At 46.8% G+C, this 72,089-nt stretch overlaps 2 protein-coding genes and 2 pseudogenes across 2 annotated transcripts; 2 read left to right on the top strand and 2 right to left on the bottom strand.

Annotated features, from left to right (window-relative positions):
- Window positions 1-17,454: 17,454 nt before the first annotated feature.
- Window positions 17,455-19,946, top strand: LOC149355747 (uncharacterized). Its single transcript, XM_089576178.1, has 3 exons — window positions 17,455-18,552; window positions 18,980-19,182; window positions 19,463-19,946. The coding sequence occupies exons 1-3, from the start codon at window positions 17,824-17,826 to the stop codon at window positions 19,944-19,946; spliced, it is 1,416 nt and encodes a 471-aa protein (XP_089432304.1). The 5' UTR covers window positions 17,455-17,823.
- Window positions 19,947-25,140: 5,194 nt separating this feature from the next.
- LOC149355746 (uncharacterized) lies at window positions 25,141-26,063 on the bottom strand. Its single transcript, XM_089577686.1, has one exon. The coding sequence runs from the start codon at window positions 26,061-26,063 to the stop codon at window positions 25,152-25,154; it is 912 nt and encodes a 303-aa protein (XP_089433812.1). The 3' UTR covers window positions 25,141-25,151.
- A 5,314-nt stretch (window positions 26,064-31,377) lies between these two features.
- Window positions 31,378-33,468, top strand: LOC149355745 (uncharacterized; annotated as a pseudogene).
- Window positions 33,469-40,079: 6,611 nt separating this feature from the next.
- LOC149355744 (uncharacterized) lies at window positions 40,080-62,228 on the bottom strand (annotated as a pseudogene).
- Between the last annotated feature and the right edge of the window lie 9,861 nt (window positions 62,229-72,089).

Here is a 72,089-nt window from a genome sequence, read left to right as displayed (position 1 = left end):
GGCAGTAACGAAATTTCGCCCCTATTTGTATGGCCGCCCTTTCCGAGTGGTGAGCGACCACCACTCGCTGTGTTGGTTGGCAAACCTCAAGGATCCTTCAGGGCGACTCGCACGCTGGAGCCTCCGACTGCAAGAATTTGATGTCACCATTGTGTATAAATCAGGGCAAAAGCACAGTGATGCAGATTGTTTGTCCCGTGCCCCACTTCCAACCAACAGCGCGGACCTCGACGACGATTCCCTTTTCCTTGGGGTCATCTCCGCGTCCGACTTGGCTCAACGACAACGAGACGACACTGAATTACGGTCCCTGATTGACTATCTCGAAGGAAGCGCTCGGACTCCGCCCCGCATCTTTTCATGCGGCCTGTCATCATTCTGTTTACGGGACGGCATCCTGTACAAAAAGAACTATGGGCCGACGGAGGCTGTCTATCTGCTCGTTATACCTGCCTTTATATATATATATATATATATATATATATATATATATATATATATATATATATATATATATATATATATATATATATATATATATTGTAGGTGCGCGTTTATTAGGCATCCTCGGAGAGACCCATTGGACCACAAAAGACCGTCGAAACTTCCAACGGATGTTTGAACGTCTGCTGAACATCTGTAAAGGTCCACAAATGTCCGATGGACGCCCGGTGCAAAGAAAATGGCAGTCCAATGAGAGTCCCATGGACTCCAAAATCGGATTTTCGGACGTCCGTCAAACGTCCGGAAACTGACGTTCCTTTTTTTTAAACGGCCACAGGACACCGAATGGAAAATTTTCGTTTGAGAGAGGGACGTTCTGAGGATGTCAGAACCTGGCCATCGTATGCAGGACGTCGAAACACTACACCTTCAACCAAATTTTCCGACCGGTGGACGTCCGCACACGCTGTCCACACACAACCGTTGATACTGTGTGCAGTCACATCTAAGACAATACTTTTGTAGTATGAAATGAGCTGTCAATTTTCACTCAGTATATGTTGATGCCAGTGTGTATGAAACCTGCCATGCCAAAGAAGGGCAATATTTCAAGAACTGTTTCCTCACTGCAGTTACTGCATGTTTAACTCCTGCTGTAGATGGAAGCCAGTTTTTTATGTTCAGATCGAGACAATTTTCCAGAGTACCATGGTTCGTAGTGTGTCAGTGACATGTACAGGACATTTCTTTTCGATCAAAAGAGGTGCATTGATGCAGACTGTAGGTTTCAGCTGTACCTACTATTCGCCCCTTGGCCAAGAAAGCTAATTACTGAGCGTAAAAACTTAAAAACTCGCATCCCACCGGCTGTCAGTTTTTGCATTGTTGAATGCCACTGGCTCTTTCCAACAGACTTGGAAACATGCCATGCACACAAAGCATGTTCCGCATCTGCTATCTGCTGGAAGAGCGCCAGTGGCATTCAACAACGCACAAATTGACTGGTTCTTTCCAGCAGACTCTGAAACATGCCATGCGCACACAGCATGTTTCCACACCTGCTGGAAAAGTGCCAGTGGCATTGAAAAATGCACAAACTGACAGCAGGTGGGATGTGAGTCATAAAGTTCACACACTCAGAAATGAGCTTTCTTGACCAAGGGGCCAGTAGTAAGTATTGCTGATACACTACAGATTGCATCAATACGCCTCTTTTGATCAAAAAGAAATGTCCTGTACGTGCCACTGACACACAACAAACCATGGTACTCTGGAAAATTTTCTCGATCTGAACATAAAAAAACTTGCTTCCATCTACAGCAGGAGTTAAACATGCAGTAACTGCAGTGAGGAAGCAGTTCTTGAAATATTGTCCTTCTTTGATATGGCAGCTTTAATACACACCGGCATCAACATATACTCAGTAAATATTGGCAGTTCATTTCATACTACGAAAGTATCCTCTTAGATGTGACTGCATACTGTATCAAGTGTTGAAAACTATTAACATAAAAAAAATGTACTGAAAAATGCGAAATGATGGGTGCTTAAGCACGTGCGTGCTTTACTAGTACATAGATTTTAGTGAACCTAGCATTCGAAATTGCACTTTATTTCTAAATATCACAGCGAAGAACACTGGAACTGCAGTTCCAGTTCAATGATGAAGATATTGCCACCAATGACCAGTAAACTGCCATTTAGGAAAAGGCACAAAACATTTCACAGTGCAAACATGAAAACGCAATGACCATGCAAATACTTGCAAGGCACCGTACATAAGAAACATATGTTCATAAGAATGCCAAATTGGCGCCAAAAAATTACAAGAACATTGCTTCTAGGCTTGCTGAAAAACAAAAATTGCACTCTGAATAGCTCCAAGTGGAACCAAGACAAGATGAGGTGAACTGCCTACCAGTTAACACGTAGGACTCATTATATATCATCCACAAAAAGCAAAAACAGGAGACCATTTAAGATGAAATGACTAGTATCAACAACAAAGTGTAAAATAAAGGCATTGATATTGAAGGAACACAAGACTAAAAGTTCATAAACTAGATGCACGTGCAGCAAGTTTACTGGTAAGTTACAAGCATTAAAACTTGAATAAGCATTAAAAACTAAGACGAAATAAGAAATATGACTAGTATTTCGTTAATCACAGAAACACCACGGCTGGTTGAGCAGCTATGAAGAGTTGATTGGTTGTGCTTAACACCTAGCAAAAACCATGCAGTACACATTTATTTATTTATTCAAAAACCCTAAAGGCCCTCCGAGGAGGGTATTACATAGGGGGAACAAACGAAGCACTTTCGCGTGCGCGTTCCACACATTCACATACTGCGCCTTTGTCCGAAGTCCACGCAGTCGCGCGGCGACCAGTTACACCTGCATGCACACCTACACACAGACCCTCGCCACTGTAGCGTTCCTCAGTCCACATAAGGGGTCCGTAAGAGGCCAAGTGAGCCTCATTAGTCGCACTTAGTGTCCCTGTGTGCGTTCGAGCCTTCACGTGTTATCAACCAACACGATTAACGGCTAACGGTCACTCAGCTCATGCGCCTGGTGCCGTCACGGGGCAAGAATTCGAAAGCTGCTGCCCTCCAGGATCGGAAACGTCCTGGTCTTCGATGGGTCCGAATCCCTGCGCACGTGATGCCCCTGAGGGCACGCTTTCTCCGGCGTGCCACTACGAACCGCGCGCTGCGTAAGGGGCAGAGCTCCTGCTCAGCCTAGTAACCATACCACTGTGGCCGGTTTTGCTGCACTTGATTTGGCGTACTGCCGCACGGAACGTATTGCTCCACGCGCCGACTTTCGGCGTGAATGCCACGCGCCTGCCTCCAGCTACTCTGCCTCGCTTGGAGCCATTTGCACCTTTCCTGCCCCGGGCAAACCTTGAAATTGCCGCTTCCTGCTTGATCGGCGCTTGCTGGCTTCGTGGCATCGTCTGAGTGTGCATCAGCTTCCTCGCAGTCACCTGACCTGAATCTGCCTTTTGGAAAGTCGCCACGCATTTCCCTGTCCTCGGATGACCTGATCGGACACTCATTGGGGGCGTTCGACAACTGCACGGCACTGGTCGGCCCAGCAGGCCCACCTCCTCTCTCTGTCTCGGATGAAAGGCTCTTGCCACCAGTAACGCCACGCGGCACTTCCTGCCCTATGCCTGGCACTGTGTGTCGTTACGGTAACGTTAGGTCTCCTCCTGACGCTAGCTCCGTGTCGGAGGTCGCAATCTCATTCACAGAGCCTGCAGGAATTAGACCGCTGTCCTGGTTGTTATCGGACAACCTACTCCACGCTAACTGCCGGACGAAACCCTCTGGAATGTAGTGCGGAGTAATGCTGCTGTATTTTGCAAATTTCAAAGCTAATGACTTACAAGCATGGTGCACTTTGGGTACAATCTGATCGTGTTTTCAACACTTCTTATAAAGCCGAACGAAAACCTCATGTTCAGCCGCCGCGGTGGCTTAGTGGTTATGGTGCTCGGCTGCTGACCCGAAAGACGAGGGTTCAATCCCGGCCGCGGTGGTTGAATTGCTTTGGAGGAGAAATTCTAGAGGCCCGTGTACTGTGCGATGCCAGTGCACGTTAAAGAACCCCAGGAGGCGGAAATTTCCGGAGCCCTCCACTACGGCGTCTCTCATAGCCTTAGTCGCTTTGGGACGTTAAACCCCATAAACCAAAACCAACCTCATGATCAGTGATTGCAAATGAGGTGGTCTTCGGTGGCAGATAAGGTCTTCGACGAATGATTACTACCTGATCCATATGTGCTAATTTAGAGGACGCATCTCTACTGGATGTTCAGGATTCGAGAAAGACATGTTCTTTCGTTCGCTCATGGCAGGAACCCAAGTGGACTTCGGCATGCAGCAGGGGCGCTTCTTCTGATGCTTGTGCGTCAAGAGCTTCCCTTCAAAATACGACCTCGAAAGACACCGACGTAAGGAGCATATGTGGAAGAACTAGAAACAGCACATCCGGTCCCGTTGCGCCGGCCCTAGCACTTTCCAGTGAGTCAGTTGTCTTGCTTATGTAGTATGCTTGAAGGTAAATATTGAGTTGAATTTTTGCTGGTCGCTTCTATGGCGCCTAATGTCTTCTTGCACTTTGTCCAATAATCGTAAACGTTCCGGAGAGTGCAAAAAAGCAAGAGCAGCATGTTGAAAATCTAATTTCAGTTCTATGTGACAAAATCATTTTTGGCTCTAGGAAAACTCCTGCTTCCCTCCCAGTGAGTGCCGCCCAGTTCTTGAAGAAAGGTGTGGCGGCTCGAGCAAGTCCAAAGATATGAGTGTCACTCGAAGAATCCTTGCAAGAGCTTGTCCACAGGGAACATAGCATTTCTGTTACGTCCTTTTTCCTTTTTCAAGCTGGTAGATTTTAGTGGCAAGACTGAGTTGTAACTGTCAGGCGATAGGATGAAGCGAAATGAAATTTCATCGTACTCCGGCTAGTGATCTGTTGCTGTTTCAGCTTCGGGTATCGTATTTCGAAGGCTAAAGTTGTATGTCTGAATACAGTTTCAAACGGTCAGTGTACAAACTGAGATTTCAGGTAAAAATTTCCCATCTTCACTTGAAAAGATATCTCCATCAAGGCCTATGTGCAACAGTAAATGCGCAACAAAACATTTGAAGTTCTCTAATGTGCACGGAACTAATGAATTCGGGCTCGGCGGGAACAGATGGCAATAATGTTAGGTTCTAAAATACTAAACATGTTAGTAGCTTTTTTTTTGTCGCTCACATTTCAGCAGTCGCTAACTTCTGTTACCATTTCCACTGACTGGAGGATTGGGAAGGTCGTTCCTCTCTTCAAAAAGGGTAACCACTCATAACCCCGTAACTACCGACCCATATCTATCGCAAGCGTTCGTTCAAAAATTATGGAGCATATTATTCAGTCTTAGGCTGCAACTTTCCTACGATCTGTCAGCTTTTTTCACCTCAAGCAGCATGGCTTCCGTCAAGGCCCTTCTTTTGAATCCCAGCTTGCTCTTTTCCTTCATGATATTCACACCAACTTTGACCTTAATATACCCACTCACTCCTGTTTTTAGATTTTGAGAAAATCTTCGACAGTCCCGCATCGTCACGTGCTACTCAAACTGCCAAGTCTTAATTTAGACCCTTGTGTGCTCACCAGAATAAGCAATTTCCTAACCAATCGTTTCCAGTTTGTTGTGGCAAACTACCATCCATGTCCCATCCATGTTGTCCATGTTGTGGCAAACTCCCACTCTCTCCTATGTCCGGTCAGGTGTTCAACAAGATACTGTACCGGGCCCCCTACTTTTCCTGATTTATATTAACAAGAAGGGTTTTCTGGCGCGCTAGTTGGTGGTTGTCGTTCATGATTAAACTGCGCGAAAAAAACACGGACACAGACAGAAAACACGTTCACAGACAGAGCGCAGAGCTTCCTACTTTTATTCGAAAAACGCTTCGGGCATTACCTTTTATACGCTCTACACAACCACCACATGACACAGCCGGGATGAAAACTGATAAGTAATGACAGTTACGTGTACATTATGCGCGCCAGAGCGCCAGTCTAAACTACACCAGTGTGTGCAAGCTTACGCACCATTGATACCTTGATAAAAGGATAAAAGGAGACGGGAAGAGAAAGATCCTCAAAGTGAAGATAATACCAATACCACGAATGAGGGCATCAACAAAACGCTGCATTACTACGGAAACTTACTCAGCAAAATGGGATGAGACCCGGAACCAACAGAAATAACAGTAAACGATGAAGGTGCAAAGCCACTAAAAAACGAAAGTTGAAAATAACTAAGAAAAAAATAACAAGGCTAAAACTGTGAAACCGAGAGTGAAAGATGGAGAAAACAATAAACAAAGGTAAATGCGACGCCAGCAAACGAAAGGCAAAACCCAGGCTAAAATCTATGAAGGATGGAAAAAACAATTCACAAGAATACAGGTGCGGGGTTAAAATGGACGGTTTAAAGTGTTCCTTGCTGAAAACGAGATTTCCGGTCAGGAAAGCAGCACGTCGAGGCGGAGACTCGACGATCACCTGCGGGTCAAAGCAAGGTGACGGCGACGGGCACAGGACCAGCGGCGTGCGACAGCTTCATCGCAGCGTGCGGTACAAGTGGTGGTGGACGTCGACCCCAAGGTCGACGTGCGGATCGACGCAGTTCTGCAGATCGACGCAGAAGTTTCCTTGGGCGCATTGTTCACGTCCCTGTCCATGTGTTCGAGCCGGTAGGACAGTCGAGAGGTACGGAAACGGTATGGAGGGCTATATATGCCGACCCACACCCGATGTGAGGTAGCAATTAGAATTATGGAAGGCGCGCTTAGCGGACCTTCAGGCGCAACTTGCTAAGATGAATGATGGAAAAGCGCTGCTCTGCGCGCAAGAACCTCAGGATTTGGTGGTGGTAGCAGCAAAGCTTGAGCAGCTAGGGCTCGAGGTGGCTAAGCTCAGGGAGTCTAGAAGAGCTAGTCAACTAGCCAGAGAGAACTGCTCCGAGTCCCGAGAGGTGAGGCCGCCTGCGCTGGTAGACAAATTGATACGCTTGTCAAGCGCAGGTCAAGAAAGATGCAGTCAGGACGCTGTAAGCAATCGGCCGGTAGGCAGCAACACCTCTTCGTTCAGAAAGACCGCGAAAAGCGCGGAAAGTGAGGACGAGATTCCTGAGGGGCACGAAGGTATCACAGATTTTCCGCCACCGCGGGCGGCTAGCAACGAAAAGGAGCAGCCAAATTCTGATGATCCGGGGACAGTCGAGACCAGGTTGTCCGATAACAACCAGGACAGCGGTCTAATTCCTGCAGGCTCTGTGAATGAGATTGCGACCTCCGACACGGAGCTAGCGTCAGGAGGAGACCTAACGTTACCGCAACGGCACACAGTGCCAGGCATAGGGCAGGAAGTGCCGCGTGGCGTTCCTGGTGGCAAGAGCCTTTCATCCGAGGCAGAGAGTAGAGGTGGGCCTGCTGGGCCGACCAGTGCCGCGCAGTTGTCGAACGCCCCCAATGAGTGTCCGATCAGGTCATCCGAGGACACGGAAATGCGTGGCGACTTTCCAAAAGGCAGATTCAGGTCAGGTGACTGCGAGGAAGCTGATGCACACTCAGACGATGCCACGAAGCCGGCAAGGGCCGATCAAGCAGGAAGCGGCAATTTCAAGGTTTGCCCGGGGCAGGAAAGGTGCAAATGGCTCCAAGCGAGGCAGAGTAGCTGGAGGCAGGCGCGTGGCTTTCACGCCGAAAGTCCGCGCGTGGAGCAATACGTTCCGTGCGGCAGTACGCCAAATCAAGTGCAGCAAAACCGGCCGCAGTGGCATGGTTACTAGGCTGAGCAGGGCCTCTGCCCCTTACGCAGCGCGCGGTTCGTAGTGGCACGCCGGAGAAAGCGTGCCCTCAGGGGCATCACGTGCGCAGGGATTCGGACCCATCGAAGACCAGGACGTTTCCGATCCTGGAGGGCAGCAGCTTTCGAATTCTTGCCCCGTGACGGCACCAGGCGCATGAGCTGAGTGACCGTTAGCCGTTAATCGTGTTGGTTGATAACACGTGATGACTCGAACGCACACAGGGACACTAAGTACGACTAAGGAGGCTCACTTGGCCTCTTACGGACCCCTTATGCGGACTGAGGAACGCTACAGTGGCGAGGGTCTGTGTGTAGGTGTGCATGCAGGTGTAACTAGTTGCCGCGCGACAGCGTGTACTTCGGTCAAGGCGCGGTATGTGAATGTGTGGAACGCGTACGCGCGTGTGTGGCACTTACTGTAAGCACAGCCAATGGACTGGGACACTCGTACTACGAGCACAGCATGCATGAAACCTTTTCACTTTTGAAGTGTGTGCTTAGTTTCGTTGTTTGTTTCATTGTAGGTAAGCCACTAGCCCTCTTTTTGTGTGTTTATTCATCTAAGCGTGCTGCAACCCTTAGATGAATTTCGAGGGGGGCGTGTAGAGGGCAAGCATGCGCCATGTGTGTTTATTCCCCCCCTCCCCCCCTCCTTTCTTCGGGACTAAGGGAGGTGAGCTTCGCCGTTGAGCGGGCCCCAAGAAGATCTGTGGACGCGCGCGGTCTCTTTAGGAGCGCCCATCTTTCTGTCTCCTGTGTCGCCGCTGCAGACTCCGGAGAGTCCCCGGCGATGGGGCTGCGAGGAGGGCGCACAGCGGGAGGCGGCAGTTAGCGTTCAAGGCGGGCAGGAGCCAGAGAGGGAGCGGCCGGCTCTCCCAAGCCTCCCATTGTCTCCTTTCGGGAAAGGACGCGTGTTTCTTGCCGGGACCGCTTCGCGCCAGTGTAGAAAGAGCCATAAAAATGTCACCACCACCACTGCATCGTACGCCGACGGCTCACAGCGTCTTGACAAACACCAGTTGCGGCTCAATTTAGATATTAACGCTTCGTCGGAGGTTCGACAGCTTTTCTTTTGAAAAGAGAACACTGCTAGACGAAGCGGGCCCGGACGTGTCCGGAAGAATGGGGGTTGTGGTCGACAGTGCAGCTGGCTGGCGTCCGGTATGGCCCCGAGGCTCGACAACTCGGTCTCAAGAAACGGGAGCGTGCAGAAGACGCCACCGGACAGAACGAGCACAGCCACCTGCTTAACTGGGGAAAGTGACGGCCAGTTGAGTTATGACGCCGCCCGGACCCCTGAGGACGGCTGCTGTCTCGGCAGACCATTGTGATCCGACTCGTATAGGAACGTGGCTCGGCGCCCTCGGGTGTTGTCGACGACGGTGCAGCTGGCTGGTGGTCGGTGATGGCGCCAAAGCTGTAAACTTGAAACATCAACAGTTCTCAAGAAACAGGCGCGCGCAGAAGACGCCAACGGACAGAACGGACGCAGCCACCTGCTTAATTGGGGAAAGTGACGGCCAGTTGAGTTATGACGCCGCCCGGACACCGGGAGGCGGCTGCTGGGTCGGCAGACCAGGGTAATCGGACTCGCATGGGTCGCGGTTCGGTGTTCCCGGTTGTTGTGCGCGACAGTCGTGGATCGCGTTTGGGTCCCATAATTGCCCTAATTCTGAGAACCGTCAAGGACACGGGTTCTGGGGAGACCAGCGCCCGTGGAAGTGTCTTGCTATGTTGTTTTTATGTGTTTTGCTTTTTCTTCCTTATGGGAGAAGGTTGGTCTAATATAGTGGAAGTGTTTTGCTATGTTGCTTTTAAGTATTTTGCTTTTCTTTCCATATGGGAGAGAGTTTGTCTAATACATTGGAAGTGTGGGGCGTGGCACGTAACCCAGGGAGCCAATCCGTTGGTGTGTCCATTCTCGGAGTGTAGGATGTTTTAAGTGAAAATGATGCCCTCTTTACAATATGTATATTTGAGAGAGGGTTATGTGCCTTACGGAAATTGGAGGGCGGGCCACACGGCTAATAACCAATCGTATTATGTTGGACACGATTGGATGCTGAAGAATGTGGGCCGGGCACAGGTGTCTTTAAAACTGGGTCCCGGAGCCAGGAAAAAGGGTTCTGGGCTACGAAGGTAGATGTAAGGCATCTTCGGCTATGCCAGATATGGGCCTCCCCTAAATGTTAGCCAGCTCCGTGTTGTTGTTGTGCTCACTGCTCAACTTGTATATATATGTAAACGATTGTACATAAAGCTTCAGTTTATATCCCCTGCAAGTTGTCTGTTTGCAAGTATTGTCTAGCTAGACCTCCAGCCTTCAAGACATAACAAGCCGTCTCCGACGGGGCACCCCTGGTGCAAAGGAAAGAGGAAAAGAACCTTTTCGCTTTGCTGCGAAACTTTACTTCGGTTTTCATATCTTCAGTGACCTATCCTGTACCAGCCATATTACCCATAGCGACAACTAAACGTTTGGAATATACGGTGGGCAATTTAAATTGTATTTTAAACATATTTTGTATTCATGAATGCACTAAAAATATGAAATAAATATGTTCTTGGAATTTTATGCTTAGTATTCGAAATATATTCTTAAAATATGCCAAAAATATCTCAATTAAAGCATGCTTCGAGCACTTTTCAATGATGTGAAAAAATATATATTCAATTTTAGCATCTTGTCAATGTATTAAAAGAATATTTTGGTAAATATGAAATTAATTCATTCGAAGTATACTTCAATTCTAACAAACGGAAAGCCCTTTTAAACGTATCTTCAGCACACTTCTAGCTGCCGTTGAACAGTGGAGGGCTGCAAATCGCGTTTTGGGAAATAGCATTTGCGTGTTGTCAATGTATTTGAGGTGTACTTCCGTAAATACGCAATTAATTCGTCCAAAGAATACTTTATTCTAGAAAATTGGCAGTCCACATTAGCATATTTGCAGCACACTTCAAGCTGCCGTGGAGCAATCGAATGCTCGAAATCGTGTTTCGGGAATTCTCATTTTGATGTTGGCAATATAGTTATTCCACTTTCGTAAATATGTAATTAACCCGTCCAAAGTATACTTAAATTCTAACTAATGGGCGATCCGCGTAGACATATTTGCATTACACTTCAAGCTACTGTGGAACGATCTAGGGCTCCAAATGACGTTTCAGGGAACAGTGAAAACTCTCCCTTTCCTGTCGTCCTTCCGTTCATGGTAACTTCTAGCAGGTAGGTAATCACCACTTATTTACACTACGTGCGGAGAACGTGATAGCATGATACCGGCAAAGGCGCCTTGGGTATTTCCTGGCCTGAATATGCCAGCGAAAAGGACCCCGACTGGCAAGGCCAACCGGCTCCCTTAGACGCCCTTGTATTTGTTGGTTGACAGTTCGACTCCTGACCTATACCTGACGCAAGTTTCAACTAGCAATTCGGTTCTAGATCGCCCTCAAATTCGAGGGCGACCAGTACGGCACTTCTGCGATAATTTGGGGGTCCATAGTCTTTTCGCAAAAAACGCCTCACCGCGCAAGATAGTGCGTCGTCTCTCGGTGGGTGTATATAAGTCAAGCCAAGTATGGCAGTTGTGGGAGCCCTTCTTGTTTGCTGCATCACTTTCGTCAGGATTTTCTGGGTGTCGGTATCCTTGTCATTCCCATTCAGACACGTGACGTTATTCGATAACTACGCGTGTACAGTTTGCTCTGCAGCTGAAGCATTAACCCGTCGCATTTTGTGAAGCCCACTAGTAGACCTTTTTTAAGCCTAAAATATATTTGATTATAATAAATATATAATTTTAGTCTATTTACAATGTAATCTGATGTAGTTAATGCATATTTTAGTATATTTTTAAAGAATTATAATTTTGCTAAGCGGGCAAAAATGCACTTTTCTCATATTTTTAAGAATGTTCAAAATATTATTCCTAGTATACTTAGAAGTTAGAAAGCATTGGTATTGCAGTTTAAGCATAGGCAGAAAAAACGCGAAATAAAGATGAAATTAATACAATATGTTTGAAATGCATTTTTAGCACATCTTTTTCGATGAGGCTACTTATATAGTCGGATACAACTTAAGTCTGCAGTGAAGCTCCGCCCACATTCAGCCTCCGCGCACAGAATTTCTCCGCGACGAAAAAGTGGTCCGCTGCTTAAATATTTCTTGTTAAGTAAACAAGAAGCTTATCACAAGAAAAAAAATTATAAGCTCTAGGATTTTGACCCATGGAGTGTTTTTTATAGTCAAACATTAAAAAGCTGATTTCGTTTGCAGTTGCGATAGGCCAGCGGAGTGATACAGGACGCGGCGGTCCGCGGCCCAGCGTTAGCAACTGCTGTTTTTTTAAGTTGTATCCTACTATAAGTATGCCAACTAAGTATGTAGCTAAGTATGCCCGCAGGGGCATCCCCGCTAGGGGGATGTTGGTGAGTAGCGCGCCAGCATGTAGCTAAGTATGCCCGCAGGGGCATCCCCGCTAGGGGGATGTTGGTGAGTAGCGCGCCAGCATGTACCCCAACAGCCGCGCTTAGGCTGTTCGTGGCTTTGCCGTGTCTGGGGGAAAGGGAATTCTGGTGGCTGAGCAGACGTCGAATTTCTGTACCTTAAAGGCTCTTCAGCAGAAGCAACACTCGACTTTGGCCTCCGCTTCCACAGATGGTACGCCCGGAATGGCCCACCTGGGATGAAATCAGCCAGTTGCCATTTCCTGTCCCCCTCTCCATACTTTTCTTTCCTATCTGCTTTCTCTCACCTATCCTGTCATCGCACTTCTTCCTTATTTTCTTACTTTCCGGGAAGCGAGGGTTAACCCTCTGCGTACTAGTCTACCTTGTCCCTTGTGCATGGAGTTATTGTGGCCGCGTATGGTTAGTGCGTCTGACACTTGTCCACGCTGGTCTCCATGGTTGACGACGAGCCCAGCTGCCGAATAACATATACTGTCTAATGGCTAACAAAAAACGCCCCTTTGATCGGTCCCTGAAGAGGGTCGGACCGACGTCAAACATATGTCGCAAAAGTCAGCGGAAAGCTTTCCAAAGTTTTTTGTTGTGCACACCATAACTGATGAGCTTTTAGCTTATATCGCAGTTTTTACATTTGCAAAAAATATAAGAAACTTTGTTGGAAAAGATTTCAAGGCGAAGAAGCAACGAACAGGAGACTCACTCGAAGAAATCGAGACTAAAGACCAAAGCGTCAGACTGCTAACTCTGAAAAAGCTTGGATAACTGGATGTGCAGGCCACACCTAACCGCCCCCTTAACTGTCCTAAGGGAGTCATTTCGGAACAGCACCAAAATAAAGACGAAACATATTGTCCTCACATTTAATATCAATACTCTACCAGGCTCCATTCATACAGCATACTTACACTGCAAGATGGGCCTGCACATAGTAACACCCAATGCGTTGTTTCAAATGCCAGCGTTTTGGACATTGCGCGATGTCATGCCCAGGCAAGCCTACATGCGTTCCTATGGCCAAGACAAACACACCGAAGGGAAATGTGAGCACACACCAAAATGTATCACTGCACTGGCGCACATGGCGCGCACTCCAGGTCGTGCCCTATCTGGAAGAGACAAAAAGAAATAAATAGCTATAACAATAACAAGCAAACACATCTTTCGCAGAGGCTAGGAAGCGATTCACCTTCCAAGAGAAGGGCACTTTTGCTCAAGTGGTGAAGCGGGGACCGCAACCGCGTTCAGTTTCTGTTGGCCCACAGGTCGAGCTCCTGGACCTGGTGTCGACATGAAGGTCCCAACCCCGTCAACAAAAGCCCATAGCACAGCCCACATGCTTGAAGATTTCTCGGGAACATCACGTGTTCTTCGACCGAGGTTCTTCGCTGCCATCGGCAATTCCCGCCTCGGTGGCAAGCACCGAGAACAGCAACACCGAACTGGACCTGTCCCTTTACCTCCCTAAGCAGCCAAAGGCTGCTCCAAGAGACTCTGCTTCTTGAGCGGAGCCTGCTTCAGCTTCTCCACCAAAAAAGTGCCACGAGAAGGCCACGAGCGATCGCAACATTGAACTAACCTCCAGCGCCTCTGTGGAGGGCGTGGAGGTCTCTCTAACCCTATCGGAATCTTTGCCACCCAAGGACTGCCGCCTTTGGTGGCGGCCGTGGTGCTGGCGGCGAAGGAAAACCCCGTATCCCTACTCCAGGTGAGAACGTGACATAGTCCTTAAGGCATAGTTTATAAGCACGAAATATGTTCCTCTTCGTATTTACCCTGCAACTACACTCACCCATGCACAATTTTGGCCGTTTCATTGATGCAGTGGAAATGTCGTGGCATAAGACATAACTATGACGGTATCTGCGTACTATTACCGGAATACCGGCCGCACTTAGTTTGTGTTCAAGAAACACTACTGAAACACACGCGCACGCTCATACACGCACATACACACATACACACGTATCAATTAAAAAACTACACACTTTTTTGAAAGGATCACGTTGGCATCATCGGGGGTGGTTTTGCCATTGTCGCGAACTCCGGTGTAATAGTCAAGGAGTTAAGCTTGAACACTCCTTTAGAAGATGTCGCAGTAAGGGTTCAGCTCAAATGTCTCACTACTGCGGTTTCTTTTTATCTTCCACCAAATAGTTGTTCTTCAGTAAATTGCGGCCTAGACTTAGTTCACACAGTATGAAATCGAACTCCTGTTAGCAAACTGCAAGGCCACAGTGGTTGGTCCAGATAGAATTTATTACAGCATGCTGCGAAATCTCCCTCCTTCTTTACTTGAATCATTGTTCTCCTTTTTTAACCGTATTTGGAATGAAGGTATACTGCATAATGACTGGAAAACTTGAATAGTCATTCCAATATTCAAGTTGGGAAAACACCGATGCATTGCAGAAAGCTAACATCCGATTACTCTTACCATCTATCTCTGCAAAACCTTTCAACATTTTATCATCACAAGGCTAGTGTACATTTGAGAGATGAACAACACACATCTGGGAGGCCGACGCAAATGGCCAAAACTGTCTGTCGGTACATTTTGATCTAAAAAAACATACGACACACCCTGGAGGTAAGCAAACCTCCAGGACTTCTTCAGCACTAGAATTGGCGGAAAAATGGCGGAAAAATTACCCCCAGATACTGATTAATGCCGACGGTATCTGCAACCTCATTGATGCTTTTAAATTGTCTTCGTCGGCTGGCTGTGACCAAATCACAGTAAATTATTAAAAAAGACATCATCAACCTCGTTCCAGAGATTAGAATTAATCTTCACCCAGTCTTTGCAATCCGAGGAAGTCCCGGATGATTGGAAAGTTGCCCAAATCGTTCCAGTCTTTAAATCAGGTGACCGCAAATCAGCCTCTAACTACCGTCCTATATCATTAACCAGTATCCCACCCAAACTTCTCCAGCACATTATATCCACGAACCTAATGGCACATCTAGAATCTAACGACTTCTTTTATCCTCACCAGCATGGTTTTAGCAAACACCTTTCATGCGAAACACAGCTTGCCGAGTTCATACATGACTTACTCGAATCCATGGACAATAACCTTCAAGTAGATGCCATATTCCTCGATTACTCGAAAGCATTTGATCGCTTCCGCCATAACCACTTACTTCAAAAGCTTTCATTGCTAGGAATTCCAGCCAACCTAATCCACTGGATCGAAAATTTTCTTTCAGGACGCAAGCAGTTCACTTCCGCGAACGTTACCCACTCACCCTTCACCAGCGTAACATCAGGGGTCCCTCAAGGCGCCGGACTGTCACCACTTCTATTCCTCATTTACATTAATCATCTCTCTTGTAACATAAACTCTAGTTTACGGCTTTTTGTAGATGATTGCGTCATATGCAGAGTTATTGGGGCGACCAACGATTCATCTTTACTTCAAACAGCCTTAGTCGCTTTGGGACGTTAAACCCCATAAACCAAACCAAACCGATCTTAACATGCTCGCCTCATGGTGTAATAAGTCCCTCCTTTCCTTGAACATCAGCAAGTGCAAATCTATGTCTTTCACGAGAAAACGCACGGTGAATCCGCATCAGTACAGCATTGGCTCACTTCTTGTCGACCCCACATTATCCTACAAATATCTCAGCCTCCACCTAACACCATCACTATCATGGGTAACCCACATTCAAAACATTTGCGCAGAAGCCTCACGCACACTCGGTTACTTACAACGTAACTTGAAGGCCGCATCCCCTGAAATAAAGAAACTAGCATACATGACATTCATTCGCCCGAAATTAGAATATGCGTCATCCATTTGGCACCCGTCTCAAGCTTATCTCGCCTCCGGCCTCGAAGCCGTACAGAACCGCGCCATCCGCTTTATAACATCTTATTATTCAAGGAAAACCAGCATCACAGCACTGAAACAGTCCGTCTCCATTCCATCGCTCACATCACGCCGCATCATATCTCGCCTCTGTCTTCTGCATCATTTCTATTATCATCCGCGCTCACACCACGCAAAACTAGAACCCCCCCATAGGCTGTCTAGCCGCTTGAACCATAATCATTGCATCGCTAGCATCAACTTTCGCACGTTAGCACTCAGTTCTTTTTTTTTCCCGCACGCAATAGCATTATGGAATGCCCTGCCAAACACCATTGTAGCATGCACTAATCGCAAATCATTCCATGAAATACTAAAGGACCATTTTTCGTGAGTGCAATCTTTTCAATTATATGTTGTGCTTGATACAGACAATAGACCCTTTGCAAATCCTTGCAGTTAGTCAGCCTCCGGTCTGGCAACCTGAGAGCGCCGCCATCGTGAAGGAGCGGCGTCCCGCGGCGTAGTGTTGTAGTGTTGCTCGCGTGTGTGTCTACGTGCATGTGTAGAGTTCGACAGCTGCCTGGCAGTCACTTGCACACCGTGCGCACGCTACAGCGTTTGAACGGCATGGCGAGCACTATGGCCCCGATAGTGATCCCGATCACAGGATGGGAAAATAATCTCGCGGTGCTACCGTGCCTTACAGAGCAGAAGATGCAGCTCTTTTATAGCAGCCGGTCGGGATCGGAGCGCTCACTCGGGCGAAGCTACAACTTTAGCATCGAGTCTTTCTTGCGTCCTTCGTCTCTGCAGACATGCAGTTCCAGTCAAAGGTATGTACTACGTCTGTACGATTTGGAGCGCGGCGTATGCATTTTTCGATCGTTGTCAATACGGAGCTTGCAAGAGTTGTGCGGGTCGCAGAACAAACCAGTTCGAACAGACACGCGCTTTGTGGTTTCTCCTGGATGGTTTCATACATGCCCTCGGCTAATTTCTTCGCCTCAAACTTAATAATGCTTGAGCTGAGCGAGTGGAAGATGCAGGGCGATCACACATTCGTAGGGGGAGCATTTACCTCTTGCGGCGTCGACATTCAGCAGTTAACTCGCCCCGATGGCGCAGTGATTAGGGCGCTCGAATGCTGATCCCGAGACTTAGTTTCGATGAAGGCGAAATGCAAGGCGCCCGTGCACCGTGCTAACCCCACGTGGTCGAAATTAATCTGGAGTCCTCCACTACGGCATCTCTCGTAGCCGATATCAATTTGGGACGTTAAGCCCCATGTACCATTTCGTTCCACAGTTCAAGGTGCCTGCCTTCCATCCCAAGTTCGATCAATGTTATCCATGCGGAAAATGTCATTCAGCCTGCATGCGGCTTCAGCACAGTTCAGCGCGCTTGTCCCATGTTAAAAAGAGCCCCCGGTGCTTTGCATACCTAGCAAGCTGCCAAAATCGTCCAACGTTCGAGCAAGGTAAACAACTTTTCAACCCCGCCGTATGGCCGGTACTTTGTGGGGTTTAGTGCTTTTTTTTTGCGGTAACTCAGTGAACCGTGGCCCTGATATAAATAAAAAAATAAGTGACACACCAGCTGACACTGGGTGTTTTCTACATTTCAGACAAAACGTGGGAGCCAAGCATTGCTAGCATGCAGCCACTTGATTAACCTACGTGAAATTTGGGGATGAAGTTGCACCACGTGAAATATGCAGTTTAATTGCTTAAATAAACTCTTTTTGTTCTTTTTCAGCAGCGGGCTTGTCTTCATAAAGGCTGCGTGTTATCGCAGCAAAAAGAAAAACAGCCCACCGTACACAGTCATTGCAGCCATCAACGACCAGGGCGACATAGTTTATGGGACGTGTGAATGCCCAGCTGGCAAACTGGCATGCAACCATCTCATGGCGATGCTGCGGACTGTCCAGCTACTGCAGTCAAAAGGCTTTTCGGAAGCACCCGATCACATTTACTGTACAGACCTACCCCAGCAGTGGAGGGTGCCTCGGAGAAGCACCATTCAGGGTGGCTCTGTTCAGGCTGTAGACTGGAGAAGTGTGCGAGAGGGAGGTGTTAGTGTTCCAAAACCTGCCACACCAAAGGAGCGCAGGTGGCACCCTCGCAATGAGCAGCAGCAAGATGCTGCAAAACAGCAGCTTGCCACTAGGCTGTTGGCACTGGCACCCGGGAACAAATTTGCAAAGGCGTTGCTTGCAACACCAGGGCAGCCTTTCAAAAAAACAAAATATGGCATGGCCCCAGCGTCAGCACCATTGGCTTACCAGCAGCCGCTCCAGCCACATGGCTTTAAAAGTTATGTGGCAGGCATTTCATTTGCCGAGCTTCGTGACGCGCAACTTATACCTCCTCCAGAATTTTTTGCAGGTTGCAGTGCATGGACACCACCCGCCCACATAGAAGCAAATAAATTTCTGAAGGTAATTTCTGCGTTCAGCATTGTGAACAGTATATTATCAAAATTTATTCTTTCACTCTATGTCTTCACCATGCCAATTTCTGTTCACCTCTCCCACCTTTTTTTGTATGCAGAAATGGTTGTGCATATTTAGAATTCAGCATCCGCAAGAAATTTCTAAAGAAATTTTGAAGCAAAATATGCAAGTCTTGTGTTATAGGCACGTGAAACAGAATTTACAGAGGGAACTGCGGTAGCAGTTTCACTTGCAAATGATGTTCTAATTCATTTCCAGTGAAAGTGGGCACCAAAGAGCCACAGGACAAAAAGCTGCAAAAATGCTCTCAATCCCACACACATTTGCATCATTTCATGTGTTTCTGTGATACGTGATGTAAGCTGCAACAGATTGATTGCAGCTGTTACGTCCACTTTCATGCACCCTGCAGGAGGTGCGTACAACACATCAGGCATCACTAGTGCTTGAGAAGAGCACACGGCAGCAGGCAAAGAGTGCTACATGGAAGAGGCAGCGAAGCCACCGGCTGACAGCATCAAATTTTGGTGTGGTACTCAACAGAAAAAACTGGACTTTGAAAGGTCTGAATGGCATAGCAAGCTCCAAAGACCTATCAAAGGTGCCGGCTATTAGGTATGCAAAAAACAAAACTTTTTTACGAGTTTATTTCAATACCACACTTCTGTAATATGTGAATCAGTTGTGCAAGTAAAATTTGACTTGAAAGACACAATAGCTGTGACAACTAGAATTGGGTGTATGCAAGAGTACAGTGCTGTGTTTACTGCATGCCATGGAAGGGCTGAAATCCTAAAGGACTGATGGACCGAACATTTGCACCCTGCTTAAGAGAACCGACCCTTCTGGAGACCATATTTTGTTATGCTCATGGCCAACTCTTTGTTGCATGCAGGTATGGAATTGCCAACGAGACCATGGCAGCAAACCGTTACGAGGATGTTATGAAGTCCATGGGGCACGATGTGACAACTAGCACTTGCGGCCTACTGGTGAATCCAGAGTTCCCATGGCTCGGTGCTTCACCGGACAGAATTGTATTTGATCCTGTCGAGTCGAGCCATGGGGTACTTGAAATCAAATGTCCCTATTCCTTGCGTGATGTCAAGGGGAACGAACTCACGGCACACAGCCTCTGTTCAGAAATGACATCCAGCGGCCCAATGCTCAAGAGAGAGCACATTTACTATGCTCAGATCATCGGCAAAATGGCCATACCTGGGCTAAGCTGGGGCGACTTTGTCGTTTACGGCAAATACTTTATTCTTGTAGAAAGAATAAGGTTCGACCAGGTGGAGTGGGAGGGCATGAGGGAAATGCTGGACAGCTTTTACTTTGATACACTGATGCCCTATTTGGAGAGGAATTCACAAATCTGAAGTGTTTCAAACCTCTGCAACATAAGTGGTGCTGTAAAGAAGAAGACGATCAGCGCCCGCAGTGGGAGCGCCAACGCCTAGCGCGAGACGAGAGCGCTGACTGTTCCAGCCTGGACGTGCGATTTCGCTGCTCCGCCTGGTCGTCCCGGCCAAGCGTCTTTTTCCAGTAAAGCCCCTTACATCTTGGTGGAGGTCGCGGAGTTCCATCCTGGCTCGACGCAACCGTACCCTCGCTACCACCATGCCATCTGACACCACCCTGACCCAGCCCGTCGGCACTTCACCGATGCCCGTTGTTTGTCCTGGTACGCTCCGCCAGTGCGATGCTACCATCTTCAGCGGTATGGACGACAACGACGTCGAGGATTGGCTCTCCTCTTACGAAAGGGTGAGCGCCCATAACCGGTGGGACGACCCAGTGAAGCTAACCAACGTGATATTTTATCTCACCGGAGAAGCCAATCTCTGGTATAAGAACCAAAAAGCGGAGTTTACCACCTGGTCCGCCTTCAAAGCCAGTCTCACAGATATCTTCGGCCGCCCGGCCGACCGCAAGCTTCGCGCCAAGCAGCGTCTTCGAGTTCGCGCCCAGCAGACCGGCGAAACGTTCACGAGCTATATCGAGGACGTCATCGACCTCTGCAAGCGTGTCGACGCGTCGATGACAGAGGAAGAGAAAATCAAGCATGTCCTCAAGGGCATCGAGGAGGACGCCTTTCACATGCTTGTGGCTAAGAACCCCACCACCGTGAGCGCCATATTCGACCTGTGCCAAGCCTACGACGAGCTCCGCCGCCTGCGTGTTTCCACTCGGTCACCCTCTGCACAGCCCGAGACGCTCGCTGGCCTTGTGTGTACCGAAGACAGCCCCCTTTTGCTTCAGATCAAGCAATTTGTTCGTGAGGAGGTCGCTCGGCAGCTGTCGCTCCTTCCGTCCGTTCCGAGTTCACCATCTCATCTTGCGCCTATACTTCAGCAAGAAATACGGGAGCAAGTGTCTGAGGCCCTGCCATCTGGTTGTCCCCCACCTTCCGTTACTGCCCCTCTTACCTATGCCGAGGCCGTCCAGCAACCTCGCCCTGCGGCGTTTGTGCCGTCTCGACCTGCACCGCGGCCGACCCCGTTCCCTCCTGCTACTCGGCCGCCACCCCAACGCTACCACCCTTGGCGGACGCCTGACAACCTTCCCATCTGCTACGCCTGTGGCATTCCGGGTCACGTGATGCGTCACTGCCGCCGGCGCTACCTTCTCCCTCCTGATACCTCCGACCCTCGCGCCTACACCTACGCCCCTCCCCAGCACTTTCAGCCTCCCTCCCCTCCTGACACCGTCCCCACTTCCGATGGCCCCCGGACTGTTCGCCACCGTTCCCCATCTCCCCGTCGTCGCTCGGTTTCTCCGATGCACCGTCGTCCTACTTCCCCACCGGAAAACTAGTCCCCGCAGTTCCGGAGGCAAGAGCTGCGTGTTTGACGAAAAGTTCAAGACCTCGCCTATCTCCGTGCAATGTCATTGAAGTTTCTGTAGAGGGCACAAATGCTTTTGCCCTGGTTGATACTGGCGCTGCTGTATCCGTATTGAGTGAGAAACTGTGCCGCAAGTTGCGCAAAGTGACAACGCCGCTATTTGGACTTTCGCTGCAAGCCGCCAATTCGCACCTGATTAATTCGTTGGCCGCCTGTACTGCCAGGGTCACTATTAAGGACGCTCTGTACATCATTGAATTCATCGTTTTTTCCTCATGCTCTCATGACGTCATCTTAGGGTGGGACTTTCTTTCCCAACATCACGCCGTCATTGACTGCACTCGAGCCGAGGTCGAGTTTTTTCCCTTCCACGATGATCTGATTGGCCCGCCCCAAACAACGTGCGCGAAATTAACTGTGGTCGACGATATCGCGATACCGCCGTGTTCATCTGTGCTCATCTCTGTATCCTGCGCCTCTGCTTCCGACGGACCTGTCGTCTTCAGCCCGTCCGACACCTTTCTTGCTCGCACCGGTCTCCGCCTGCCCTCCGCCGTGCTCACAGTCACAGCTGGCTGCAGTGAAATGCCCATCACAAACCTCTTCATGTGCCCTTTTGCTTTGCATCGCGGCCAATGCCTGGGCTTTGTACAGCCATTTGCTTTTCTACTCGTCTGCGACTACTCCGAGGACGAGTGCGGCGGTCTCCCAATGGATTCACTTACTCCTTGCGCCGCTCCGACTGATCCTGCTCTCGTGGACGTCTTCGCCAGCTCTATCGATGCTACCCTTACCCCAGCGCAAAAGACCCAGCTTCTTGCCCTGCTGGCCCAGTTTCGTTCCTCCTTTGACCTCACTACCCACAGTTTGGGCCGTACATCGGCCGTAACCCACCGGATCGACACCGGCTCCCACTCGCCGTTGCGCTAACGCCCGTACCGTGTGTCACCGGCCGAACGCCATGTCATCGATGAACAGGTGAACGACATGCTGCAGCGTGGCGTTATACAACCCTCCCACAGTCCTTGGGCCTCCCCCGTAGTTCTTGTCACCAAGAAAGACGGCTCTATCCGCTTCTGCATGGACTACCGGCGCCTCAACAAAATCACTCGCAAAGACGTCTATCCTCTGCCCCGAATAGATGACGCCCTGGACTGTCTGCAGGGCGCTGAATTCTTTTCATCTCTAGATCTACGCTCCGGATATTGGCAAGTCCCGATGGCCGACGATGACCGCGCCAAAACAGCCTTTGTGACGCCAGACGGGCTGTATGAATTCACCGTAATGCCGTTCGGATTATGCAATGCCCCCGCAACATTTGAGCGCATGATGGACACTATACTACGCGGCCTCAAATGGAAAACCTGTTTGTGCTATCTCGATGACATTGTTGTTTTCGCCCCGGACTTCCAGACTCATCTCGCACGTCTGGGACATGTGTTGAAATGTCTCACTGACGCTGGGCTACAACTAAATTTGAAGAAATGTCGCTTCGCAGCCCGACAGTTGACAATTTTAGGCTACATCGTATCTAAGCATGGTGTGCTTCCCGATCCATCAAAACTTAGTGCTGTGTCTGAGTTCCCGAAGCCCTCCATGATGAAGGAACTTCGCAGTTTCATTGACCTATGCTCTTACTTTCGGCGTTTCATCCGTAATTTCGCTTCAATCATCGCGCCTCTGACTACACTTCTTCGCGCCAGCAACGACCTCAGCGGCTGGAATCCTGCCTGTGACGACGCATTCAAAACCTTGCGTCACCTGCTCACCTCTCCGCCCATATTACGCCACTTCGACCCCAATGAGCCCACTGAAATCCACACAGATGCCAGAGGCGTTGGTATTGGTGCCGTCCTTGCCCAACGTAAACCAGGCTTTGCTGAGTATGTTGTTGCCTACGTGAGTCGCACACTGACGAAGTCGGAGTTGAACTACTCTGTGACTGAAAAAGAGTGCTTGGCAATCGTTTGTGTGATAGTAAAATTTCGACCTTACTTGTACGGCCGACCTTTCGACGTCGTTACAGAGCATCATTCATTGTGTTGGTGGTCCACCCTGAAGGACCCCAATGGACGCCTCGCACGGTGGGCCTTACGCCTTCAAGAGTATGGCATTCCTGTGGTATATCGCTCTGGCCGGAAGCATCACGACGCCGACGCATTGTCACGCTCACCTCTGGCCACTGAACCTGCTTGCCCTCCCCGCGTCGACTGCGCTTCCTTATCGATGACCAACATGGCCACCGAGCAGCTCAAGGACCCATGGATCGGTTCTATTTTCAACTTGCTTTCGCACCCTTCCGTCACCTCGGTCCCACGAGCACTGCGCCGTCAAGCTGCTCACTTCAAGATTCGCGATGGGCTCTTGTACCGCCGCAATTATATCTCTGACGGCCGAAAATGGCTCCTTGTGATCCCAGGACACTTACGTTCCGAAGTGTGCGCCGCCTTTCACAATGACCCAGCAGCCGCTCACGCTGGTACTTTCAAAACTTATACGCGTCTTCGCCTCCATTATTATTTGCGCGGTATGTACACCTACGTCCCAAAATTCGTCCGTTCTTGCTCAGACTGTCAACGCCGCAAACCTAGTCACCACCATCCGACCGGCACCATGCAGCCTCTACCTTGCCCATCCAGGCCTTTCGACCGGGTTGGCATTGACCTTTGCGGACCGCTTCCCTACACGGCTACAGGAAACCGCTGGATCATTGTCACTGTTGATCATCTGACACAGTACGCCGAAACCGCTGCCCTTCCCTCTGCTATGGCGCGGGATGTTGCAGCCTTCCTCCTGCACCGCTTCATACTTCGCCACGGAGCACCACGTGAACTTCTTAGTGACCGTGGACGTGTCTTCCTGTCCGAAGTCGTTTCGTCCCTTCTAAAGCAGTGCAACGTTACCCATCGCACCACGACGGCTTACCACCCGCAGACTAACGGGCTGACTGAACGGTTTAATCGTACGTTAGGTGACATGCTCTCAATGTACATGGCCGCGGACCATTCCAACTGGGACGCCGTACTACCCTATGTCACTTACGCTTACAACACTGCCATTCAGAGCACAACTGGTTTTTCGCCATTTTTCCTGCTCTACGGGCGTGAACCTTCGTCCCCCCTTGACACTATTCTTCCTTACCAGCCCGATTCCTCGGAATCCACAACTGTTTCTGCAGCCTCTCGCCACGCTGAAGAGTGCCGGCAGCTCGCTCGGGCGTTCACATCTGCCGACCAGGGGCGTCAAAAATACCGTTTCGACAGCACGCGTGACAATGACACTTTTCTACCACAATCCCTTGTTTGGCTCCGTGCTCCTCCTGCCTCAACTGGCCTCTCTTCCAAGCTGCTTCCGAAGTACCATGGGCCCTACCGTGTTCTGGAGCGTACTTCCCCAGTTACCTACATCATCGAGCCCGTAACGCCTTCGCCAGATCACCGACGACGTGGGCGCGAGACAGTCCATGTGTCTCGCTTGAAGCCACATTACGACCCATGCGTATTGACGTCCCCTTAAGTCGCCAGGATGGCTCTTTTTTCCCCGGGGGGGCCGACTGTAAAGAAGAAGACGATCAGCGCCCGCAGTGGGAGCACCAACGCCTAGCGCATGACGAGAGCGCTGACTGTTCGAGCCTGGACGTGCGATTTCGCTGCTCCGCCTGGTCGTCCCGGCCAAGCGTCTTTTGCCAGTAAAGCCCCTTACAGTGCCAACATGTTAATTTCAAATCCTGAAAAGTCTTCAGTTTCCATCTGTCTCGTCAACTTCCCTCAGCAACGGCTCTTGAAAGTTGCTCAATATTGCACAAACAGTCCACATCTGGTTGGCTAACGGAGCCAAAGAAATTGGCAATGGACGGTCAAATATGTGATAGGCCTTTATACGTTGTATTCGCCTTTCCACATGGATACGAAGAGTTGCAATGTCTTGAGTTTTGCTCACGTCAGTGGATGTGAATTGGTTGCTCCTCAGGAAGGGTGGTAGATTCAGCGCCACACCTTTTTGTTGCAACATGTCTGCAATGCGGAAGCCTTTGTCAGCCATCACTGAATCACCTGGGTCAAACTCCAGGTCTAGGAAACCACTCCTAATCACGCACTCTCTGTCCGATGTGCTGCCTGTGAAAAGCTCGGACACAAAAGTAACCAGACCAGAGGGAGAAACTCCAATAAGTCCTTTGAGTGTGTGGGCCGACTTGTAGTGGGAGTACAGCTGGCTCTGCGTCACGAAAGATGTTGGCACATTGCAGCGTATCTCGGTAGCATCGAACAGGACACGAGTTGAGGCATAGTCCTTAAACGCCTGCGGCATATCTTCATCAATAGCTTGCCGTGACAGCCAAAGTGGCAATGTTGTGAGTTGCAAGTATATGAAATCTATCCATGCAGAAAATATCCGCGAGACGGTACTAGGTGATATGCAAAACAGATGGCCTAGATGTCGGTGAAACACACCGAGTCGAAGTTTCATGAGGACCAAGAACAGCTGATTCTCTACTCTCAACTTTTGCGGTCTGCCACAGTACTCGTTCGATCGCTGGCTTCTGCTTTTGGCTTTGTGCTGTTTAATGTTTTTTCCATTTTCACCAGGTTCAAGATAATCGAGCAGGGCAGTAAAGCTGCTGTAGTCCGGTAGACCGGTATAAAACTGCATATCCTCGTCGCTCTCCACAAACTTCTCTATTCCAAAGGGCATAGCCGCTTCTTTAAGCTTTACCACAATGTGCTGGGCATCAACAAGCTCGTTACGAAGAAGGTTGAGCTCCTGAGTCTGTGCATATATTTTATTTTCTACATACTCCACCTTTCCTTTCAGCTCAAGCAGTTCTCGTCTGCTCGCAGCAAGCTGTTCCTGTAGCCGCCGCTCATTTTCATTGCTACCTGCAAGTTGTGCCTTTAACTCAATAATAGCAGCATTGCATGTGCACGAGCCACAAAAACTCTGTTCCTGCGAAGGCGCATTTGGAAGGAAAATCTGCTTTAGCGGACTAGGGGTTCTGGAAATGGAACCGTGCTGTGAAGGTGGACTTCTGGGAAGTGCATCCGGGGATGGTGCTTCATTCTCACTAAGCACACTGCCTTGTGAATCTTGCATCGGCTTGCGTCGTTTTTTCTTGGGAATATGGCATTCCAAGCGGTCACATGGTTTCCGTGAGGGCTTAGGTTTGCAAAATGCAAACACTGAAGGCACAGCAGAGTGATGGAGGAGGCGAAGGCCACTTGCCACACTTTTCCAGTAGTCTGACTCAGTGAAATGACGGGAACACACTTTGGTCGCATTTGAGATTTTGAAAAGGGGTCCCTCATCTCTGCGTATTGCAGCTATCCATTTTCTTTTCAAATCCTTCTCTGTGGGAAATCTGTGAAACGAAACCTGAAAATAACCACTGCTGTTAATACACACCCCTGTTCTTGGTCATCACTATGTAAATGTACACTGTGAACCATGCACGTCGATTGCTGTGGCTAAGCAACACAGTACTGTGTTTAAATTTTAAAGCGTTTGCGGGTAGGTAGGCTGGCAACGCTGATTGGTCAAAAATACATGACGTCACAGGTGCAACGCCAGAGGTGACGTGATATTTACTGACGTCATGTCCGGTTAGGGACAGGCGTGTTTTGTCTAGATTTTTCTCCCAGGTTTTTGAGAGCGCGCGCGAGATTAAAAAGCGTACCTGACGCGCTGCGCTCTCACACTGCATGCTTGCTTCTGTCTGGAATGGCCTCTGTGCTTCCATAGCCTCCTATATTTTTTAGTAGTCTGTGGTGCTTCCTAACCAGGGTGAACAACCCGAACACGGTGACCGTGATTTTCATCACGACGATCATGATCGAGGGTACAGCTTTTGCGACAAAGTCTTCCCTCAGCGGAAGAACATGCTGCAGCATACGAGGAATGTCCACAAGTTGGAGACGGATGGAGCATTCCTTCACATCGATCCATGCAGCACCCGACTGCCAACGCTATATATATATATATATATATATATATATATATCAGAGAAGCCAACAGCCACAGAATCCAAGAGACAGAGGGGATTTTTAATTTATTTGTACATTTTGTACTGGTCTTCGATATAGAATATTACTGAATATGTCATCGCTTAAAGCTAATTGATTAGAAAAGCAGAAGAAAAAACCTTTTGGTTGGAAACCTTTTGGTTGCAAAACGCCTTGCGCAGAAGCTGAATTAGATTTCTGCAAATGGTCCATTATTGCTTGTCCGGCGCGCTGTGGTACGAGTCGCATTTTTGAAAATATAAACACTGAAATTTTTGCGCATGGCTTGTCGTTCGGTCATCAGTAAATGTACCTCAGCTCTGGCAGCATTAATCGCCATAATTTCTTGCATAGTCCGCACGCATATATTCCGCGAAGGTTACGCAGCAGGCCAGGCGCCCACTCCGCCCACAAAAAAAATCCATGTGCAAGCGCCGATCATATATAATGTGGATTGTAGAAGTAAAGAAAAAACCTCTTGTTTCGATGTTAAAGAAAGACTCATCATCGCCTTCAGTATCTTTGTTGTTGCTTTCTCCATCGAGCGCACACGTCTGCAAGGGATCACATTTCAGGGATCACATTCCAGGATTCCACCAACCAATCGCACACTTCTGCGTGAAAGTGTGCGTTAGATAGCAATTAGGGCCACCTAGCAAACACGCGTGCAGATAGTTCCCTTTCTTTTCTTTTCTGTGCAGAGAAAATGGAGCAGGAGCTAAAGGCACATGGCCTGACAGAGGCTTCTGCCCCATATGGCCAAATTCGGCATTAAGTGTACACTGGTAACAAAAATAATGGGTATAATGCTCACATAAATAGACATATATTTGTGCTCTAACCAATAATCAGCATGATAGTGTTCTTGCATTTCTTGTATTCATTTGTAATACCATGCTGATTCTTCATGCTCGTTTGCAATGAACTTTATGCATCTACAGACACAATACAGACATACCTAAACATACATAGAGAATATAAAGTATAGTATAATAAGATGTTTACATTTCGGCTTGCCGGAAAGATAACAGACAGGAGGTATTAAGACGGTGAAATGGGATTACTTAGCAAATAATTTTTCAGAAATTTCTTAAACATAGGTTGTTGAAATTGAACCTCGCCCTCTACGGTATTCAGAAAGTCGGGAAATTGGAAGGTGAGGCTTTGTCTTCCATAGTTTGTTCTAGTAAAGGGTATTCTTTGATTGCGCATGGTGTACATTGATTTAAGAAGGTCTGTTGTACTGTCGTGCAATTTATTCTTATTAATGTTGTAATAACTTCTAGTAGTTAATATATGTTTATGTGGCAGGAAGCATCGCGCGTTTAATAAAGAGCTTGTCTGTAGGAAGGTCACATAGTTTATTGGGCAGTTATCAAATATTCTTAAAATATTTTTTTGCAACACCAGGAATTTTTTTTATTGTATTTATTTATTTATTAATACTGCAATCCCAGGAAGGGATTTTCGCAGGGTGAGCATACAGAAAATAGGTAAGTACAAATATTAAGGAAAAAAAGTACAAAGGCCACAAATTAATTATAAGCAACAAAAACACAACAGCAAAAATGAAAGGCTCAATGACGTAACACAACAAAAAAGTACACTAAGGTTTGGGGCATATAAATACACTACTATCAAGTCGTCAGTGAACATGGTCAACAGGGAATTAATTAAAGAAGAAAGAGCACCAAAACGATCACAATATTAAATTCAGTTAAAAAAAATGGGAAACGGGAATGCATGACAGAGGACATTATTGTGCACTGAGGTTGCCGATGAACGATGTTACAGATAGCTGTAGGACTTCGTCGTTAGTAAGTTGATTCCACTCCGTTACTGTTCGCGGAAAAAAGGAATATTTAAAGCAGTTATTACGCTGGGTGAAAGGAGTGATTGTAAGATTGTGACGTTGTCTTGTAGAATAACCTGAAGAGAAGGATATTAGTCCAGCAATGATAATTTTAAATTGCCTTTGACCAATTGGTATAAGAACTTTAGTCGAGCAACGCGATTCCTTTCGGTTATAGATATTAAAGCAGCCCTGTTTAAGAGTTCACTTACTGATGTGCGTACATAGCTATTGTAAACAAACCGTACTGCTTTCTTTTGTATTTTTTCAATTTTATTTACGTTTGTTTTGGTGACTGGATCCCAGATTATTGCCGCATAATCTAATTTTGCAAGGAAAATCGATTTATACGCTAGAAGCCGAGCTCGGGGTGTGGAAAGTCTCAATGCACGCCTAAGAAAAAAAAGTTTACGGTTTGCATTATTTACACTTTGATCAATGTGTTTAGTCCAGTCAAGGTTGTTAGTAATCCATAGCCCTAGATATTTGTAGTGTGAGACTTCGGAACGAATGTTGTTATCAAATGAATATTGGAACATCAGTGGATTTTTGTAGTTTTTCACTACACTTCTCCACACTCGTCCATAATATAACAACTTGGAGAAGAAAAGTGCAGAATACAATGTTTGTCTCGACCATAAAAGAATGAGTGCTTATCCTATATATACAGCCCCGAGTTTTTCCTAGTTCGGCAGCTAATTTATTTACATTCATGTTCCAGGATATACGATTTTGGAGCCATACCCCGAAGAATTCTAGAGCTGCGACCTCGTGTAATCATGTGCTGTAATACATTCTCATAATATTAGCACAAATTGTTATATTTAAACCCATAAACAAAGCATATTTTGTTTTGCTGACAATTGATTTTAACGTAATAATGTGCAACTGGTAATAATGGTTATTTAAATAATCATTGACTGATTTCTCTAAATGAGGTAGAGATGCATTTTAAAAGAACTGGTTTGTGTCATCTGCATACATCACTGTTTGTGACGAGGGTGGTATTGTGGGAAAGTCGTTTATCTATAGGTGAAATAACAATGGCCGCAAAATTGAACCCTGTGAAACGCCATATACTACTATTGATCATGGCGAGGACAGAATATTAAGAGACATACTGAGTGTGGTTGTTAGGTAGCTCCGCATTGCCACGTATTCCATACCTACGTAGTTTAGATAAAAGAATGTCGTGATTAACACTGTCAAATGCTTGACTTAAATCTAGAATTAAGTTATTGTGTACAAACGACTCTCAACGTTTTTGCTATTTCTTCCTTTATGCTGAGCAGTGCAGGTTCTCACGACTTTTCCTTCTGTAAACCGTATTGTGCATCACTCATCATGCTACAGTTATGAATGAAGCTTATTAATCTTACATCTATGTTAGTTTCGAACACTTCTAAAAAAATTGGAAGCATAGATGCGGCCGGGCCTGTAGTTATTTAAAGAATTATCATTCCCCCTTTATGAATAGGACACTCTCTAGCTATTTTAAGGTTTTCAGGAAATATTCCTAGCTCAAGCATACAATTAGTAAGGAGTTAAAACTGGTGAAAAAATGTCTGTTAAATATTTCATGAGAGCAGCCTTAATGTCATCAAATCCAGAGGCAGGATCATTTTTCAGTTGATCAATTATTTTGCCTACTTCATAAGGCGATGTAGGAGACGGTATAAACGAGTTGACCATACTTGCAATTGGTGAGGGAGGTGAGAATGAATGTTGGCAATTACTGCAGACAGAGTTGCCACAACTGATGAAATGTTCACATAGTGCTATCAGTGAATCATCAAGATCCAGACTATGATCATGATGTAACTGTCAGTCTGTTCGTATACATTTTGAGCCAGGTGGTGGCAACAGACGCATAGCGCAAGGATCACAAACCTTGAAGCCAGAGCTGCATTGGGCATTTGAACGCTGTATATTCTGCAAGGTGCGAAGTTTCAACTTTCAGGCGTGTATAGTGTGCACTGCATACATGAAATTATGGTACACATAATCCACAAGATTTTTCAAACAGACATGCTTGATGAGCATTGCTCATTTGTCACTGATTCTGAGTGCGTTCAACTCTTACACCTTTCTAAATAATATTTTCTCTAATATTTTTATGCAATTTACAGAGGTTCATGAATGGAAAGGACCGGAGGAAGCGAGCCAGGTGTGCAAGTTCGTAATATCTACAGGTGAAAAAAGGCTCGCCAACGGACATACAAGAACCTACTACACTTGCAACATGCCAGGATTGGCATGACCAGGTTGAGGGAACAAGACTCCTGCGATGAAAAAGTCAGGGAAGCACTGCAAGTGTGGCAAGACATGCCTTTGTTTTATCATCGTCACAAGAGAAGAGGGCACTGTCAAGGTTTCGTACCAAAGGACACATTATGGACACGATGCAGACATTGCACACCTGAACATGACGGGCCAGGAAAGGGCATGCATTGTGGATGACCTTTCGAAAGGTGTGCCCATGAAGACAATATTGAAGAAAATAAGACAATCTGGCAAGCAAGCTAACTCCTCTCCATTTGACAAATCGCATGGAGTTGCACAACATCAAGCGACAATATAACCTCATAGTTCCTGAAAGATGTCATGATAATGATGCTTTGAGTGTAAGGATATGGCTGCAAGGCAATAAAAATAAGGTGCGACCTGTCGTTCGCTTGTAAAAAGAGTAGGAGGTTGTTGACTAAACGAATACCTTCAGTACTAAAGACTTTGCTCTTGCCTTGATGATCGAGCCGCAGAAAGAGCTGCTGTAGGTTTTGGGTACAGGAACAGTCTGTGTTGATCCCGCGCATGGAACAGAGTACCAATTTGAACAGGTGACTCTTCTGGTGCTGGATGAATATGGAGAAGGATTGCCTGTGGCTTATTTCATCTGCATCACTATGAGTAGGAGATCATTTGCAGCGTTCTCTCAATCTCTGAAGTAATCCGCAGGAGCCCTGTCAGCTAGAACTTTTATGACGGATGATAAATCCAAATACTTCAAGGCCTGGCCAAGTCATGGGCCCCCCTCAACATGGGGGCCCATGCTTTATGCACATGACATGTGGATAAAAATTGGAAGCGACGAATTACTGAGAAGATAAAAGAAAAAAAACCTCGCAGCAGATGTTTACCATGCTGTTCGTACGCTGCTAGAGTGTCCCAAAAAGATTGGCGTGGCTGAGCTTCTCGAGGCATTTCTGGCCAACAAAGACCCCAGTGTTCAGGAGTTTATTCACTACTTCAGAGGGAACTATGCTCACCGCCTGGAGATGTGGGCCTACAGTTTTCTAACTGGGCTCGGCATCAACACCAACATGCATCATGAAAGAATGCACAGGACTTTAAAGCATAGTTTCCTGGAAGGTAAGAAGAATCATCGTGTTGACAGGCTCATATCTGCACTAATGGATATGACATACACCTGTCTGATGAATAAGGTAAACCACATTGTGAAAGGAAAAAGAACGAGTAAGTTGGGCCGGATCGAGAAGAACCACAGATCTGTCATGGCAAGTACTGCGTCTGCCAAGGCGAATGAAGATGGAACATGGACTCTGCAATCCCAGTCCACAAAAGGCCTTGCATACAGGGTCTCAAAAGTGAGATAATGCCTGCTGCCCTCTGAAGAGCAGTGAGTGCATGGTGTGTGTGCATAGCTACTCATGTGATTGCGAAGAGGACCGAATGCGCTTGACAGTCTGCAAACACATTAACTGTGGGGTCATCGCTAGCACATCTAAAAGAAAGATGAGGAGATCCTGGAAACTATTGAAGCAGTGTCATCGAATTCAAAGACAAGAGAGGCTTCCCACATCTTGGAAAGCGTTCAAACAACATAAGTCTCCACAAGCATGAAAAACTCGGACTTGATCTTGGCCAAGATGGAAGTGCTAAAAGAGTATGTCGCAGAGAAGGAAATTCCTCAAGTGCACAATAAGGCCAGCAAGCTTCTGGGCTCTTTACTGTAGATTTATGAAGGCGCTAAGAAGCAAAAAATTCCCCAAACATCAAGAGAGCCAGGAAACAAGAAAAACGAACTCTAAGTCAGGTTCCATTCTACGAAGAAGCCTAGGCTGTCCGGCAGAGGTTCAGGTTTTTGAAAGAACACCGAGCTTCATAAAGAGAGCATAAAAAGCAAGTCCTTAACAGCAGCGCTGAGGACAGTGTTATATTTACATGTTCTGGACATAACCACTTATGAAAGATGGAACGAACCTTATGACACTCTCTTCTGGTTAGCACATCCCGTCTACAAGTTCATCGGTGCACTTATAGACATCATCTAGGAAGTATGCAGCTTTGTGGTACCAGTTAGATGGTGTGTGCGTTAGAGGGTGCGAGGCACCTCCATGCTGGCCATATACGCTGCAGAAAAGTATTTTCCTTTCAGCAGCAGCTTTGTGGTACCAGTGGTACCTCCATACTGGCCATATATATTCAGGTAAGTATATTTTCCTTTCAGCTCAGTGTCTTGCATGCTGCAACAACTGCAGCACAATGGTTTTGTTGTATCTGGCTGAGCCAGACCATTTTTTTTCCTTGGCAGAACCTGACTGCTAGAGAGCGTGTCTCCCAGGTGGCGGATAGGGAGGCTCTAAGCAAGCACCTGTAGTGTGCAGCTTGGAAAACGCGCAAAAAGTTTGATTAAATAGAGGCACCATTAGGCACGATTTGTCGTATAAGCACAGGGTGCTTGGTAAGAATGGTACATGCACCCGCGGACCAACAGGGATTTCACTGCCTTTTCACATTCCTGAACTGTACAACTTTTCTTTTTACTCATGCCACCTGAAGCAGACATGTTCTGAACATACTGGTGAACAGCACAAAAAAGGCGGGACAACAACAAGACAAGCGCTGTTGTCCCGCCTTTTTTGCGCTGTTCACCAGTATGAATGCATACCAACTCGCCCAGATCTCAGCCTTACTAAATGTTCTGAACAACTTTGCTGGGTTACACATGGTACTATTATACGGTGTTAGGTGTGTGCACAGCTAAACGTGATGACTGTTCTCATTTCTGGCATTGTGATGTGTTTCAGGAAACAACCAAAAAGAGATGTGAAGATAACATTGGTGGCCTTTCATGATTGCACTGAAGATGTCATTACTCATTAGTGTGAGTTATTGAAATACTTGGAAGAACGCAACATATACTGTGCCTGAAATTTTCATTAGGTCCTAGTATATTGCAATTTGCCTGTCATAGCACTGAAATAAAGTTGCATTTATTTTGTTCATGCAATTGTGTTGTCGTCCACCTTTTTGTAGGTATGTACTTCCAGATATTTGAATTTATCACACAGTTTATGTGAGGACACAAAATAGAAAAAGGGACCACACTAAAATTATGCACAACACTATGTTACTGCAGTATTAGGGATGAATGCCTATTTGTGGAATGTGCAGAAAGAGCCAGAAAGCATTTCACTGATTGGATAGGAAAGATTGATGAGCCTGCATTCACAGTGACAGTCATTAGAACAGCTGCATGGCAAACCCTCAAGAACTGCAAGGAAACCGCCACAGCCTCCTTTTATAAAACAAGTATTGAACCCTTACAAAATTTCCTTACAGCAGTACCCTTACAAAATTTCTGTACAAAGTCCATAAACTGTCTATAGACTTCTGTCAATAAGGTCTATAGACCATATATAGACAAATCCTATAGATTAGTCTATACACATTGTATAGATTTATGGCCATACACTTTTAGGAGATTGTCTATAGACAGCCTACGGACATGTGTTTATGAGACTTTGGTGTAAAGGTTGCCAATTGACATTTTTCTATAGACTCTCTGTAGACAATCTAGAGATTTCTGGACAGCCTTTCAGTAGACTGCCTATAGACTGTCTATAGAGAGTGTATAAATTTCTGGCCATAGACATTTAGCAGACTTTTGTCTATAGACATATGTCAATAAAGCCAGTAGACTTCTGTCTATAGACTGTCTATAGACTGTCTATAGACTGGTTATAGATTTATGGCCATACACTTTTAGTTTACTTTTGTCTATAGATTGTTTGTAGACATACATATATGAAACCAGTAGACTTCTGTCTATAAATTGTTTATGGACATGTCTACGAAACCAGTAGACTTCTGTTTATAGGCATGTCTATTAAGAGAGTAGACTTCTCTACAATCTACAGATTTATGGCCATACACTTTTAGTAAACTTGTCATATCCATTCAAAAAAGATATCTATTCTCACCTCAGAATTTGTAATTTTCTGGGGCGAAGTTCTTTTCTCTGAGAGCTCAGTATCATATTACTTAGCCGATAACATTAACTGCAGGCAAGTTATTTCAATTTCCAAATGCGAACAGCCTACATGAAATTTTCAGTGCTAATTCTTGCTTGTGTAGACATACAGTTTTGTAGAAAACTTTGCGACTTCGTTTTTGTTTTGAAAAAATGCATGCAAAACATCTAATGCACTCTACATCAATGCACATATGCATAGTTAATGGTCAGGTTATTATGTATAAGCCTGAAGAGTTGCTGAAAGGGCCCAGCATTAACTTATAAGATTTGAGCCAAAAGAATATTTACAGACTGCGCAGTTTCTAGCAGCATATGCCTTATGCGCATGCTTAGTCTACATTTGTTAGAAAACTCTAAAATCTGGCTCCTCTTCGTTAATTGCATATTCACCTCACGTAGATGCAAACTGCAGATTTAGTTTTTCGAGTCACGCAAAAAATACAGATACCCACACAAGATAGGCTTAACTACTTATTTGATATATGTATAAACAAAAATGACTAGGTAGACTTTTGCTATAGACGACTAGAAAAAAAACGATAAAAACATATAGATTATTTGCCTTTAGAGAGCATTGTGGCCAAGCTTGCCTTCGCTTTTGTGTCAGTAGTGTTGAATAAGCTGCAAGAAAAAAAATAGAATTAAATGAATTGCGGAGAAATATATATAGCAGCAACATCAATTACAAAAAATGCTCTTTGAAAAGAAATGTTCAGCGTCTTTCCACAAAGTAGATGGTGTAATATAAGCCACGGCGTAACTAAGGACCACATTTTAGATAACTTCTTGCCTGAATTTAAGAGTAACTTGCCTTCGTTAAGTTAATTTTTAAGTCTTAATAGGATCACCTAGAGTGTTCTTTACTTAACGTAATGCTACCTTCCTGTTTCCTTACCTCACTTATTGACCTGATAGATTGCTTCACTACGCACACTTGCTGAGGACTTGCACTCTACGGCAACTCTGTGTTCAAAACAGTAGCTCTGTCCATGCTATAGACTTTGTATCTAGAGCCTACAGTGATGTGCACGCATTCGAATACTTGTTTCAGACAGTGATGTTTGAACATTATGTGTTCAAATATCTCAAATCACTGTGTTTGATCATTAGCTGTGTGCAGTAGTTTCACTTTCAATTTTTGCCCTGTATCGCGTTTTCAAGGCTTCTGCTTCCAGTTTAGATGCTTTACCCAACAAGCGCACGTGCATGCACTAAATGACGTTTTAGCCTGTCAGGGTGCGCTTGGCCGGCGGTTAACTGCAATTTCAATGCCACCTTTTTGTTGTTTTTTTCGGGATAAGCATATTTTTAGGGGGATCATGGGAGCTGGGAGGCGCTCTTCGGTCTCAGCGCTAACGGGATACGTAAGTTTTTTTGACAGCGGGAGTGTTTACAGTGCCTCTTAGTTCGTTATAACCAAGTGGCGCTGCCACGACTGTTTCTTTTATCTAAGATGCAAATAATGCGGGAAAAATACTGACTGCCCAAGACAAAAGTAAAAATAAACATTTTGACGGTAGCTCAACCTTGTTCGTAATGAGCGAGCGTAACTAGGGGTTGGACTTTGTGGTTTTTATTTCAGTACGCTACTTCCGATTTTTTTTGAGCGAACATTATTTTGGTAGAATGAAATACTGACTTTGTTTTGGTGATTAATGTAGCAATTCTGTGTGGTCAAAAGTCATTTAATGTCTATCGGTATTTTTGTCATCCTGAACAATTTGTTTACCTGTAATTAAAGTGTAGATGGTGGTATTTTGAGCTGTGCTTGTAGAAAAAACTACAACTGTAATTAAAAGAATAACTCTAGTTGTATGAGGTAGCCAACAGACAAAAAAAAAGAAGTGGAAGTTTCCTTCTAAGAACAAGGCTGACATGTTGTCGCTGGGTTGTCACGCTGCGTTGAACGTGAGGGCGGTGCATCACGTGGTCTGCGTGTTGATGGCAGCGATGGAACTGCCGTTCAGTGCCGCGGTAGCCAAAAGATACTTTTTCATGATGCCTCAGCACGGTTTCATGTCAACGTCCTACATGCATCTGATTAACATATGTAACCAACTATCTTCTCTAAGCAGGTAATAATAGTGAAGGAATAGATTTAGCTAGAAGATAGCGAGGAGATTATGGTTCCCCGTCTGCAGAAGCGTGATGCTGTGGCTGAAATTGACAAATTGAAAACAGAAAGATGTGCACTAGAAAGAGTCACAATAGTGCTTGTTCGCCTGAAAACCCTTCTGTTCATTGGGTGCATAGCCACATTATTTTCAGTGTCTGAGGCGACAGTGCACCGTTATTTTTATGGTACCATACGCCCCTTGGCAGCTGTTCTGGAAGCAGCTATCCCTTGGCCAAGCAAGGCAGAAGTTCAACACAATCAGCCTCAATGCTTTCTGGCATACAAGGATGTCAGGATTGTGCTTGACCGCACAGACGTTGAGGTGGGAAAATCCCACTGTGTGTCCTGCCGCATTCTGACATATTCGCACTACAAAGGTGTTCACACAATGAAGGTTTTGATTGGGGGTACCGCCTGGTGCACTTATCACTTTTTTGAGCGACTGATTTGGAGGCCGTGAATCTGATGAAGCGTGTGTGGAGGACACAGATATCTTGGGCAGTCTAGACCCTTTCAAAGATGATGTGATGGTGGACAAGGGGTTCAACATCGACAGTACATCTGCTGCCTTGGGGATTGGTGTTGTACAGCCTCCATTTCTGCGGAAGAAGGCACAGTTTTCACCAGACGAAGCAGCGAAAACTCTGCAAATTGAACGATCACGTGTACATGTTGAAATGGCAATTCTACACCTAATGCTATTTAAAATGCTGAAGGGCCCGCTGCCCTGGGAAATGGTGGCCGTTGTTGATGAGGCAATGATTATAATAGCGAGAATTGTTAATTTGTATGCACCTGTTCTCGCAGACAAAATATTTTAGGGGTTTTTGCGACTCATATGAGCATACAGACAGTGGTGCGTGGAGGTTATGGCTCAAAAATGTCAGCCATTTGCTCACGTCTGAACAATAGGCTAGTTTGTTGAGGTTTAACGTCCCAAAACGACTCAGGCTATGAGACACGCCGCATTGAAGTGCTCCAGAAATTTCGACTACGTGGAGTTCTTTAATGTGCACTGACATTGCACAGTACACGGGCCTCTAGAATTTTTCCTCTATTGAAATTCGACCGCCGCCTCCGGGATCAAACCCGCGTCTTTCGGGTCAGTAGCCGAGCACCGTAACCACTCAGCCACCGCGGCGGCTGAACAATAAACGCACGGGATATTTTGTTATATTTTTGTGCAAGTAACTACAGGTACATTGCGTATTACATTGTCACAGTCTGGCATGCACTTGCATAGAGAAAGATATAGGAAATGTCTTTCAGAAATCCCAGCCTATAAGAAAAATGTATTTGAAGGTGCGGATCCTGTGTGACCACTCCTAGCACCAGCCTTGTAGTTCATGTGGCGACTGCAGCACCAACCTCGTAATAAAGGCATTAAGAGACACGCGGTTGAAAAAGCAGCAATTTTGTTTTTGATTCTTTAGTTATATTTAAGACATCTGCTTTCACGTCAGGCAAGCACCTTAAAGCTTTCCCTTCCATTGTTTACTTTGTTTTCGACAATGCCAGAGCGAATATAAAGGCAAGCATTAATAAAAACTGCGATATAAAGATGTCAAGGGAACAAAAAATGAGCAAAATTTCCAGTCAGTGGTCATAACTGTTTACAAAACAAAATAGTTCTGCTGCATAGCCTTCTAACAGGAGGGAGGGGACATATTTTACCTACTGGATTCTGACTTGGCTATTTAACCGATAAATTCGAGTTGATGTATAGCTAAAAGTGTGAACTCTGTTGCGTTCTGATTTCTTCCGTTTTAATCTCTGGAAGTACTGTCATGCTGATGCTGTTGCAATAATCAAGTGTACCGCTGCCAAACGTGTGCAGGGTGCGCCCGCCTCGTTGAGCCATCTCAATGGCTTTTTACACCCAACATCCTCATGTTAAATAAACATATTGTGTAGTAAACTAGCTAAATGGGTCAAGCAAGCAGATCTGATTGTTACCTTTGTACACCGGGAGCAATTCTGTAGGCCTCACCTTGTCAGAGTGCGAACAGAATCGCAGAGACTGGAGACATGCAGGGAAATATAATAGCATTGGGAGAAACGGTGCCATGTTGTCTTTTGCCTTCAATAAAAATCTCGTTGTGGCATCTCCACTTTTTTTCTCCGTCTTTATCTGCATGCAATCGTACAATTTGGTGAACCAGTTTACATGTGAAAGTACCCAGAGCCATTTCATCCTGGTCCTCTGAGTAAGAACGAATTGTTTCCATCTTCATAGTATCTTTTTTTTAAATATGCACAGATTTTGTGGCATTTCAGGCGAGCATACTGTTTCTGCTTTATCAGTATGTGAGTATTAGGAGAAGCTTGCCTGAAAAATGACAGAGTTGTGTTCTTTGTTTTGGGTGTTCATTACATCACTGATGTCCGCAATGCATACATTTTTGCTTGTTTATTGTTCCATCCATCATCTCACATACTTAATAAGCTGTGGCAGGTAGTGTGTAAAATACACATACTGCAGACGCCGAATCAAGCTGTCAATAAATGGCATGCTCCTCCTCACAAGGATTACCACAAATTCCACCTCACTGTACACAGTAAGGTGGGCTTCATCCAAATCCAAAAGAAATAGTCCCAGTAGCCCTTGTGTGTAATAGCGATGAGTAGGCCTCAAGCTATAATTTTCGCCTTGGCACAGAATGTATGGCACTTTCCTTTGTCTCACAAGCTCTGAAATTTTTTTCTGTTTTGCCACGTGTTCTGCTTTTAATCTCAAGTAAGACAGCTGGCTCTCCATGTTTGAAAACAATTCCATCGGGGCTGAAGCCAAGCCATGGAACCAAAGGGTTAACAACTAGGCCGAATGTCGAGACTGCTTCAGCAGTGTTCAGCACATATTCTTCAAGAGCTGGCTTCTCACAAGCCTTGCCATATTTTGTGGCATCATTACCTGGAAAGTTCTCTGTCAGCATTTTCGTGATTTTCTCTTCCCAGCTGTGTGCTGCTGAAGGTGCAAACCGATACGATGTGTGACACTTACTGCCTGTTATTCGGAGCATTCGCTCCCTTTTTCATTGTGCACTATCTTGTCCAATCGTTTGTGAACAAATTCTAGCTGCTTGTACTGCGCTCACAGCAACCTTTCCTCGTAAAATTTGGACAGATTAGGACTCAAGTACTCCTTACGAGTTCTGTAAAGTTTGAATTTGTTCCAGTTCCTGAACGCCACTTCATGGCACTGTAGTTCTTTGAACTGCTTTGCATGTTGGCTGGCAAGTATATGATGCAGTACCAAATCAGGTTCACAGCCCATATTGTCACTGCACAGAATCTCAACACTTTCTCTATGGTTTTCACGTTGAAGGCAGCGGCCTTCGACATGCCTTGCTAAGGCGTATCGTGGAGAAGGAGCAATGAGCTGCTGCCGAATCGCACTGAGTTTCTGAGGGTTCAACTGAATCCTTGGTTTCGGCCGGACGTGGCACAAGTGCTTGATTTCTCTGGCCTTGTAAATGTTCTTCGCTTTCAGTCTGCCCGAGGCTTGCTTCACGTCGGTGCACCTGAGGAGGTCCAAGTACTGGATGCCAGTTCTGCAGCAGTGAACAGATTTTATTCTAAGCAAATAAAACATTCGCTAGAGCAACCAGAGAATCCTGTGAGAAACGAGTAACATATTCATTCATAAATAAGAAGCAGCATCAAACTGTGTTTAATTGTATGTTGAAACTGAACTGCAACACGCGTAGAAAAGACACAATTTGATCAATGCAGCTAGTAATTAAGAATGATATTTGCGCATGCTTACCTGTGTGCAAAAAGCAGCATTGCAATCATGTGTTTGCAGCGTATAGAGTTCCCAGCTTTGTACGAGCAGTGGCCCTGCAAGAGAGGAAAAAATAGTGGACGGTTTAGCATAGCCAAGCGTGGAATATCGTGCAGTAGCACTAGTTAAAGGGGGCACTTAAGGTCCGTACATGCTAAAGGTATTTAACCTAAGCACCTTTACCATAAAGGCCTTCGGTTTAAAGGCATTTACATTGAAGGCATTTACGTTGAGGGCCTTCACTCAGGTGAAGGCATGCCAGGTGTGATTGAAAATTGATAATCGGCAAAACTTGATTTAGTGGTAATAACTATTAACAAAAAGAAAGTCTGCTGCATGGCCTCCTCACAAAAGGGAGGGGGCATTACTTGGGCAGGTGGGTTGCCTCACAGAAACAGGCTACAAAGACATACGCACTATCGCCAGCAAAAGTTTACGGGACGTGGGTGTGCGGGACAAAAAATTCATGCTCCTTCCTCTGGCAACAATATCAAGCCAGTGGGTACCGATATGCACCTACAATAAACGTTTTCCCTTGAAATCGCGTCTCGCAAACTTTTGCCGCCGATAGTACGTATGCGCGAAATCGGAAAGTGCGCCTTGTAGTGCTACCGCGCTAAAAGAAAAACTACCCGCAGTTCAAAACAGGCACTCTTGATCTCATGTGAATAAATGTGATACAGTGCTTTTTCTCCTGCTTCGTTTTGAATAGCATGTATCTCGCTATATTAAATTTGGATGAGAGCGGTTTGGTTTGGTTTGGTTTATGGGGTTTAACGTCCCAAAGCGACTAAGTGTATGAGAGACGCCGTAGTGGAGGGCTCCGGAAATTTCGACCACCTGGGGTTCTTTAACGTGCACTGCCATCGCACAGTACACGGGCCTCTAGAATTTCTCCTCCAAAAAATTTCTAGTCGCCGCGGCCGGGATCGAACCCGCGTCTTTTGGGTCAGCAGCCGAGCACCATAACCGCTGAGCCACCGCGGCGGATGAGAGCATCGCAAATCGCACACTATGCGCTAGAATCGTTAGAACACCACATCGCTAGAACACCACACCACACCACACCACACCACACCACACCACACCACACTCTTCTTGTTGCGTAGAAGCGAACGCCTGCAATAGTGCGGGCTTAGGTAGGCAGCCTCGAATCGTGGCGGCCTTGTCGCTTTCGGGAGCGGCCGCATAATCATGGCGTTGTCGGCAGAGGCGAGCAGTCTTCAGCTGTGGCGTATCACTCGCTAAGCGATCACTTTCCGCAAGACGCTTCCTACCTCTCCTTTCATCAGGCTCCATTGCTCGGCTTAAGCCGTTGTGACGGTGGCGGCATTGAAATGCAGGACGATGCAGAAGCGTACGCGGACACCACGAGACGCAGGCCTGAGAAGAATTCATATGCAGCGCGTTCGAATACTCCGCGAGCGTGTATACATCTGCCTGCCAAAGGGGGAAACGTCACGAGCTTAAGGCCCAACGGGCGGTCGTTTACATGCGTGTGGGTGGACCGCGGCGCCATCCTTGGGGACGGCGCGGAAGCAGTTTTTCCGCCCAAAGCCCTTCTCGCCGTGGAGCTCCCCTCTTGCTTTAAGCGGCCTTCTCTCAAAGCCCCTAACAGAGCAGGAATGACTCTCGCTAAATCTCGTACGGTGCCCGGTTGCTCTCGTTTCAGCTCTCGGATGTGTGGAATTCAGTGCCCGGATGAGTGGAATTCAGTGCCCGGATGTTGGCTCTCGGTCTCGGCATGACGTCACCACACTGCCGACAGCGGGAGATAAAAGCATTTCATGCTTAAAATCCTAAGTAGTAGTGGAAAAAACATTACTGCTCCGCGGGCACACAAACTGAGTTGTTCGGAACCTTTTCATCGGAGGATGACGAAAATAATGTCCCGACAGAGATAAAAGCGGCTTTCTGGAATGCCTGAACGTTTGCCATGTGCTCTGCGATTGCATAGGTCGCGCTTCGCCAATCAAATGCAAGCAAATGCCGTTTGTTTACTAGCGCATATAAGCAGCACACTTCCTGTCGCGCAACACGAGGAAAAAGCCCGTGCATCGAAGCCGCGACGCACGCACGCACGCAGCGGGTTCGGGCCCGCTGACCAGAAGGTGCCGCCGCTGGAATGCAACTTTGGTAGCAGCCAAGAAGTGGCGGCACAGATGCTGCATACGTTTTCAAGTCTGGCGCTCTTTATTGGTCTCCCCGCTCCGTGGCACGCGGCAATGCGCCGAAAATGGTTCCTCGATCCATTCGCTGCGCGGCTGATCAAGATGCCGCCGCCAGCGCGTCGCGCGCGTTTTTCCGCCAGTCTGCTCGTACCTCTAAGCCAGGGATACATGGAGCTCGACGGCGCGCAGTCTACGCCCCGCATGCGAAAATACGCCGACCGCCGCAGATCTGGTCCAGCCAGCTTTCTGACGCGCGGCGTCTGATGGCGGCCGGAGGCGGCCAGCAGGAGCAGCCAAGCAGCACTCAGGCTGGCTGACACTTCCGTCTTTCTCGCCCACGTCGACTACGCTGTCTCGCGTGCTGTTGAGCTTCGCGCGCGAGTGCTGGATGATAGAGATGTCCATGTCCTCCAAGGCAGCTCGTCCCGAATACAACGACAGATTGTCATGCGCAGTACAGAGGCATCCCATATTGTTGCGAAAGGAACACTACGCGAGTCGCCGAGCCATTTCACGGAGCTGACGAAAGGCCATACTGCGCATGCCCGAGGAGCAGCGCCGTCACACGGCGCACAGTTGGCGCGCCGCCGCCGTCGTTGCTTGGGTGACTCAGAGGTTCCGCCGCCGCACTCGTAGTTAGGCATGTAACTGGTCTTTCAACATATTCATCACTTTGAAACATTAGCCTATCGAACATAGAGCAAAACACTGATATGAGACACCGCCCACCGTGGCATATTTAAACTGCTAGGACCAATTACGGCCTTCAAATGGTTGCTTATCGGAACTCTCAAATATGTTACACGAAAGTGATGTTGATGTAGTGATTGCGTCGATCCACGCGCTTTTAAATTATTTTCTGCATTTACACGAGGAGCTAGGCTGCCTTTATTGGCTGCGTTTTATTTTGATGAAATTTGTGTATAACCCACTTTGTACTTGTTTTCTATCAGTGTGATGTCGCCTTATTATATATGTAACAAATTCTCGCCTGTTGTCTCTGTACATGGGCCGATGGCTGGTCAAGCCCTTCAGGATTTTTCCCTCAGGCCTCTTCGTCCTTTGAGGTGAATAAATGCAGTATTATTAACTCTACTCGCAGGCTCCAATGCCCAGGTGCTGTGGAAGAGTCTAAGAGACACATTCAAGAAAAAACACAGCGCCATGAAGGATGGCGTTCCAAGTGGCTCGGGAGCAGATGCCGTGAAGCCGGTGGGGTGGCATTATATTTATACCTGCTCATGTATATCAAGGATCAGATGGATATCGTCAGGTATGTCTCCATTGCTTGATGGTAACTTTTCGAAACCATTTATTTTTCCATTGGGGCCCATAGAAAAGTGCTACATAAGAGGGGGGGGGGGCACATCACAACAACGAGATTATGTAAAAGGAGTTTAAACATACAAAGTTACAGTACTTGCAATAATAAGGCAAAATATACTTACCAGTTTGAGGTTTCCTTTCTGGTTTTATGGTTTTATGGGCGTTTAACGTACCAAAGCGAATTCAGCTATGAGGGGCGCCGTAGTGATGGGTTCCGGAAATTTCGACCACCTGGGGTTCTTTACCGTCCAATGACATCGCGCAGTACACGCGCCTCCAAGATTTTGCCTCCATCGAAATTCGATCGCCGCGGCCGGGATTGAACCCGCGACTTTCGGGTGATCAGCCGAGCACCATAACCACTGAGCCACCGCGGCGGCTGTAGTGTGAGGTTTTGCAATATGGTGAGTAGAATCCCTCGTTTTAAGCTTGAATTGAAGTGAAAAAAGGTACGAAAATCACATGTTATTGAATTTGCGCTTCTGTGAAACTGTTGGGATAATGACTAGGCTAAACGATACCGGACAGTACTGGAGCTGCTATGCTTGAAAACGTTCATAAAGAAATGCTTCCAAAGCTTAGGTATGATAAGTAAAGTAGCATGCACTAATTAGCCTTACGTAACACCCCTGAGCGAAAGCTAATACGTTTGGAATATACGGTGGGGTGTTTAAATTTTATTTTAAACATATTTTCTTTTCATGAATGCACTAAAAATTTGTAGAAAATACGTTCCTGAAATTTCATGCTTGGTATTCGAAATATATTCGTAAAATATGCCAAAAACACCTCAGTTAAAGCATAGTTCGAGCACTTTTCAAATACGCGAAAAAATATCTATGCAGTTTTAGCATCTTGTCAATGTATTAAAAGTGTACTTTCGTAAATATTAAATTAATTCATTCGAGGTATATTTCAATTCTAACTAGCGGGCAGCCGTTTTAAACGTATTTGCAAGACACTTCTAGCTGCCCTTGAGCAGTCGAGGGCTCGAAATCGCGTTTCGGGAAATGGCATTTGCATGTTGTCAATGTATTTGAAGTGTACTACCGTATATACGCGATTAATTTGTCCAAAGAATAATTAACTTCTATCAAATTGGTAGTCCGCATTAGCATATTGTTACGAAGAAGAAGAGGGCAGTGGCGCGGTACGGAGCGTTCGCGCTAGGCTCACAGCCATTAAATCATATTATCATCTGTCATTATCTCGTCCTTTTTCTAGGCTTGCCACCTCGTAACATTTGGTGTGAGGTGCGGGTTCCTCATCGTCATCTTGGTCCCTGGAGCATCGCCACCTTCTGCTCGCCTTCGCCGTTGGCCGAGGGGACCTGGACTCCGCCGCCGGCTGAACCCGAGCCCGACCAGACCAGAACCGACCAGCCGCTTTCCCCAGCCCCGTCCCCAGCCCCGATCACAAGACACGACGACCAGGACCAGACGCAGCATGACCCGACGACGACCCGAATCAAGACGGCACCCCCGCCCAAGCTGTCCGGCAAGTCCTCAATCCCTGACCTTCGGCTGTGGGCGACCGACCGCTGGACCTGAAGCTCCAGGGACAACCGTACACCAGATCATCTCCTTCATCTTGGTGGCAAGCCTTTCATCTTCTTCTATCTTTTGTGATCATGGTCATCGCCACCTCATCATTGAACATTTAAGCAATCGATCGGGACGATCGCTCGGAGAACCCGGGTCATGTTACGAAGAAGAAGAGGGCAGTGGCGCGGTACGGAGCGTTCGCGCTAGGCTCACATTCATTAAATCATATTATCATCTGTCATCATCTCGTCCTTTTTCTAGGCTTGCCACCTCGTAACAATATTTGCAGCACACTTCCAGCTGCCGTAGAACAATCTAATTCTCAAAGTCTAGTTTCGGGAAATCGCATTTTGGTGTTGGCGATGTATTTAAAATGTACTTTCGTAAATATGCAATTGATCCGTCCAAAGTATACTTGAATTCTAACAAATGGGCATGCCCATTTGTGCAGTCCGGGTAAGCATATTTGCATTACACTTCAAGCTACCCTGGAACAATCTAGGGCTCGAAACGACGTTTCAGGAAACAGTGAACTCTCCCTTTACTTTCGTCCTTTCGGTTATGGTAACTTCTAACAGGAAGGTAATCACCACTTATTTACACTACGTGCGGAGAACGTGATAGCATGATACCGGCAAAGGCGCCTTGGGTACTTCCGGGCCCGAATATGCCAGCGAAAAGGACCCCGACTGGCAAGGCCGACCGGCTCCTTTAGACGCGCGTGTATCTGTTGGTTGACAGGTCGACGCCTGACCTGTGCCTGACGCAAGTTTCAACTAGCAGTTAGGTTCTAGATGGCCCCCAGATTCGAACGCGACCAGTACGGCACTTCTGCGATAATTTGAGGCCCATGGTCTTTGCGGAAAACACGCCTCACCGGGCGAGATAGTGCGTTGTCTCTCGGTGGGTATATATAAAGCAAGCCAAGTATGGCACGTGCCAGAGCACTTCTTGTTTGCTGCGTCACTTTCTTCATGATTTGCTATCTTTGCCGTTCTAATTGCGTCACGTGCCCTTTTAATCTCATGCACCTCTTGTTTGATGATGATTACGCGTGTAGAGTTTCTTCTGCAATCGAAGCATTAGCCAGCATCATTCTGAGAAACCGACCACTGGACCTTTTTTAAGTCCAAGTGAATATATTTGTAATGTATTAAATGTATATTCTTAATCTATTTCTAATGTAATCTAATGTATTTAATGTATATTTTAGTATATTTTTAATGCATTATAAATTAGCTAAGTGAGTAGAAATGTACTTTTGACGTATTTTTAAGAACATTCAAAATATTATTCCTGGTATACTTAGAAAGGATTCGCATTGCAGTTTAAGAATAGGGACAAAAATGCGAAATAAATATGAAATTAATACAATATGTTTGAAATGCATTTTTAGCACATCATCTTTTTCGCTAAGGGATACATTTTTGTTTCTGCGCCTTCTGAAACAGCCACCAGTCGGACGAAGCAGCCTTCTCCAGCAAATGCGCAGAAACTGCACAGACAGTGCTGAATGTCATGTGCAGTGACTTTGACGGTTGTAATGTACGAGGGGGTACCCAAAAGAAACCGGACTTATTTTTGTTTGAACTTATTTGTTCACATTTTAGGCACAGACCTTCAATCTCCTTCAAAGTATTCCCCACTTGCAATGATACGCTTGTCGAATCTTTCATTCCATTTTTCAAAACATTGTTTAAATTCATCTTTTGTGATGCTTGACAGTGCCTCCGTCGTTTTTTTCTTCACCTCAGCAACATCAGCGAAACGCTTTCCATTCACCTATTTTTTCATTCTAGGAAACAAAGAAAGTAGCACGGGGCAAGGTCGGGAGAGTATGAGGGTTGAGGAATAGGAGTCATGCCATTTTTGGTCCAAAATTGTCGTAGAGACAGGGCTGTGTGAGCAGGGGCATTGCCATGATGGAACAACCAGCCGCCCGACTGCCACAAATCTGGCCGCTTCCACCGCACACTGTTGCCCAATCTTTTCAAAACATCCAAGTAGAAAGCCTGGTTAACCTTCTGACCCTGCGGAACAAATTCTCAATGGACGACTCCTCTCACGTCGAAAAAACAAATCAGCATTGGTTTGAGGTTTGGTTTCACCTGACGAGCTTTCTTGAGGCGAGGTGAATTTGAAGTTTTCCATTGGCAAGATTGTTGCTTTGATTCAGGATTCGGTTCAGGAACACTTGACTTGTCCCCATAGCATCGTCCTTGTACGTCTCTCTTAATATTTCCAGTTTCCATTCAACTTTTTCCGAGCAAAAATCAATTTCACCGGCGCACGCTGTTCACGAAAATCAGCCATTGCAAAAACGACGTTCACACAAAACAGTCGTCACTCTAAAACTCTGCCTAAACTAGTCTGACCTCCTTCAACGACGGCACTCGGCTTACTGACTCTGGAATGTTCGTTCTATGCGCTCCTAGTGGCAAAACGCGGTACCACAGAAGTTTTGCCGAGCAAAAAATTTAGTCCGGTTTCTTTTGGGTACCCCCTCTATATTCAAGTTCCTTACGTTCTATTCGCAAAGGTATATACGACATTCAAGGGTCCACACATACAGTAGAACCAGGCAATATTGAAGTCATACAGAGACATAAAATATTCAGCTTTTCACAAGGAGCATCCAGAAGCACCACAAGCTGGTCTTATGAAGAGGAAGCTGTCATTACATATTACTGCAGTAAGCATGGCCGAACTTTATCTTTGCCCATGTGGGCTCATGTCTGGAATGCGTGTTTATTATGGAGAAACCTATAAGAGCAAGTTGTTGCGTAGTCATTTTATCCTCCTGAACTTTGTTTATGGCATGATATAAAATGCTTTGCAGTGATTCAGTTCTACAGTGCTATTTTTATTTATACGCACTAGTAGAACGGACACAGGAGAGCTGCGTCCTCAGCAGAAGCAACAGCCCGGAGCCGAGCCCATCCAGCGGCTGCTTGCAGACTGCCCCAGCAACCCCTCGACTAGTGCAACGCACAACTAAAAGAAAGCGCCGGGATAACCAGAGGGCACTGCTAGACGACGACATAGAGAAGGTGGACCAGATGGTGAAGGATGACCGGGGCGTAGCCTCTCTATATTGTCAGTCACGCAGCTTGTGGCCCACAAACTGCGTGACTGCCCGAGTTATCGCAAACACGAGATGGAAATTAAACTGCTGAAATTCATTGCAAAATATAGGTTTCGTGACAAAGAGTCAAGTTCAACCAATAACACATTTTCAGTACCGCATAGGAGCACGAGCACAGAGCACTTTCAAGACATGGAAACAAAAGGGGCGGTGGACTTCAGCTTAATTCAGAGAATTGCCAAATGACTGCATATACACGCGCTGAAAGAAGCAAACATCCACCAGTGCTAGAAGAAACATTTTGTAATCCTGGTGGGTGTTTTTTTTCTTGGAGTATATATCCAGTGTTTTGGCAATTGAAGTTCAGTGCTTGTTCTGACTTCGTGCCTTCGTTGTCTGTCCTCGTGCTACTACGTGCTGCTAAAAATCATGTAACACGAACTACTCAGACAGCTTCTCTTATTCAATAATTAAGTCTTTTGTCGAACCGAATACAATGTGTCGGAGCGGACAGAATAACATGTAGCAAAGAGCGACTGCAATTCATTCTCTTGCATTCCAATTTGATATGGAACACCACCTAACCCCTTCGAAGCTTGACGGTCAATGTGGTAGTAGGTGTATTTCGTATTTGTATTTAGTTTGAAAGTGGGTGCATATCGTGGACAAGAAAGCTTACAAGAGGAGCATTCTGCCAACATAGGAGAGGAAAAAGGCATTTCAAAAACACCTGGCAAGGCCTCGTGTCCTTGAGCAGTATACACTTAATCGTAAGGGATATTGCTGTATTTTATGTAAACTGTAAGAAATTTTATGTAAACTACAACACGCGGCTAATAAAAAAAAATGCAGCACAAAGATGCAGTTCGAAGCATGACTGTCGAGGCAGCAGTGCGTGAGCACTTAGTTCCACGGGCTGTTGCTATGTAGAGCATAAATGTTATGCGATGGGCCACACACAGCTAATCAAAGAACGCAACCAGAGTCAGATCTATTAGAGGGATAAAAAATACAATAAAACAGTCACAAATAGCAGAATACAGTACCAAAGCCCGCCAAGCAAGTTTAAGGCACTTGAAGCTAGCACCTGCTAAATAAATGTGAGGGAACTGAGCTAGTGCTCCCACAACTGCAGGGTTGCATACTCAGATTCAAAATGTGTGAAAACTCTCCACCGAGCAATCAGTATCGCAAAGACGTTTTTCACAATGCTCTGCATTGAAGACGGTAAATTCAAGGTAGTCTGTCACTTTCCACAAAAGGTTTGCATAGTCGTTACTTCCGCTCCAGTTAGAAGTACCACCCGCCGCGGTGGCTCAGTGGTTACGGCGCTCGGCTGCTGGCCCGAAAGACGTGGATTCGATCCCGGCAACGGCGGCTGAATTTAGATGGAGGCGAGCTTGTAGGGGCCCGTGTACTGTGCGATGGCAGTGCACGTTAAGGAACCCCAGGTGGTCAAAATTTCCGGAGCCCTTCACTACGGCGTCCCTCATAGCCTGAGTCGCATTGGGACGTTAAACCCGAATAAACCAACAAACCAGTTAGAAGTATCAAACATAACGAAATTTCACTGGATCAAGTAACTTGCCCTACATATTGCAAAAACTAATTGTACAGGCCAGGTGGAGCATATCTGTCTTGGTGAAGGCCTCTATCTTCACTGATCTGCTTTTCTTTGAGAGTTCTTTCCTCTTAGTACCTCAAGTACTATATAAAATACTAGAGTAAATGGGCTATTGGAACAAATGTCGCAATGCGAGTAATTATGTAGTGAGGTGAGCATTTTGTGTTCTTTTCTCATAGGAGACAAAGGCATACACTGATTACAGAATGTCATTGAATACCGTGCTTTCCTGAGCCTGTAACTGAACACCCCCTTGGTAGGCTCCACGTTCTTGCCGGAGTAAGGACGCAAGAAATCTTGCCTGACTTGAAAGGCTTCATCCCCGATGAAGACATGTGGTGCAGCTGTTTGGCTTTTGGGAAGGCGTGCTGGTGCTGGAAAGTTGACAGCGTTACGGGGGAGCTACTTTCCAAAGGTGCACTCCCTGAAGACGCCTCCATCGCTATGCCGCCGAGGAGCGCCAACATCGGCCATTAAACCTGTTCTTGACATCAACTATAGCCATGAGCACTATGAGAATGTTCCCTGCGATGTATAACACAACATACGCATCAACAATCCCTGTATGGGCACAAAGTCTAGGCAGGTTCCTCCCATAGTTACAGCGAGAAAGACAGGACAAGAAAGGACGACAGAACACAGCGCTGACTCGCAACTGAAGACTTTATTGGCAAACCAGAGAGTATAAATACCCTACGTCTGGCAAAAATTGGAAATGAGAAGATACAGATTACGCATATGAAACATCGACCTTTAAAAAACAACTCGCACGTGTCATTCGCACTGAAGATATGCTCTTTATTTCTCGGATAAAGTTATCGAAGGCGCGCAATATATTCCTCGTGGAGCTGCGTCATCATCAGTGCTTCCATAATTCTCTTGCCAAAGCATCACGGTGTCTTCCTATCGCAGTGCAGTCCTGATTAGGGGCTCGCAATGACAATCTTTATTGTCACGTTAATCTCTCTTGAATTCTCTGCAATGCTTTGCTTTGCCTGTGGTGGCAACACGTGGGACGTTGTATTTGTATTCTTAAGGTCTTTCATTAAGGCACCTGCATTACACAATTCCTCAGGCATAATTATGTCGTCCGTGAGTAATCTTATTGACAAGCACGGTGCAGTAGCATCCAAGAATGAGTGCGGAATAACCACAAGTAGCTTCCTCGAATTGCTGTCATTTTATCTAGACTCAACTTTTGCCGAATGGTGATGAATAGAAGGATGGTATCTGCATTGGATTAGGCTTAGACTCTATACTTACTGATATGTTCTTTGCCTCACGCGACAGACGTTTGAAAGTGTCTTGGAGGGTCCGGTGTTTTTGCAGTTTTTCAATATGTGAACGTCTACTTCGCGTTTTTAGAAGGTGACAAATTCGATTTCATGAGGCAGTTTAACCATGTCCTTTCCAAGTTCTCCGAGTGCCTCAATCGGATGGTTTCAGCACGCGAAGTACCAGTTAATTTTATCAGTTTTATCATTTTATCAGATTTTACCGTTTTATGAGGCCTGCGTCTGCTGTAAACTTTCAGGAGACTGTCAAGTGCCATTCGCGTGAAGCACACTCCTTAGGTAGGTGTCCTTTACTAAGACGCCGTCACTTGCACCCACTGATCGTAACGCACGCGATAATTTTCAGAAGCAAGCTTCACTAATGGACGTGAATATTAGCGTGATGACCGATTAAAAAATTGTCAACCATAGCAATTTGTGTTGTGAGCAGCCTCGCGGCGTCATTTTTGTTGGGGCATCACACGCATTCCGCATCAAAATTTACCTTATTGCTACCAAGATCATTTTTATTAAAAGGCCGAAGAGTTTAATATCCATCTAGAGATCAATTTCTGTCCAATCTCATTGTGAGGCATATATCTGCTGTATACACAAGTATGAGGAGCTGTATTAGTGCTCGACATCGTTCGGCGATGACATCTCTGCTGCCCAGGTGCCCGCTTAATGAACCAAATTACCACTGCTTTGTAGATCTCCCTCTCTGTAACAATATTTGTGGAATGAGTATTATTCTGCAGATGTGTTTCTCTCTGTGGGGCTCACCGCCTATGCACAAAGACCTCTGTAGAAGAGAAATCGCGGAAACATAGCTGAAATAAAAGTTGAAAGCTGAATACATTTCAGTGCTCGAAGTTTCCAAGGAAATTTGCCTCACTTCAACGTCGGCACGTTTAGCCCGCAGCTGTTAAAACTATATTCGTTCACTTTCACCACAAATATCGATAAGGCGATGAGGCGACGTTAACGGTAAAGCTCATGAACTGAATCCCGGAGACTACTCTTTTACAGAATGGAACTACAGTGACGCGAAAGAGTGCAAAGACGACGTCTGCACGCTGCTGCAATAGCTTTAACTGAAAATTTCTCAAAGGAAGTTAATAAAAGATCGTCCGCCGCCCTCTGAGGAAGCTCCGGAACAGTGTCAAGCTGCCAGGATGGTCAGGAGGCTTCCGTCGTGCGCCCTGCATAGAAGAATAACTTGTTTACGCTTTGATGGCGATAATTTTATTGCGCGTAAAACCTCTCAGTGTACCTGTGTATATACCAGTAATTTGCGTTTTAAAGGCTTGTTAAGTAAACGTGCGAAGCGAGTTAGCAGACAGTTACACTGAGTCAAAAAATAGCGTCGCAATTATTGGATGCAAATTGAAGACTGCGGCGTACTATGTGGACTGGTAGCTCAGACAGCGGCCTGATAGAGCGCGCTGCTCGTGCGCAGGAGGTAGCTGGGACTCTAGTGGCTGTGCTGCTTTGAGGCCAGAATTAATGCGTATTGCTGAGTGAAAACGCCTAGGCGCTATTTCTGCAATGTGCAGCTCTACATCGACGTGTAACTTTTTGTGAGAAGTTTAGCGGCAAATTGATTACAATACGCGTGGAGATTGCGAGAGCATTAAAGGTTGCAGACCGCTCGGCCTGGTCTTCCTCCTGCGTAAATACAGCTGCCTGTGCAGCCGCCTATACTCAATCTTCAGCGACGTACTCTTGTGGTCGCAGTCTCCGCTTGCGGGGATCACCAACTACTGTAGACTCGCGGGGCGTTGATTCCGGCTCTAGTCCAACCTTATGCGTAGTTCTGTGTAGACGCATTTTCACACAACCAAACCGAGCTGCTCACTGCTGACGAGACCACCACAGCTCTCTCTCTCTGAGACAGCGTGGCCAGCGAAGCTGCCAGCTCAGGCCGCCTACGTGGTCACATACCTCAAACACCCCGTTGGCCTTTCAGAGCTCGGCCATCTCACGTGACCACGTGACGCCGCTGATGTCTCGAGAAACCAACGAATTTTTTGCCAAACCAGATCGGTTTTTTTGTCCAATAATGAGGCTTCTATAGCTGTCGCATTAATATGCACTCCCAGGAACATTTTGCACAGGGTTCAGATAACGCTATTTGTTCATAAAGGTTGAATTTAAGGAGTCAGAAGGCACGGTTTCATCCATAAAAGGTGTAGGATGTGTACAGTTAGGGAAGATACTACGTGAATTTGTGTTGCCAGCAAAAGAATTTATGCGGTTGAAATTCTTCCCAAACCTGCAACATAACTGCTTCGGAGAGAAGCGTAGCAGTTTTGCGACAAACAAGCACTGAGACTCTGAGGAACGACAAAATGCGTGATTCAGTTCCGCCTGCTGTAAATCAAGGGAATGATGAGGAGTTTATTGAAGGAACTGAGTAATTAAGTACGCGATGACTACGCTTCGTTGCGAGGTGTTTCGCATGGGCGCGCGGCGGGCAGCTAATAAAAAAGCTAGAAGCGTTCTTTGGGATGCAAGTTGCAGCAGGGCGCAGCACGAAAATGTAAAAAGACTGCACAGTGACTGAAGTCATTAGCCCTACTGAAACGTACTGTCAACATTTCGCTTTGGTGAAGTGAGCCTACTCTCAAAGATCTGCTTACCGCGTTTTAAAAATGAAATGTGTGTCCCAAAAGAGGGGAAAAAGGTGCTGCCTAGTTGTAGTGACACTTCAAGCTTCTTTCACATCTTGTTCTCCGCTGCAGCCGCAGCAGAGACGGAACACGGCCATAATTCATATATTGTCAACCATTCTGCAGTTATACTGTAAAGTAGCGTTTCACTGAAATGATTTAAATTTCACCACAGGAACGCACTCGTTTGGCGGATGACTCGGCATAAATTTACATCAGCATATGAGTTTTAAAAATGCTATAGTCAGTCACAGCTGGGACAAAACTTTTCGCAAAAAAAGGCTATGCATTAGAAGTCATTTCTTCTTCTTGCAAGAGTTGGAAATAACTCGCTTGCTTATTGCAGTCCAATTCTTATGGCATGGCGATGCAAAACAGAAAAAATGATAATGAGTTTCATTAACGTATATCTGTTAGATGATGGTCTAAAGACAAGTGCATTGCCAAACCGGTCCTACTCCTACGACCTCCTGTTTTCCCAAGGCTGGTCCAAAAAATCGGCGTCAGAATATGGTAAGAAGATTGCTAATATACCTAAAAAATATATCTTTCATAAAGAACACCACTTCTTTAAGCTGCAGAATTGCATAACATTGTTTCGATGGAGGCTAAACGCAAGAGCGCCCGTGTGCTGTGCGATGTCAGTGCACGTTAAAGATCCCCAGGTGGTAGAAATTATTCCGGAGACCTCCACTACGGCACCTCTTTCCCCCTTTCTTCTCTCAGTCTCTCCTTTATATCTTCCCTTACGGCGCAGTTCAAGTGTCCGCCGGGATATGTGAGACAGGTACTGCGCAATTTCCTTCCCAAAAAAACCAATTTACCAATTTACCAACATTGTTTCGTTTCGTTAGGACAAAGGTTTTCCTTTCTCCTCATCCAGGGTCTGCGCTATCAAACAGACGACGCTTCCCAGAAGCAGCGAAAGAAACATGACCGATAAAATTAAGGAACAGCTTGGAAAACACTGCTCTTCCGGCAGTTGGTGTGGGCACTTGTGTCAGATTTTTGCATCAAGTAGTTTCTTGACCTAGAAAATTAAATGGACACTGCACAGCCGCTAATGCGTAAAAGCAACTCTAGCTGCCATGCGCTAATGGTTAAGCAAAGCAAAATGTAACCGGCATGGGACGCCCGGGCGGTGTCCCTGGCCCCACGTTTCACTCGGCTGCACAGACACTAAATGGCTATCATTATAGCTACAGCTTTTCTGGGAACCTTTGCTCGTTTTTTTTGATAGTTAGCGTGAAGCGTAAGGTACGGGCTGTGTGGAATCATGGTGCACCCCGCATGGGGTGCCCCATTGGTTGGCACCCCATGCGGGTGATCGAAATCAGCGGAGCCCTCCACTACGGCATTCTTCACAACCTAGTCGCTTGTGGAAAATCAGCCCTCATAAACTACGTAAATCATTTTAAAAGTGTAACTTGTCCTCAAATTGTAGAATTGCTATACTTCGGAGAAATCCTTTTGTTCAAGTTTTATTTTTCAGATTTCCACTTCTTTAAACAACCTTTCCTCCGCAAATTGTTTTGTACGCTTGTGTTATATCATTTTGCCGCGTGTTCCTATTTTTATTCACATGCATGGACATTCGAGTTTATACACACACGCGGATTTCTAAGGTTGCGTTGTTTATCCTAAAAAGCTGCCGGCACGTGGCTTCTATAGAAACTCAGGGGAGCGAAAATGACGACACGCACCACCATTGGAAGTGAACAGAAGACTGATGTTTATTGCATTGCGATTGCCCGATATGGATTCGGAATGTCCATGGTTGCCCGTAGGCAAAATTACATCCGCCGAAGTTAGAGTTTCTACATACTCCCCCCCCCCCCCCCCCCCCAATGAGCCTTATCTCATTCGTAGAGGGATTCGAGGGGGTACAACAGTTGCACTGGTCTTCGAGCCACAGTTCCACTTGGCAGGCGCACCATGCAGGCCTGGGTCCGTCCGTCACGACCGACTAACACCTCGATGACTTCTCCCATCTTCCAGAGTTGCCGTGGTAGAAGATGCTCGTATACTAGTACCAAGGTTCCTTTCTTGATGGCGTTCGATGATGTGGGTATGTTGAAATGTGCAGTGCCCAGACTGTTCAAGTACTCATTCTGCCACCTACGCCAGAAGTGGTCAGCCATCCTTTGACGATACCTCCAACTGCTGTCAAGGTTGTCTGACCGAGGCGGCTCAGATGCGGAACTAGAAACGGTGGGTAGGGAGGTCAGACGCTTTCCCACCAGAAAATGCGACGGAGTGAGAGGTTCCGGTTCAGTTGCTTCAGCGTACACGTATATGAGGGGTCTGGAGTTGATGACTGCCTCAATTTTTGTGAGGACTGTTGCAAGCTCCTCAAAATTGCAGTAGCTGTTCCGCAACACTTTTTTGAGTGAAGACTTCACAGATCGTAACAATCTCTCCCAAAAGCCGCCCCACCAAGGAGCTCTTTCGGCGATGAAGTTCCATTGGATCCGATGGTCCGTCAAATATCTTTGCAGCTCTTCTCTACGAATGGTTTTCCACATCTTTCTTAGATCCCGTGACGCACGTTGAAATGTTTTTGCGTTGTCCGAGAAAATAACTCGACACACTCCTCTTCTTGCCACAAATCTTCTGAACGCCTTGAAGAAGTTGGAGGCAGACATGTCTGTCACCAAATCAAGATGTATCGCTCGTGTGACAGCACATGTGAAAAGGAGAATGTAAGACTTCTTGTTTTTGCCTTGATCTTTGGTGTTGAGCGGACCGTCAAAATCTATGCCTTTCACTTCAAAAGGCACCGCTTGTGTTACCCTTTCAGGAGGTAAGGGAGCCACTGCCTCAGTGGCTGCTCGGCTGTTGTGGCGGTCGCAGGTCACGCATTTCTTCAGCACCCTTTTTACCACTTGTCTTCCCTTCATTATCCAGAACTGCTCTCTTAGTTCTGTGAGCGTTTCAAGTGGTCCAGCATGTAAAAGGCGCCTGTGCGTTCCGTCAACTAGCAGCTCGATGAAGCGATGGCTCGCTGGGAGAACAATAGGATGCTTGGCATTGTAGGAAAGCTCGGCATACTTCAGGCGTCCCCCAACTCTTAATATTCCTTGATCGTCTAAGAAGACATTGAGGTCACGTATTGGAGACGCGTTCGGTATTCGCGCTGAGCGACGAATGCACTGGAGCTCTTCGGGAAAAGCCTCGCGTTGTACATCTTTGATCCGGCAAATTTGAGCGTTGTTCGTCTCTTCTGCTGTCAGATATCCGTTCCGTCTCTCGGTGGGATGTCTTGAGTTATACAGATATCGTTGCATCCAGGCGACAACTCTCACCAGCTTAAACACTGAACTGTAGCGTTTAAAAGGTAGAACAGATTCTTCCACTCCTTGTGTCACACCGTGAACATGAACTGGCTTCCTTTCTTCATCGCCAGTTGTTTCTCCAGAGACGATCTCGCTGCGTGGTCAGTTAGCGCGGGGTTCGGTGAGCCAAGGTCCTTGCCACCAAATCCTGGTTGACGTGAGCACCTCAGGGGAAACTCTTCGGGTAAGGAGGTCAGCCGAGTTTTCTTCTCCTGGGCAGTGGTTCCAGATGTCTGGATCAGTCAGTTGCTGTATTTCCAGCACGCGGTTGGCGACGAATGGTTTCCACTGTTGAGAAGAACCCCTCACCCAGTGAAGCGCGATTATCGAATCTGTCCACAGAAACCACTCTTCCACTTGGAGACTTAGCGATCGAGTCAGGTAGTCTTTTAGCTTGGCGCCCATTAGCATTCCCATCAGTTCAAGTCTTGGGAGAGAAAGGTTCTTCAGCGGGGCCACTCTCGATTTCGCCAAGAGCAAGGTTACTGTCGGCCTGTCTTGTCGACATGCGCGCAAGTAGGCAACGGCTCCGTATGCCTTGGGGCTTGCATCCGTAAAGATATGGATCTGCAATTCGTCATCGGCAGCACTGAGGCACCATCTTGGAACAGTTATTGCTGTTAAGTTATGCAGCGCTGTGTGCCACTGCGTCCACGCTGTTTGTACCTCTTCAGGCAACTGTGCATCCCAGTCAACGCCTAGTTCCCAGAGCGTCTGGAACATCAACTTAGCTGTCACAGTGACCGGGGAGATCAACCCGAGGGGATCGTAAATGCGCGCCGATGCCTGAAGGATAAATCTTTTTGTGTTGCAGTTCCGGTCTAGAAACTCCAAGACAGGTTCCATTGAAAAGGCCAAGAGATCTTCTTCTTTATCCCATACAAGTCCTAACACGCGCGTGGTGTTGGCTGTGGGACATTCAACTTGGCTTGTCGGACACCCAGTTTTTTCCTCCTAAAAAATCTCCTGTAGTCTTTTGGAATTTGAATTCCACTTTCGAAGAGTCATGCTTGCCTCTTTCATTATGCGCACTGCCTGTCGATAGAATTCTTCAGCTTCTTCTTCTGTGTCTGTGCCTGTGATGAGGTCGTCGACGTAGAAGCTCTCTTCAAGCGTGGTTGCTGTGTCAGAACAGTCGTTAATCGTATTTAGATGGTGGCGTATTGTCGCGGCAAGTAGGAATGGACTGCTGGTTACTCCGAACGGGACCCTTGCCATTCTCCAGACTTCTAGCGGGGGGTTCGGGCTTTTCTTTGTGGGTACCTGCTCATACCAGAAGAAGCGTACAGCGTCACGATCGTCTTTCCTCAGTGAGATTTGCAGAAATGCCTTTTCTATATCTGCACTGAGTCCGATGCGGTGCGTTCTGAAATTCAGCACCATTTTCAAGAGGTCCGGGTTTAAGTTCGGTCCCGAATCTAGTGCTTCGTTGAGTGCCACGCAACCCGCATCACTCGATGACGCATCGAACACGACTCTGACCTTAGTTGACAGGCTATCAGGTCGTAGCACCGCCCGGTGAGGCATATAATACACTCTATTCTCCGTCTGGCTGACTTCGTTCTTTGGAAGCTTCTCAGCGAATCCGTGTTCGAGGTACTGACGTATGGCCTAATCGTACTTATTCAGCATTGTCTCATCTTTCAATAGTTTCTTCGTGAGACTAGCCAAGCGTTTCCTCGCTACTGTTTCGTTGTCGGCAAGACGAAAATTCACTGGCTTCCATGAAAGAGCCACTTCGTACCTCCCATCAATACGTTTAATGGAGGATTCAAAAGCCTTATGAACTTCTTCATGTTCTTGCTTATGTGGAGGGGGTTCGGAAATACCCATGCTTTCCAGCTCCCAGAATGACCTGAGCTCGGTGGCCAGTGCACTGGTGTTTTCCCTTACACTGGCTCGAAGGACAGCTATGGTTGCACTGCCGTTGCTGTGGGGAATGGCTCCCTGAAGTGTCCACCCGAAGTGTGTCCTAATAGCCACCAGACCACCCTGCATCTTCTGTACTTCGCCGGTCACTAGAGTCCAATAATAGTCAGCACCGATCAGAATACCAATGCCATTGCTTGTTAATTGTGCAGGTGGCAAGGTAACATCAGCAAGCTCAGTCACTTCATTTCTGACTTCTTGTACCACATCCTCAGGGATCAGAAGCTCGTCAGTACAGATTTCAGGTATCTCCAAGGCTTCCAAACAATGATCCCTTCGGTCGTACTGGCTCCTTAACCAAATTCGCACTCGTCTGCGCTTTTCTTTGATAATATTGCCTGTTCCACCGAAAGGATAGATGGTAATATCTTCCTCACCCAGTACCTCTAGATGTAGCTGGCGTGAAAGTTCCTCTGTTACAAAGGTTCTTTGACTTCCGCCATCAAAAAGTGCACGGCTGAGGACTCTTCGTTGGCTACCCTCCGCCCAGACCTGAGCTGTCTGGAGCAGCACGGCGGACGTCATTTGTGCCTTATTGTGCGTCGCAGAGTGCAACTCAGTCGCCGTGTTATCTGATCTCTTCCAGGTTGGGTCGCACATCGGAGTGATGTGTCTTCTTCCGCAATTTTCACATTTCACTCTTTTGTTGCGACACTCCTTAGAAGTATATCCTCTGATTGCGCACCGATAACACCGACCTGCTTTACGCAACTTGTTTCCCTTTTCTTCCAAAGACAGTGATGCCTGGCACTCCCGTGCAACGTGACCCTTCGAAGCACAAAATGCACAGGCCTCAGTCTGTTTGGGTTGGCTAGTTAAGAGAGATGCTGCTGAGCCCCTGAGAGTGGCTGACCATTTGGGAGTTCTGGCCCTTTCCTTCTCTATTCTGGCTTTGTGACTGGCGTCATTGTTTTCCCATTGGCCAACTTGAATTGCTTTCTCTCTACTCTCGACTTCCAACTTCAGGAACTCTAGCAATTTCTCTATCTTCAGATTGTCATTCGCTTTATCTGAAGAGCGGCACTTGTGATACTCCACGACGAAGGCAACTGGTAGCATCCTAAGCAGTGCAGAGCACAACATAGCTTCGTAACTGCTACTCTGCACGCCTAGAGTCGTTAGTGCGGCCATATTACGCTGTAGGTGATCGTATAGTCGTCGTAAAGTGCTCACGTCGTTTGCATTTCGTACCGGTGGTAAGTCGAGTAGCTGCGTCAGATGTTCTTGAATCAGGACATCAGCCCGACCGAAGCGTTCTTTGAGGAGGTCGATGGCGGCGCCGTAATTTTCTCCTGTCGCCTGAATGCCTGCCACAGCTGACAATGCCTTGCCTGTAAGCGTTGATCGCAGGTAGAGAAACTTCTCGAAGTTGGTGAGTGCAGCGTTGTCGTGAACGGCGTGCCGAAACTGTTGCCAGAACGGCTTCCATTCTGTTGTGGCACCACCATATCGTTGTAACTCCAATTTCGGTAGTTTCACTTTTGATGCAACGCCTATTCCTTCTTCCTTTTGGGGGCATGTCGATCTTTCGGCCACCGATCTCTTTTGTTGTGCCTCCTTCACTTCCTGGTCCAGCTTCGCCATGTATGTGACGATCTGGTCGTTTAACTCGACGGTGCGCATGTAGTCGTCTTCCGCGTCGCTGTCTGGTACGACCTTCTCTATGGCTGCATCCACTTCCGTTAGTTTTTTCTGCAAGGCGTTTAACCTTGCCAACAAAGCAGTGAAGCTCTTCTCGTCTGCCTCGCTCTCGAGCGACGAGTCTGTGGCAGCGAGCAGCGTCGTCACCTGCTTTCTCAGCGCTGCCCTCTTCGGGCTGAGCCGCTTCATAACTGCTTCTCAGGTTTCGTGGCGGAGAAGCGCCGCTAGGCCTCGCTACGCAGTTGCTGGGCGTGCGCTGTTTCGCACGTCTGCGGTGGCTGCTTCGTTGGTGATGCTGGTGGGTCGCGTTTCTTTGCGGTTCACAAGTCCATTGCTGATAAACTGGATCGACTCATCCCGGGTTTCGGCACCAAAATATAGAAACTCAGGGGAGCGAAAATCACGACACGCACCACCATTGAAAGTGAACAGAAGACTGATGTTTATTGCATTGCGATTGCCCGATATAGATAAGGAATGTCCATGGTTGCCCGTAGGCAAAATTACATCCGCCGAAGTTAGAGTTTCTACAGCTTCATCACACTTTAATGCGAGCTGCAACCAGATTAATCTGGAATCTTTGCAGCCTCGCGCCACTGCTTATCTGATATTTAAGATTATAACAGGCGACTGCCGCGCTTTATCTTGAAATTTCATCATGAGCTTTAAACTAAGTGCTGCTGAGAGAGATGGTGATTCTGTTATGGGGCGACCTTCGAAGGAATTTGTTCTTATTGCCGTTCCAGAGTGGTTCAGATATTTCTGGGGGACTATTAGCCAACGAAGTGCTCAAAAGTAATGCTTTCAATTGAATTGAAAGTATTGGTTTGAGCGCTAGTTCGGACTGCTCGTACATTGTCATTGGGGTTGTAGCAACTACAAAATACACCCCCCCCCCCCCCCCCCCGCCCTGTTTTATGGAGTCTAGAAAAGGCCCTAAGAGTATCCTAATAAAAGGAAACGAATGTATGCACGCAAAATTGCGAAATCAGTATAACAGTCCTGGCCGGGCCAGAAGAACGACAACGCATGGCTACTATTGTGCATTGCGCACCCATTTTTTTTTTCCCTTCCAGTCAGTGGCTTCGAAAGATGTGCAGCTGGCAAGCGGCTGTCCAATATATTCTAAAACTGTGCCCGGGACGCCATAGTGGGAAGCATTGCTAAGCGCCTCTAAGATGTTACTTACGTCGTCGCATGCCAGAAGCTGCAGCAGCTCTCATCTGGATCGCCTTGTGCGGCGCTCAGAGCGATGCGGCGGAATGCTATCCAAACTGCGGCGGTCCCAGCGCCATCGAGGTGACGGCGGCCGTCGCTGCCATGCTGCCCATTGGTAAGTCTCCACACCGGTGGGTGGAGATGCATGGAGCGCAATACAGATGCGCTCCTCCAAAGGTGACCGGCAGCTCAGCATGAATTTTTGTCTGCACAGACACGCAACCAAACCTTTTAACCATGAAGCCCGAAGTTGTGTTTATGTTTTGGAAGGTTTAACGTTCCAAAGCGACTCAGGCTGTGAGAGACACAACTATCAGAGATCTACAGCTCACAGTTACCGAAAGAAGTTTCCTGCAAACGTAGAAAAGAGTTGCGCACTGCTGTGTTTAAATGTTGTGATTTCAAGTCAGACACGTTTTACTGCAGTCGACAAAATAGCAACTATGCATTCGTTTTTGTCGCAAGTTTCTCTGCGCATATCTCGGCAACTTTAGAGTAAAGGAGGTCACACCGCCCCCTTCAGCATATAGCAAAGATGAATATCTAATCTTAAAACAAAAACGACTACCTGCCATGACGCCTCCCCTTCGGCGATTTGGTCGGATTTCATCAAGAACAAATTACGAGAACAAGAAAGACACACTCAGGAAACTGATTTTTATTGTCTTTAAATGCCACAGTTGTAGGCAGTGATAGGAAACTCTTAGTAAAGAGGCGCAGAGAGGCACGTCAAAGCCCATATCAGGTGAAATGCTGCACAAATCTTTTTCTTCAAAAAAAAAAACAGAATGAAACTGTTTACTTACTGAAGCATTCATTATCCTTTTCTTGATGTAGTACTCTACTCATGTGATTGGTTCCTCCGTTTGCCAAAATAAATATTATTACTTTTAAATCTTGACTTTCAAGCTGTGCGTGTATTGCAGTGAGTGGGCAAGTTCGCCCTTTTTCCATTTTTCATAGATGGCGCATGGTCTTTTGCGCACTCATTAACGCAGTGGCGCAGCTGACCTATGTAGAGGCGCTCAAGCTTGAGACTAGTTTTGGTGAGAGCCGTGGCACATTTCAAAGAAGTTCCTGGACGCTTTGTGCCGTAGCGCACTTAGTCGAGCGCCTTGGCCACTGTTACTCGGGTATATACACCCGAGCTTTCGTGTTTACGGAGAAACTACAGGGACGCCATACATGCTTGGCATCATTTTTATACTGCTCCAATTAAGCCTTGCGGCATGCAGTGAAGTCCAGCTCTCAGAATCAGGTCGCAATGATGCACTGAGCCGGCATTTTTTGCACAGTGGCATTGGCTGTGGCCGAGAACCTTGTTTAAAAAGGAAAATGTGGAAAGAGTTTTAAGAGGAATGAACAGATGCTTACAGAGACGAAACGCACCATTTTGTCTTACACCCTGTGCAAAATCTCGCCTGCACTACAAAAAGAGGTGGCAAGCAGCCACAGCATCCTGTGGTTCTTTTCAGCTCCGTTCAAGCTCGCCGGACTGTTTCCGAGGATTAGTAGCAAAGGAGACCAACCCAGTGCATTAGGAACGAAGCATGCAAAACATTTCTGAAATGTGCCACGGCTGTCGTCTATCAAGACTCCGTTGATGTGTGGACGTGTCCACATAGGGCAGACGGACCAGTCTCTAAAGAATGCACAAGTGAGAGGTTGATATTGGTAAAAAATGAAAAATGAGTGAACTTGGTCGCTTATTGAATTGCATGGAAAAGCAGCAGTCCATGACTTGAGAGAACTACGAAGATTCTTGGCAGAGGAAGGAATACATTTGCACTTGAGCTGTTGGAGGCGGACCACATTAAGAAAACGGGTGATACTCGCATCACTGATAAATTTGTTTCGGTTTATAATTTGAATAAATATTATTCCACTGTCTCGCTCTGCATGGGCACTCAAGTGACTTACCGTCGCTCTTTTCAGCGTGTTTTATATCACTGTCTGCTGAAGCTGACACTGAAAGGCAACATAAATCAACTGAAAACACGCGCTCATCTCGTTTACCTCGTCACCTATGTGTGTCCTCCTTATTTACGCTGTTTGTTGTTAAAAGAATTCATGAACCATTTCCCAGAGAAAGAAATATTGCTAAGTTGTTCGTTTGTTTTATCTCGGGGAAAGTAATGTGACACTTCTACATTTCATTAGCGACCGCTCTTCTGCACTCGCTCTCCCGCACGTGGTACCGATGGTGCACATCACGGTCTTCTGTGTGGCGCAACCATTCCGGGAGAAAGCTACTCACCTCCAATCCCTGACCCGCGGAACTGCATGTTTCCGGGAAGCCCATTCTCTCCCTCTCGCTGTGTCTCTTTCTTTCTTTCTCTTTCTTTTTCGCTCTCTCCTTGATCAGTTTGCGTGTCTACTAGTTTGTTTGTGTTAAAAAAAATATTAGTCTGCTTTGAATCCCTCCGCCGTCAACACACGTCTTCTATTCACCTCTCGCATACACCATGCTCGTGCGATGATTCAGTCCAGGAAAATTGGTCTGTGACCGTATACACATACATCGATTAATTGCTCCCCCCCCCCCTTATGTCCTTATACGCCTGCTTTGGCCAATGTATTCCTCGCCTCCTTCATTTAATGCATATAAACTTCGGAGCTCCATATGCAGACCTACGCCTTCGATACACGCCACTTTTCGCCGTACGCCATGAGCTGAATCGGCACTATGAGCTCCTTACACGCCGGCAAGCATTTCCTGCGGCGTGGAAATGCGCTTGGAGGCCCAGGGCCGTACGTCCGGCTAACAGAGGGCCCTCGTCTTCTAAACAGGCATGAAAAAGGGACCGACTCTATCAGGATCATTTACAAAAAGCCGATGCTGTCCCTAGTCCCGCCCTACACCTCGTACCTTCATATTCCGCTCCGAAATCTATCTCGAGCTCCTTTTCCTCGGGCAGTCCAGAGGCGCCCACGCCCCGGCCTGTGGTTTTGTTGCTACTCGTAGCAATTTCTCATATTCATTCATATTTTTCATCTGCGGGTGCAAAAGGGCCAAGCGTGCTTCCCTGGACGAATTATTTTATTCTTAGATCGAATTAAACCTACTCCGCTGTGAGCGGTGCAGGCTGGGGCTCTTTAAGTTAGGATTCGTGCCGTACCACGAAGTAGTGCGAGGAGGAAAGTGGAGAGGGAGGCAGGCAACAGGTGCAACATGCCTAGCTGACTGGTGGGACCACTGTTACCACTAGCGGCGGCGCTGTGAGAGGGAGAGCAAGTGAAGCACTCCTCGTCACCCACGCAGGGCGCCGGCCTTTATACAGTGTTCAAGGTTGGATTATCAGGAGTTTTAAAAAGAAGTTGGATTTTCAGCATTTTGAAAACAAATGCAAAGAGCACGGATGCAAACTGCGAGGGCAGTTGTCACCGTAATATAAGTAATTAACTAAAAGCAATAATTAACTTTCTATTAAGGCGCAAGCCTTTAATGCCTCATGGTTGTAAGCAGGAGTTGTCGACAGAAATGTCACGCAATTGGTCGAAATGGTCGTGACGTTACAGTGCGCGAATTTGAAACGGTGCAAGTTGTACTTTGGCTAGTAACCATGCAACCAATTAAAGGGATGTTATAGTGATGCTCCAACTAAGTGCGACTGAGTGTAGTTCATTCTTAATTAACCAATTAGAATAATTAAGCTTTCTAGTCAGACCAGATAAATAAATAAAACTGAAAAGGAATTTGGTCGAGCTCGGGAATCGAACCAGGGTTTCCGGAGTGCCAGACGAACACGGTAACCACTCCGCGATGCCAGCTGGATGGTTTGGAGTGAACAAAGGCGCGTCTAGTGAATACGGTGTCTTCGTTCACTCCCATCTTCTTCCTTTCCCTTAAGGCGAGCTTCAGGTGTCCACCAAGATATGCGAGACAGATTCATTTCCTTTCCTTAAACGCTAATTGACCGACAAGCAAGACATAGAGCCGAACGGCCGATGGCGTTCTGTGGACTCGCTGGCAGCATTGCAAGACGCTATGGCATTCCACACTCAGAGGCGAAGCTTAACATCGTAACCACACATCAGCGACATAAGCAGCAACACCGCGCTTAAGGCTTTCGCCTCTCCGCGCTTTAGGTCATCAAAGCGCCCCCCTGAATTTTTCACTGTAGTTATCACGAATGTTTATATTAAAAACTTAGAGAAAGTGGCGTTCATTCACTATAATATTTTGTACAAGTTCAGTAACCCGCCTGTGTCCTGAGATATGCACGTCTAAGATTTCAGCCGCATACGTCTAATTACGTATGCGAGAGCGCGGCGACCAGAAAGAAACGCCTCCGTTGTGTGGTGCAGCTGCTGCCTATGGCACGCCGTCTGACAAGAATGTAAACCGACAGGAGACAATGACTGCTGTTCGTTATTGGCCAGCGAAACCGGAGAATGACTATGCGGGCAATGTGTGGCGAGCACTGCTTCCTTAAGCGATTGCTAAAAGGGTTGGCGATACGACGTAGTGCCGTTTTAAACTTCGCGTGCAGTCAATCGCAGCGATAACACACTGCTGGTCAAGAGTGAAAAGTAATCCCTGTCGCACCTTAAATAACTGCTGTGTCAGACCAGGGGGGATCGTCATGCCGAGTGCCGCGGACTCGCATGCGTAATTAGAACGAAGAGGACACAGGCGCTTTGCTACAATTGTAAGAAATTGGAAAATTATCTCCAAGTTTTCAATATAAAATGAATACTAGCTGAACTGAAGACAAAGCTAAATATTTAGTCTAGTTGATTACTTTTATTACAATTATCCCGACAATTGTGCGTCCGCTTTGCCGCATATCGCATGTACAAAAACAAGTTGTGTGTAGTGCTCTTTGTATTTAAAAAAAAATCCTAATAGTATAACTTTGAGCACCCTGCAGATAGATGAGCGGTCATGCCTAACGCTCGTGGACGGAGGCACGCCTAGCGTACTTCAATCCCACACCCCTACACAGAGATACTAAACACTGACAAGCATCATCATTTACACCACCCTTGCTATCGCTGAAAGTCGCTGCACGAAGAGCAATCATCCAGTGACTTTTAAACGTGAACTGTAAAATTAAAGCGCAAATTATCCATGTTCTTCCTGGACAGCTTGCGCATAAGTTCTGCATAAATCCCCCTAAGTGTAAGGCAGGCACCTTGCAAACCGCATTAAAAAAACGCGATGGTGCATTACAACACTGCACTATCATGAGGACATACGATAGTGAGGAATGGAAATAGTGTTTCTCTACAATGACACTTCTTTCGCGCACTGAGGCCGGGTAAATACAACAATAAATCACCTTGGTGGTCGCTGGGAACACGGCTGGCAGATCAAGCAGTATGGGAGCTCCTCCGTGTGGCAAGTCGCCAAGGTATTGGCCGGCCTCGACCTGGAGCACAGTGCCGACGGCCAGCCCGCTGCCAAACTGTCGGACAGAGACGACGAGGCCCTTGGCGAAGCAGGACGACCGGTGGCCCCCTGGATGAACACACCACGCGGATGTCTGCGTGCGCTTTCCTTTCGCCCCAGCCGGCCACTGGACGACGGACGGCGGCATGTCAAAGTCCAATGCTGAGAGGGATGCCGCTTCTGTGGTGCCGAGGAGATGGGCCGGACCCAGGACAAATTTCCCTGGGAAAATAAAAGAAAGTGTGGCCGCGCCCCTTGAAAAAAGAGTAACTCGTGATGATCTGTCTGGGAAGCTGCCGTTGTCTGGAGATGCAAATCGGAATGGAACGAAAATCTCGAGCAATTCTTCTTTGTCGTTAGCCTCGTGATTGTGCTGGCTCGTGCAGGAGGATTTGTTGGTGGTGGGGAAAGCTTTATTCTGAAAGAAAATTCAATGCACGTAAACCCTCTGGGCCTCTACAGGACCTCATTAACGGTCCAAACGTTCATGTGGGGTTGGTCTATGGGACGCTCTCAGCTGGAGGTAGAAGACGCAGCTTTATGCACCTAGCTGTGCCATGGATATTTATGGGCGAAACAGAATACCTGTTCAGGCCTTTATATGTAATAGTGTGAGGGAGGGCGACGGTGGCGTAGCCGTCGAGGTCAGGAATATGGAAAGATTGATTCAAGCTGGTGAAAGCTTCGGCCTTTGGATGATTTCTATCTCAGGTTTAAAGATCCGCTTTTTTTTAGTTCTGCGCACACTTTGGTAGGCAGCCGTGTTTACAGCCCTTTCGAATATGCCGCTTTCAATGTCTTGCATTCATCTATTTTTTTTTGTCTACTACGATGGCCACTTCACTGCGCTCAGCAATTCTGCTGCCATGCGTTGCGGCGCGGCAATCACCGAGCATAATCGGCTATCTCAAGCACCCCAAGGAAATATGCGCTGAACTTCCCGCCTCATCAGGAGCGTCATAGCGCTTTCCTCCGGCTTCGGGCGTGGCACTATTTTAACACCAGCGTGGCCGTATGCGTGGAAATAGATTACGCGACCTGCTGAATGATGCCACGCTGTGCGTTGCGAGTTCTTCTGTGCCTCAGCAGAGTTGTCCGGCCGTTGGAGTTTCCTCATTCTCGCAAATGTTTGCCTTCTTTGGACCGCTGCGTGCTTTTGTAGGGGCGTGTGAGATTAAGCATCGGTTTTCGCCGCATATTCACGTGGGTTCACTGTTTGGCAGTGTGCTTCGTCTGCCTGACGGAACCGACTAGCTGCTGTAATTCGACGAAGGTTAGCGAGAACAGTGGAAAACATAAACCAAGATGATTTGCGCGGAAAAGAGAGTGCCCATGACAAGAGTGGCTTGAGTGGATGCTAAGAAGTTTCACGTTTCGAGGGGCTTAGATGTAGCTCAGAACTCCGTGTCTAAATCTTCAGCAACAAAAAATACATCGCTAACGGCGTCGTCATGGTGTGAAAGGAAGAAGAAACCAAATTGACAGGTGGTCATACGATGTGCTGTGGCATATCTGCCTCATCACTATGAGTTTAATTTTTGCCTTGTTGAGAAATTTTTCTCTTGAATATTCGTCTTATAATTGCGTCTTCCACAGCTCGGGCGCTGTTAGGAGATCTATTGCTTTGCGCCTGCTTCTCTTCCTTTTCCTCACTCTTTAACTCTACCCTCGCCCATAGAGCCCTCCGGTCACAAATACCACAGCAGGGGCTTTAGCGGAGAGGTGCGCTATACTGTCGACGCCGTAAAACTTGATATCATGCTAGTTCTAAAACTTTATGCGTTCTTTGTCAAATTATCAGATGGTTCTTTGGTTGCTCGTGGTCTGGTGTGCTCGGCCTTAACCCTAGCCTCACTAATTAACCCCAAGACAGCTCTTCCCGTCGACAGAGCTGTCTTGAGGTTAATTGGTAAGGCTAGGGTTCTCATGCGACATGCGGGGAAGGAAACAAAAACGGGTACCGCTACTGAACCACCTCCGGGTGCCGTCTTTCAACGCGGCCACTTTCGTCTTGAGCGAGGAAAAAAGGGGCTAAAAACTCTGCATAAGCTTCATTCTGTACTCTATGATATTACTTCGTTTTGTAGGCAACAGGAAAAAAAAGGGCTCGCATAGGGGAAGGCTGACACTTTTGATACGTGTGCCTATTTTCGGCCGCATCCTGCAATCTCGGTGGGGACGTACGGGACCTATGGTGCGCATGTTGCATGTTTCCTAAGCAGAAATTGGCGGCCGGCTACACGGAAGCTATGTTGTCCTGAGTCTAGATGGTGCAGGACGCTCAATGACATCGATCAGGGGTGGTCACGGTCAGCTATTGCTGCAAAGAAGCAACGGCTAGGAAGAAAAATTCACGTATCCGCATCGACATCCATATAGACCAGGTACAACTGTATTCCAGAAAAAAAAGTAAACAAATGGGATGCAGACGAGACGGAGCACCGAAAGAAGCGTTAGAACTGTAAGAGATACCACGAGGGCGGCAGGATTCTCTCGCTTAATACGGTCCCATCATCACGGTTTCTGTTCAATATTGTGCCGATTCTAACTCTCAGGCATACCGTTCCTTAACTTGGTCCGCGCAAAAATAATATCGACAAAGAACACGTTGACGTTTGCATGACATTGTGGGAACCCCTTTCGATCGTCTTCAACATCTTTGGGAAGTCATCTAAGTAAAAGTTCTTTAGTGCTGAAGAATTACCTTCAGCGTGAAATGAGATGCGAACATAACAACTGAAACATGAACCCAAACAATTAAAAATATTAGCGTTAGAGAGAAAATTCAGGCCTTCTGTACTAGCAGTTTATGAGAGCTGTCTTTACTCTTTCGATGCGAAAATCAACCGCTATAACATTCTGCCTCCCTCGGGTAAAATCTGTCAATTTTGACAGTTCGCGTTTCAATACTGCTAGCGTTTCGTTTGATACTGGCAGTACGTTGGCCTCATACCAAGAAATTCTAGGCAAGTGTAGGGCCCAACTGGAAGTTGTTTATAAACGAAAACCTTTACATATCGTAATATTACGCGATGAAAATAAACACATCTACAGATGCGCCCTCTGGACGCTTGCACTTTTTTTCGGTTCATTGTCCAAAAAAGTTGGAGGCTTATCAAGGTTAAGCCCAGTGGATGCGAAGCAGCCTTCGCTTTGCATTCTTATTATTAACGTCCTTAGCGTTTGGAGGCATCTTGACCGCATACACGCCCGGGGCAAAGACGCTGGCGCGGTTGCGGGCACAGAGACTGACGCGACGGCGGGCGCGCGCCGCTTCATCCCTGACGTGACGTCACATATCACGTGATGCAGCGATGGTGGCGCCGCCGCTGCGTCGCGCGCGACGGCGCGAACCGAAGCGTGGAGGCCTCCGCCGGGCGACGTCCGACGGCGCGATATGAGGCCCCATCTGCAGCCGGTGTGACGTCATCACGTGA

The sequence above is a fragment of the Amblyomma mixtum genome, chromosome 3 (genome assembly GCF_055824585.1).
Source record: "Amblyomma mixtum isolate Tamu chromosome 3, ASM5582458v1, whole genome shotgun sequence".
NCBI lineage: Eukaryota > Metazoa > Arthropoda > Arachnida > Ixodida > Ixodidae > Amblyomma > Amblyomma mixtum.
The sequence above is the reverse complement of the archived record's forward strand: the minus strand, read 5'-3'. Positions and strand labels throughout refer to the sequence as shown.

What these genes read in the sequence shown, in the direction of transcription:
- LOC149355746 (XM_089577686.1), bottom strand. Translation starts at nt 26,063, where the DNA reads ATGCAGTTTTATACCGGTCTACCGGACTACAGCAGCTTTACTGCCCTG.
- LOC149355747 (XM_089576178.1), top strand. Translation starts at nt 17,824, where the DNA reads ATGCAGTTTAATTGCTTAAATAAACTCTTTTTGTTCTTTTTCAGCAGC. An exon ending in AAGCAAATAAATTTCTGAAG is followed by an intron (nt 18,553 to 18,979) that starts GTAATTTCTGCG and finishes TGCACCCTGCAG; the next exon opens with GAGGTGCGTACAACACATCA. An exon ending in TCAAAGGTGCCGGCTATTAG is followed by an intron (nt 19,183 to 19,462) that starts GTATGCAAAAAA and finishes TGTTGCATGCAG; the next exon opens with GTATGGAATTGCCAACGAGA.